Source organism: Aegilops tauschii, chromosome 1 (assembly GCF_002575655.3).
Source record: "Aegilops tauschii subsp. strangulata cultivar AL8/78 chromosome 1, Aet v6.0, whole genome shotgun sequence".
NCBI lineage: Eukaryota > Viridiplantae > Streptophyta > Magnoliopsida > Poales > Poaceae > Aegilops > Aegilops tauschii.
The window spans coordinates 113,704,891-113,776,979 of NC_053035.3; positions in this window are offsets into that span (position 1 = coordinate 113,704,891).

The following is a 72,089-nucleotide window of genomic DNA, read 5'->3' on the forward strand; positions in this document are numbered from 1 at the left end:
GATAATTCCCATGTGTCCTTGGGAGCATTTTCCTTTATATAAGAGTTTGTCCAGGCTTGTCCTTTGCTACAAAAAGGATTGGGCCATCTTGATGCACCTTGTTTACTTTTGTTACTTGTTACCCTTTACAAATTACCTTATCACAAAACTATCTGTTACCGATAATTTCAGTGCTTGCAGAGAATACCTTACTGAAAACCGCTTGCCATTTCCTTCTGCTCCTCGTTGGGTTCGACACTCTTACTTATTGAAAGGACTACGATAGATCCCCTATACTTGTGGGTCATCAAGACTCTTTTCTGGCGCCGTTGCCGGGGAGTGAAGCGCCTTTGGTAAGTGGAATTTGGTAAGGAAAAATTTATATAGTGTGCTGAAATTTACTGTCACTTGTTACTATGGAAAGTAATCCTTTGAGGGGCTTGTTCGGGGTATCTTCACCCCGACCAATAGAGCAAAGAGTTGATCCTCAACCTACTGAACCTACTGAAAATGTTTACTTTGAAATTCCTTCGGGTATGATAGAGAAACTGCTAGCTAATCCTTTTACAGGAGATGGAACATTGCATCCCGATTTGCACCTAATCTATGTGGATGAAGTTTGTGGATTATTTAAGCTTGCAGGTATGCCCGAGGATGTTATCAAGAAGAAGGTCTTCCCTTTATCTTTGAAGGGAAAGGCACTGACATGGTTTAGGCTATGCGATGATATTGGATCATGGAACTACAACCGATTGAAATTGGAATTTCATCAGAAGTCTTATGCTATGCATCTGGTTCATCGTGATCGTAATTATATATATAATTTTTGGCCTCACGAAGGAGGAAGCATCGCTCAAGCTTGGGGGAGGCTCAAGTCAATGTTATACTCATGCCCCAATCATGAGCTCTCAAGAGAAATTATTATTCAAAAAATTTATGCTCGGCTTTCTCTCAATAATCGCTCCATGCTCGATACTTCTTGTACTGGTTCTTTTATGATCAAGACTATTGAATTCAAATGGGATTTACTGGAAAGCATTAAATGCAACTCTGAATATTGGGAACTCGACGAAAGTAAGGAGTCAGGTATAACACCTAAGTTTGATTGTGTGAAATCTTTTATGGGTACCGATGCTTTTCGTGAATTTAGCACTAAATATGGACTTGACTCTGAGATAGTAGCTTCTTTCTGTGAATCCTTTGCTACTCATGTTGATCTCCCTAAGGAGAAGTGGTTTAAATATCATCCTCCCATTGAAGTAAAAGTATTTGAACCTATTAAAGTTGAAGAAAAGACTATCACTTCTAATGTTGATCCTATTGTTCCTACCGCTTATATTGAGAAACCACCTTTCCCTACTAGAATAAAGGATCATGCTAAAGCTTCAACTGTGGTTCATAAGAGTAATACTAGAACACCTGCACCCCCTGAGCAAATTAAAGTTCAACCTAGTATTGCTATGGTTAAAGATCTCTTGGTCGATAATATTGATGGGCATGTTATTTACTTCTGTGATGAAGCTGCTAGAATTGCTAGACCCGATACTAAAAATAAACATAGACCTGTTGTAGGCATGCCTGTTATTTCCGTTAAAATAGGAGATCATTGCTATCATGGCTTTGTTGGAAATATGCCCTAGAGGCAATAATAAATTGGTTATTATTATATTTCCTTGTTCATGATAATCGTTTATTATCCATGCTAGAATTGTATTGATAGGAAACTCAGATACATGTGTGGATACATAGACAACACCATGTCCCTAGTAAGCCTCTAGTTGACTAGCTCGTTGATCAATAGATGGTTACGGTTTCCTGACCATGGACATTGGATGTCGTTGATAACGGGATCACATCATTAGGAGAATGATGTGATGGACAAGACCCAATCCTAAGCCTAGCACAAGATCGTGTAGTTCGTTTGCTCAGAGCTTTTCTAATGTCAAGTATCATTTCCTTAGACCATGAGATTGTGCAACTCCTGGATACCGTAGGAATGCTTTGGGTGTACCAAACGTCACAACATAACTGGGTGGCTATAAAGGTGCACTACAGGTATCTCCGAAAGTGTCTGTTGGGTTGGCACGAATCGAGACTGGGATTTGTCACTCCGTGTAAACGGAGAGGTATCTCTGGGCCCACTCGGTAGGACATCATCATAATGTGCACAATGTGACCAAGGGGTTGATCACGGGATGATGTGAGTTATGGAACGAGTAAAGAGACTTGCCGGTAACGAGATTGAACAAGGTATCGGGATACCGACGATCGAATCTCGGGCAAGTAACATACCGATTGACAAAGGGAATTGTATACGGGATTGATTGAATCCCCGACATCGTGGTTCATCCGATGAGATCATCGTGGAACATGTGGGAGCCAACATGGGTATCCAGATCCCGCTGTTGGTTATTGGCCGGAGAACGTCTCGGTCATGTCTGCATGGTTCCCGAACCCGTAGGGTCTACACACTTAAGGTTCGATGACGCTAGGGTTATAGGGAAAGTATGTACGTGGTTACCGAATGTTGTTCGGAGTCCCGGATGAGATCCCGGATGTCATGAGGAGTTCCGGAATGGTCCGGAGGTAAAGATTTATATATGGGAAGTCCTGTTTTGGTCACCGGAAAAGTTTCGGGTGCTATCGGTAATGTACCGGGACCACCGGGAGGGTCCCGGGGGTCCACCAGGTTGGGCCACCGGCCCCAGAGGGCTGCGTGGGCCAAGTGTGGGAGGGGACCAGCCCCAGGTCGGCTGGTGCGCCCCCCACAAGAGGCCCAGGGCGCAGGAAGGGGGGGGGAGGGGGAAACCCTAGCTCAGATGGGCCTAAGGCCCATCTAGTGGGGCGCCCCCCTCTCTCCCCCCCTTGGCCGCCCCCCCCAAGCCCCATCTAGGGCTGGCCGCACCCCTTGGGGGGGGAACCCTAGATGGGGGCGCAGCCCCTCCCCCTCCCCTATATATAGTTGGGGTTTTGGGGCTGCCATAGACGATGAGACAATCCTCTCTCTTGGCGCAGCCCTACCCCTCTCCCTCCTCCTCTCCCGCGGTGCTTGGCGAAGCCCTGCAGGATTGCCACTCTCCTCCATCACCACCACGCCGTCGTGCTGCTGCTGGACGGAGTCTTCCCCAACCTCTCCCTCTCTCCTTGCTGGATCAAGGCGTGGGAGACGTCACCGAGCTGCACGTGTGTTGAACGCGGAGGCGCCGTCGTTCGGCGCTTATATCGGAATCAACCGCGATCTGAATCGCTACGAGTATGACTCCTTCATCCGCGTTCTTGCAATGCTTCCGAATCGCGATCTACAATGGTATGTAGATGCACTCCCCTTCCCCTCGTTGCTAGATTACTCCATAGATTGATCTTGGTGATGCGTAGAAAATTTTGAATTTCTGCTACGTTCCCCAACAGTGGCATCATGAGCTAGGTATATGCGTAGTTTCTATGCACGAGTAGAACACAAAGTAGTTGTGGGCGTTCATTTTGTCAATTTACTTGCCGTTACTAGTCTTATCTTGATTCGGCGGCATTGTGGGATGAAGCGGCCCGGACCGACCTTACACGTACACTTACGTGAGACAGGTTCCACCGACTGACATGCACTAGTTGCATAAGGTGGCTAGCGGGTGTCTGTCTCTCCCACTTTAGTCGGATCGGATTCGATGAAAAGGGTCCTTATGAAGGGTAAATAGAAATTGGCATATCACGTTGTGGCTTTTGCGTAGGTAAGAAACGTTCTTGCTAGAAACCCATAGCAGCCACGTAAAACATGCAACAACAATTAGAGGACGTCTAACTTGTTTTTGCAGGGTATGCTATGTGATGTGATATGGTCAAAAGGATGTGATGAATGATATATGTGATGTATGAGATTGATCATGTTCTTGTAATAGGAATCACGACTTGCATGTCGATGAGTATGACAACCGGCAGGAGCCATAGGAGTTGTCTTAATTTATTGTATGACCTGCGTGTCAATGAAAACGCCATGTAATTACTTTACTTTATTGCTAACCGTTAGCCATAGTAGTAGAAGTAATAGTTGGCGAGACAACTTCATGAAGACACAATGATGGAGATCATGATGATGGAGATCATGGTGTCATGCCGGTGACGAAGGTGATCATGCCGCGCCTCGAAGATGGAGATCAGAGGCGCAAGATGATATTGGCCATATCATGTCACTTTATGATTTGCATGTGATGTTTCTCATGTTTACATCTTATTTGCTTAGAACGACGGTAGCATAAATAAGATGATCCCTCACTAAAATTTCAAGAGACGTGTTCCCCCTAACTGTGCACCGTTGCGAAGGTTCGTTGTTTCGAAGCACCACGTGATGATCGGGTGTGATAGATTCTAACGTTCGAATACAACGGGTGTTGACGAGACTAGCATGTACAGACATGGCCTCGGAACACATGCGAAACACTTAGGTTGACTTGACGAGCCTAGCATGTACAGACATGGCCTCGGAACACAAGAGATCAAAAGGTCGAACATGAATCGTATAGTAGATGCGATCAACATGCAGATGTTCACCGATGATGACTAGTCCGTCTCACGTGATGATCGGACACGGCCTAGTTTGACTCGGATCATGTATCACTTAGATGACTAGAGGGATGTCTATCTGAGTGGGAGTTCATTAATCAGATGAACTTCATTATCATGAACATAGTCAAAAGGTCTTTGCAAATTATGTCATAGCTTGCACTTTAGTTCTACTGTTTAAGATATGTTCCTAGAGAAAATTTAGTTGAAAGTTGGTAGTAGCAATAATGCGGACTGGGTCCGTAAACTGAGGATTGTCCTCATTGCTGCACAGAAGGCTTATGTCCTTAATGCACCGCTCGGTGTGCTGAACCTCAGCGTCGTCTGTAGATGTTGGGAAACATCTGACATACACGTTTTGATGACTATGTGATAGTTCAGTGCGTAATGCTAACGGTTTAGAATTGTGGCACCAAAGACGTTTTTGAAACATCGCAGAACATGTGAGATGTTCCGAAGACTGAAATTGGGATTTGATTCTAACGCCCACGTCAAGAGGTATGAGACCTCTGACAAGTTTCTTAAGCCTGCAAACTAAGGGAGAAAAGCTCAATCGTTGAGCATGTGCTCAGATTGTCTAAGTACTACAATCACTTGAATCGAGTGGGAGTTGATCTTCCAGATGAGATAGTGATGGTTCTCCATAGTCACTGCCACCAAGCTATTAGAGCTTCGCGATGAACTATAACATATCAGGGATAGACATGATGATCCTTGAGCAACTCGCGATGTTTGACACCGCGAAAGTAGAAATCAAGTAGGAGCATCAATTGTTGATGGTTATTAAAACCACTAGTTCCAAGAAGGGCAAGGGCAAAAGGGATACTTCATGAAACAGCGAATCATTTGCTGCTCTAGTGAAGAATCCCAAGGTTGAACCCAAACCCGAGACTAAGTGCTTCTGTAATGAGGGGAACGGTCGCTGAAGCGGAATTACCCTAGATACTTGGTAGATGAGAAGGCAGGCAAGGTCGATAGAAGTATATTGGATATGCATTATATGAATGTGTACTTTACTAGCACTCCTAGCAGCACCAGGGTATTAGATACCGGTTCGGTTGCTAAGTGTTAGTAACTCGAAATAAAAGCTGCGGAATAAATGGAGACTAGCTAAAGGTGAGATGACGATATGTGTTGGAAGTGTTTCCAAGGTTGATGTGATCAAGCATCGCATGCTCCCTCTACCATCGAGATTGGTGTTGAACCTAAATAATTGTTATTTGGTGTTTGCGTTGAGCATAAACATGATTTGATTATGTTTATCGCAATACGGTTATTCATTTAAGGAGAATAATGGTTACTCTATTTATTTGAATAATACCTTCAATGGTCTTGCACCTAAAATGAATCTTGATCGCAGTGATACACAAGTACGTGCCAAAAAGATATAAAATAGTAATGAAAGTACCACATACTTGTGGCACTGCCATTTGAGTCATATTGGTATAGAACGCATGAAGAAGCTCCATGTAGATGGATCTTTGGACTCACTCGTTTTTGAAAGGATTAAGACATGCGAACCATGTCTATTGGTATGAAGAAACTCCATGCAGATGGATCGTTTGGACTCACTTGATTTTGAATCACTTGAGACATGCAAATCATACCACATGGGAAGATGACTGAAAGGCCTCGTTTTCAGTCAGATGGAACAAGAGAGCAACTTGTTGGAAGTAATACATTTGATGTGTGCAGTCCAATGAGTGCTGAGGCACGCAGTGGATATCGATATGTTCCTACTTCACAGATGATTTGAGTAGATGCTGAGTGTATTTACTTGATGAAACACAAGTCTGAATTATTGAAAGGTTCAAGTAATTTCAGAGTGAAGTTGAAGATCGTCGTGACAAGAGGATAAAATGTCTATGATATGATCACAGAGATGAGTATCTGAGTTACGAGTTTGGCACACAATTAAGACATTGTGGAAAGTGTTTCACAATTAATACCGCCTGGAACACCACAGTGTGATGGTGTGTCCGAACATCATAACTGCACCCTATTGGATATGGTGCATACCATGATGTCTCTTATCGAATTACTGTTGGGGAACGTAGCAGAAATTCAAAATTTTCTACGCATCACCAAGATCAATCTATGGAGTTTACTAGCAACGAGAGGGAAGGAGTGCATCTACATACCCTTGTAGATCGTGAGCGGAAGCGTTCAAGAGAACGGGGTTGATGGAGTCGTACTCGTCGTGATCCAAATCACCGATGATCCTAGCGCCGAACGGACGGCACCTCCGCGTTCAACACACGTACGGAGCAGCGACGTCTCCTCCTTCTTGATCCAGAAAGGGGGGAGGAGAGGTTGATGGAGATCCAGCAGCACGACGGCGTGGTGGTGGAAGTAGCGGGATCCCGGCAGGGCTTCGCCAAGCGCAGGCGGGGGGAAGAGGTGTCACGGGAGGGAGAGGGAGGCGCCAGGGCTTGGATATTGCTGCCCTCCCTTCCCCCTACTATATATAGGGCCAAGGGAGAGGAGGGCGCAGCCTTGGCCCTTCCTCCAAGGAAGGGTGCGGCCAGGGAGGAGTCCATCCTCCCCAAGGCACCTCGGAGGTGCCTTCCCCCTTTAGGACTCTTCCTTTCCCTTATCGCTTGGCGCATGGGCCTCTTGGGGCTGGTTCCCTTGGCCCATATAGGCCAAGGCGTACCCCCCACAGCCCATGTGGCCCCCCCGGGGCTGGTGGACCAGCGGACCCCTTTCGGCACTCCCGGTACAATACCGATAAAGTGCGAAACTTTTCCGGCGACCAAAATAAGACTTCTCATATATAAATCTTTACCTCCGGACCATTCCGGAACTCCCCGTGACGTCCGGGATCTCATCTGGGACTCCGAACAACTTTCGGGTTACCGCATACTAATATCTCTACAACCCTAGCGTCACCGAACCTTAAGTGTGTAGACCCTACGGGTTCGGGAGACATGCAGACATGACCGAGACGACTCTCCGGCCAATAACCAACAGCGGGATCTGGATACCCATGTTGGCTCCCACAAGCTCCTCGATGATCTCATCGGATGAACCACGATGTCGAGGATTCAATCAATCCCGTACCCAATTCCCTTTGTCAATTGGTATGTTACTTGCCCGAGATTCGATCGTCGGTATCCCGATACCATGTTCAATCTCGTTACGAGCAAGTCTCTTTACTCGTTCCGTAACACATCATCCCGTGATCAACTCCTTGGTCACATTGTGCACATTATGATGATGTCCTACCGAGTGGGCCCAGAGATACCTCTCCGTTTACACGGAGTGACAAATCCCAGTCTCGATTCGTGCCAACCCAACAGACACTTTCGGAGATACCTGTAGTGCACCTTTATAGCCACCCAGTTACGTTGTGACATTTGGTACACCCAAAGCATTCCTACGGTATCCGGGAGTTGCACAATCTCATGGTCTAAGGAAATGATACTTGACATTAGAAAAAGCTCTGAGCAAACGAACTACACGATCTTGTGTCAGGCTTAGGATTGGGTCTTGTCCATCACATCATTCTCCTAATGATGTGATCCCGTTATCAACGACATCCAATGTCCATGGTCAGGAAACCGTAACCATCTATTGATCAACGAGCTAGTCAACTAGAGGCTTACTAGGGACATGGTGTTGTCTATGTATCCACACATGTATCTGAGTTTCCTATCAGTACAATTGTAGCATGGATAATAAACGATTATCATGAACAAGGAAATATAATAATAACCAATTTATTATTGCCTCTAGGGCATATTCCCAACAGTCTCCCACTTGCACTAGAGTCAATAATCTAGTCCACATCACCATGTGATTAACACTCATAGGTCACATCACCATGTGACCAACATCCAAAGAGTTTACTAGAGTCAACAATCTAGTTCACATCACTATGTGATTAACACTCAATGAATTTTGGTTTGATCATGTTATGCTTGTGAGAGAGGTTATTAGTAAACGGGTCTGAACCTTTCAGATCCGTGTGTGCTTTACGAATATCTATGTCATCTTGTGGATGCTACCACGCGCTACTTGGAGCCATTTCAAATAATTGCTCTACTATACGAATCCGGTTTACTACTCAGAGTCACCCGGATTAGTGTCAAAGTTCGCATCGACGTAACCCTTTACGACGAACTCCTTTTCACCTCCATAATCGAGAAAATTCCTTAGTCCACTAGATACTAAGGATAAGTTCGACCGCTGTCATGTGATCCATTCCCGGATCACTATTGTACCCCTTGACCAACTCATGGCAAGGCACACTTCATGTGCGGTACACAGCATAGCATACTGTAGAGCCTACGTCTAAAGCATAGGGGACGACCTTCGTCCTTTCTCTCTCTTCTGCTGTGGTCAGGTCTTGAGTCTTACTCAATACTCACACCTTGTAACTCAGGTAAGAACTCCTTCTTTGACTGATCTATTTTGAACTCTTTCAAAATCATGTCAAGGTGTGCGTTCTTTGAAAGTATCATCAGGCGTCTTGATCTATCTCTATAGATCTTGATGCCCAATATGTAAGCAGCTTTATCCAGGTCTTCCTTTGAAAAACTCCTTTCAAACAACCCTTTATGCTTTCCAGAAATTCTACATCATTTCGGATCAACAATATGTCATTCACATATACTTATCAGAAATGTTGTAGCGCTCCCACTCACTTTATTGTAAATACAAGTTTCTAACAAACTTTGTATAAACCCAAAAACTTTGATCACTCCATCAAAGCGTATATTCTAACTCCGAGATGCTTGCTCTAGTCCATGGAAGGATCGCTGGAGCTAGCATACCTTTTAGCATCCTTAGGATCGAGAAAACCTTTCTGATTTTATCACATACAACCTTTCCTTACAAAAACTGGTAAGGAAACTTGTTTTGACATCCATCTGCCAGATTTCATAAATGCAGCTAATGCTAACATGATTCCGACGGACTTAAGCATCGCTGCGGATGAGAAAATCTCATCGTAGTCAACTCCTTGAACTTGTGAAAATACTCTTTGCCACAAGTCGAGCTTCATAGACGGTAACATTACCGTCCACGTCCGTCTTCTTCTTAAAGATCCATTTATCTCAATGGCTTGCCGATCATTGGGCAAGTTCACCAAAGTCCATGCTTTGTTCTGATACATGGATCCTATCTCGGATTTCATGGCTTCTAACCATTTGTCGGAATATGGGCCCACCATCGCTTCTCCATAGCTCGTAGGTTCATTGTTGTCTAGCAACATGACTTCCAAGACAGGATCACGTACCACTCTGAAGTAGTACGCATCCTTATCGCCCTACGAGGTTTGGTAGTGACTTGATCCGAAGTTTCATGATCACTATCATAAGCTTCCACTTCAATTGGTGTAGGTGCCACAGGAACAACTTCCTGTGCCCTGCTACACACTAGTTGAAGTGACGGTTCAGTAACCTTATCAAGTCTCCACCATCCTCCCACTCAATTCTTTCGAGAGAAACTTTTCCTCGAGAAAGGACTCGTTTCTAGAAGCAATTACTTTTGCTTCCAGATCTGAAATAGGAGGTATACCCAATTGTTTTGGGTATTCTATGAAGATGCATTTATCCGCTTTGGGTTCGAGCTTATCAGCCTGAAACTTTTTCACATAAGCATCGCAGCCCCAAACTTTTAAGAAACGACAACTTAGGTTACTCTAAACGGTGTCGTCTCAACGGAATTGCGTGGTGCCCCTTTTAAAGTGAATGCGGTTGTCTCTAATGCCTAACCCATAAATGATAGTGGTAATTTGATAAGAGACATCATGGTATGCACCATATCCAATCGGGTGCAGTTATGATGTTCGGACACACCATCACACTGTGGTGTTCCAGGCGGTATTAATTGTGAAACACTTTCCACAATGTCTTAATTGTGTGCCAAACTCGTAACTCAGATATCTCTATGATCATATCATAGACATTTTATCCTCTTGTCACGACGATATTCAACTTCACTCTGAAATTACTTGAACCTTTCAATAATTCAGACTTGTGTTTCATCAAGTAAATATTCTTAGCATCTACTCAAATCATCTGTGAAGTAAGAACATATCGATATCCACTACGTGCCTCGGCACTCATTGGACTGCACACATCAAATGTATTACTTCCAACAAGTTGCTCTCTTGTTCCATCTTACTGAAAACGAGGCCTTTCAGTCATCTTACCCATGTGGTATGATTTGCATGTCTCAAGTGATTCAAAATCAAGTGAGTCCAAACGATCCATCTGCATGGAGTTTCTTCATGCATATATACCAATAGACATGGTTCGCATGTCTCAATCTTTTCAAAAACGACTGAGTCCAAAGATCCATCTACATGGAGCTTCTTCATGCGTTCTATACCAATATGACTCAAATGGCAGTGCCACAAGTATGTGGAACTATCATTACTATTTTATATCTTTTGGCACGAACATGTGTATCACTACGATCGACATTCATTTTAGGTGCAAGACCATTGAAGGTATTATTCAAATAAACAGAGTAACCATTATTCTCTTTAAATGAATAACCGTATTGCGATAAACATAATCCAATCATGCTCAACGCAAACACCAAATCTCGATGGTAGAGGGAGCATGCGATGCTTGATCACATCAACCTTGGAACCACTTCCAACACACATCGTCATCTCACCTTTAGCTAGTCTCCGTTTATTCCGCAGCTTTTATTTCGAGTTACTAACACTTAGCAACCGAACCGGTATCTAATACCCTAGTGCTGCTAGGAGTACTAGTAAAGTACACATTCATATAACGTATATCCAATATACTTCTGTCGACCTTGCCCGCCTTCTCATCTACCAAGTATCTAGGGTAGTACTGCTTCAGTGACCGTTCCCCTCATTACAGAAGCACTTAGTCTTGAGTTTGGGTTCAACCTTGGGATTCTTCACTAGAGCAGCAAACGATTTGCTATTTCATGAAGTATCCCTTTTTCCCTTGCCCTTCTAGAAACTAGTGGTTTTACTAACCATCAACAATTGATGCTCCTTCTTGATTTCTACTTTCGCGGTGTCAAACATCGCGAATAGCTCAAGGATCATCATAACTATCCCTGATATGTTATAGTTCATCACGAAGCTCTAATAGCTTGGTGGCATTGACTAGGGAGAACCATCACTATCTCATCTGGAAGATTAACTCCCACTCGATTCAAGTGATTGTAGTACTCAGACAATCTGAGCACATGCTCAACGATTGAGCTTTTCTCCCTTAGTTTGCAGGCTTAAGAAACTTGTCAGAGGTCTCATACCTCTTGACGTGGGCACTAGTCCGAAATCCCAATTTCAGTCTTCGGAACATCTCATATGTTCTGCGACGTTTTCAAAAAACCGTATTTGGTGCCACAATTCTAAACCGTTAGCATTACTCACTGAACTATCACGTAGTCATCAAAACGTGTATGTCAGATGTTTCGTAACATCTACAGACGACGCTGAGGTTCAGCACACCGAGCGGTGCATTAAGGACATAAGCCTTCTGTGCAGCAATGAGGACAATCCTCAATTTACGGACCCAGTCCGCATAATTGCTACTATCAACTTTCAACTAAATTTTTTCTAGGAACGTATCTTAAACAGTAGAACTAAAGCGTATGACATAATTTTCAAAGATCTTTTGACTATGTTCATGATAATTAAGTTCATCTGATTAATGAACTCCCACTCAGATAGACATCCCTCTAGTCATCTAAGTGATACATGATCCGAGTCAAACTAGGCCATGTCCGATCATCACGTGAGACGGACTAGTCATCATCGGTGAACATCTCCATGTTGATCGTATCTACTATACGACTCATGTTCGACCTTTCGGTCTCTTGTGTTCCGAGGCCATGTCTGTACATGCTAGGCTCGTCAAGTCAACCTAAGTGTTTCGCATGTGTTCCGAGGCCATGTCTGTACATGCTAGGCTCGTCAACACCCGTTGTATTCGAATGTTAGATTCTATCACACCCGATCATCACGTGGTGCTTCGAAACAACGAACCTTCGCAACGGTGCACAGTTAGGGGGAACACGTCTCTTGAAATTTTAGTGAGGGATCATCTTACTTACTACCATCGTTCTAAGCAAATAAGATGCATAACATGATAAACATCACATGCAATCAAATAGTGACATGATATGGCCAATATCATTTTGCTCCTTTGATCTCCATCTTCGGGGCACCATGATCATCTTTGTCACCGGCATGACACCATGATCTCCATCATCATGATCTCCATCATTGTGTCTTCATGAAGTTGTCACGCCAATTATTACTTCTACTTCTATGGCTAACGCGCTTAGCAATAAAGTAAAGTAATTTACATGGCGTTATTCAATGACACGCAGGTCATACAAAAAATTAAAGACAAGTCCTATGGCTCCTGCCGGTTGTCATACTCATCGACATGCAAGTCGTGATTCCTATTACAAGAATATGATCAATCTCATACATCACATATATCATTCATCACATCTTCTGGCCATATCACATCACATAGCACATGCTGCAAAAACAAGTTAGACGTCCTCTAATTGTTGTTGCAAGTTTTTACGTGGCTTGTATAGGTTTCTAGCAAGAACGTTTCTTACCTACGTAAAACCACAACGTGATATGCCAATTTCTATTTACCCTTCATAAGGACCCTTTTCATCGAATTCGTTCCGACTAAAGTGGGAGAGACAGACACCCGCTAGCCACCTTATGCAACTAGTGCATGTCAGTCAGTGGAACCTGTCTCACGTAAGCGTACGTGTAAGGTCGGTCCGGGCCGCTTCATCCCACAATGCCGCCGAAACAAGATAAGACTAGTAGCGGCAAGAAGAATTGGCAACATCTACGCCCACAACTGCTTTGTGTTCTACTCGTGCATAGAAACTACGCATAGACCTAGCTCCGAAACCACTGTTGGGGAACGTAGCAGAAATTCAAAATTTTCTACGCATCACCAAGATCAATCTATGGAGTTTACTAGCAACGAGAGGGAAGGAGTGCATCTACATACCCTTGTAGATCGCGAGCGGAAGCGTTCAAGAGAACGGGGTTGATGGAGTCGTACTCGTCATGATCCAAATCACCGATGATCCTAGCGCCGAACGGACGGCACCTCCGCGTTCAACACACGTACGGAGCAGCGACGTCTCCTCCTTCTTTATCCAGAAAGGGGGAAGGAGAGGTTGATGGAGATCCAGCAGCACGACGGCGTGGTGGTGGAAGTAGCGGGATCCCGGCAGGGCTTCGCCATGCGCAAGCGGGGGGGAAGAGGTGTCACGGGAGGGAGAGGGAGGCGCCAGGGCTTGGATATTGCTGCCTTCCCTTCCCCCCACTATATATAGGGCCAAGGGAGAGGGGGGCGCAGCCTTGGCCCTTCCTCCAAGGAAGGGTGCGGCCAGGGAGGAGTCCATCCTCCCCAAGGCACCTCGGAGGTGCCTTCCCCCTTTAGGACTCTTCCTTCCCTTATCTCTTGGCGCATGGGCCTCTTGGGGCTGGTTCCCTTGGCCCATATAGGCCAAGGCGCACCCCCCACAGCCCATGTGGCCCCCCCGGGGATGGTGGACCCCCGGACCCCTTTCGGCACTCCCGGTACAATACCGATAAAGTGCGAAACTTTTCCGGCGACCAAAATAAGACTTCCCATATATAAATCTTTACCTCCGGAACTCCCCGTGACGTCCAGGATCTCATCCAGGACTCTGAACAACTTTCGGGTTACCGCATACTAATATCTCAACAACCCTAGCGTCACCGAACCTTAAGTGTGTAGACCCTACGGGTTCGGGAGACATGCAGACATGACCGAGACGACTCTCCGGCCAATAACCAACAGCGGGATCTGGATACCCATGTTGGCTCCCACATGCTCCTCGATGATCTCATCGGATGAACCACGATGTCGAGGATTCAATCAATCCCGTACCCAATTCCCTTTGTCAATCGGTATGTTACTTGCCCGAGATTCGATCGTCGGTATCCCGATACCTTGTTCAATCTCGTTACCGGCAAGTCTCTTTACTCGTTCCATAACTCACATCATCCCGTGATCAACCCCTTGGTCACATTGTGCACATTATGATGATGTCCTACCGAGTGGGCCCAGAGATACCTCTCCGTTTACACGGAGTGATAAATCCCAGTCTCGATTCGTGCCAACCCAACAGACACTTTCGGAGATACCTGTAGTGCACCTTTATAGCCACCCAGTTACGTTGTGACGTTTGGTACACCCAAAGAATTCCTACGGTATCCGGGAGTTGGACAATCTCATGGTCTAAGGAAATGATACCTGACATTAGAAAAAGCTCTGAGCAAACGAACTACACGATCTTGTGTCAGGCTTAGGATTGGGTCTTGTCCATCACATCATTCTCCTAATGATGTGATCCCGTTATCAACGACATCCAATGTCCATGGTCAGGAAACCGTAACCATCTATTGATCAACGAGCTAGTCAACTAGAGGCTTACTAGGGACATGGTGTTGTCTATGTATCCACACATGTATCTGAGTTTCCTATCAGTACAATTCTAGCATGGATAATAAACGATTATCATGAACAAGGAAATATAATAATAACCAATTTATTATTGCCTCTAGGGCATATTCCCAACAATTACCACTATCGTTCATGGGTTAGGCATTAGAGACAACTGCATTCACTTTAAAAAGGGCACCACGCAATTCCGTTGAGACGACACCGTTTAGAGAAACCTAAGTGGTCGTTTCTTAAAAGTTTGGGGCTGCGACGCTTATGTGAAAAAGTTTCAGGGTGATAAGCTCGAACCCAAAGCGGATAAATGCATCTTCATAGAATACCCAAAACAGTTGGGTATACCTCCTATTTCAGATCTGGAAGCAAAAGTAATTGCTTCTAGAAACAAGTCCTTTCTCGAGGAAAAGTTTCTCTCGAAAGAATTGAGTGGGAGGATGGTGGAGACTTGATAAGGTTATTGAACCGTCACTTCAACTAGTGTGTAGCAGGGCACAGGAAGTTGTTCCTGTGGCACCTACACCAATTGAAGTGGAAGCTTATGATAGTGATCATGAAACTTCGGATCAAGTCACTACCAAACCTCGTAGGTCGACAAGGATATGTACTACTCCTGAGTGGTACGATCCTATCTTAGATATCAAGTTGTTAGACAATACTGAACCTACTAGCTATGGAGAAGCGATGGAGGGCCCATATTCCGACAAATGGTTAGAAGCCATGAAATCCGAGATAGGATCCATGTATCAAAACAAAGCATGGACTTTGGTGAACTTGCCAGATGATCGGCAAGCCATTGAGATAAATGGATCTTTAAGAAGAAGACGGACGTGGACGGTAATGTTACCGTCTATGAAGCTCGACTTGTGGCAAAGAGTATTTTCACAAGTTCAAGGAGTTGACTACGATGAGATTTTCTCATCCGTAGCGATGCTTAAGTCCGTCAGAATCATGTCAGCATTAGCTGCATTTATAAAATCTGGCAGATCGATGTCAAAACAAGTGTCCTTACCAGTTTTCATAAGGAAAGGTTGTATGTGATAAAATCAGAAAGGTTTTGTCCATCCTAAGGATGCTAAAAGGTATGCTAGCTCCAGCGATCCTTCCATGGATTAGAGCAAGCATCTCGGAGTCAGAATATACGCTTTGATGGAGTGATCAAAGTTTTTGGGTTTATACAAAGTTTGTTAGAAACTTGTATTTACAATAAAGTGAGTGGGAGCGCTACAACATTTCTGATAAGTATATGTGAATGACATATTGTTGATCCGAATGATGTAAAATTTCTGGAAAGCATAAAGGGTTGTTTGAAAGGAGTTTTTCAAAGGAAGACCTGGATAAAGCTGCTTACATATTGGGCATCAAGATCTATAGAGATAGATCAAGACGCCCAATGATACTTTCAAAGAACACACACCTTGACATGATTTTGAAAGAGTTCAAAATAGATCAGCAAAGAAGGAGTTCTTGGCTGTGTTACAAGGTGTGAGTATTGAGTAAGACTCAAGACCTGACGACAGCAGAAGAGAGAGAAAGGACGAAGGTCGTCCCCTATGCTTTAGACGTAGGCTCTACATTATGCTATGTTGTGTACCGCACATGAAGTGTGCCTTGCCATGAGTTGGTCAAGGGGTACAATAGTGATCCGGGAATGGATCACATGACAGCGGTCGAACTTATCCTTAGTATCTAGTGGACTAAGGAATTTTCTCGATTATGGAGGTGAAAAGGAGTTCGTCGTAAAGGGTTACGTCGATGCGAACTTTGACACTAATCCGGATGACTCTGAGTAGTAAACCGGATTCGTATAGTAGAGAAGTTATTTGAAATGGCTCCAAATAGCGCGTGGTAGCATCCACAAGATGACATAGATATTCGTAAAGCACACACGGATCTGAAAGGTTCAGACCCGTTGACTAATAACCTCTCTCACAAGCATAACATGATCAAACCAGAACTCATTGAGCGTTAATCACATAGTGATGTGAACTAGATAGTTGACTCTAGTAAACTCTTTGGATGTTGGTCACATGGTGATGTGACCTGTGAGTGTTAATCACATGGTGATGTGAACTAGATTATTGACTCTAGTGCAAGTGGGAGACTGTTGGAAATATGCCCTAGAGGAAATAATAAATTGGTTATTATTATATTTCCTTGTTCATGATAATCGTTTATTATCCATGCTAGAATTGTATTGATAGGAAACTCAGATACATGTGTGGATACATAGACAAAACCATGTCCCTAGTAAGCCTCTAGTTGACTAGCTCGTTGATCAATAGATGGTTACAGTTTCCTGACCATGGACATTGGATGTCGTTGATAACGGGATCACATCATTAGGAGAATGATGTGATGGACAAGACCCAATCCTAAGCCTAGCACAAGATCGTGTAGTTCGTTTTCTCAGAGCTTTTCTAATGTCAAGTATCATTTCCTTAGACCATGAGATTGTGCAACTCCCGGATACCGTAGGAATGCTTTGGGTGTACCAAACGTCACAATGTAACTGGGTGGCTATAAAGGTGCACTACAGGTATCTCCGAAAGTGTCTGTTGGGTTGGCACGAATCGAGACTGGGATTTATCACTCCGTGTAAACGGAGAGGTATCTCTGGGCCCACTCGGTAGGACATCATCATAATGTGCACAATGTGACCAAGGGGTTGATCACGGGATGATGTGAGTTATGGAACGAGTAAAGAGACTTGCCGGTAACGAGATTGAACAAGGTATCGGGATACCGACGATCGAATCTCGGGCAAGTAACATACCGATTGACAAAGGGAATTGTATACGGGATTGATTGAATCCCCGACATCGTGGTTCATCCGATGAGATCATCGTGGAACATGTGGGAGCCAACATGGGTATCCAGATCCCGCTGTTGGTTATTGGCCGGAGAACGTCTCGGTCATGTCTGCATGGTTCCCGAACCCGTAGGGTCTACACACTTAAGGTTCGATGACGCTAGGGTTATAGGGAAAGTATGTACGTGGTTACCGAATGTTGTTCGGAGTCCCGGATGAGATCCCGGATGTCATGAGGAGTTCCGGAATGGTCCGGAGGTAAAGATTTATATATGGGAAGTCCTGTTTTGGTCACCGGAAAAGTTTCGGGTGCTATCGTAATGTACCGGGACCACCGGGAGGGTCCCGGGGGTCCACCAGGTGGGGCCACCGGCCCCAGAGGGCTGCGTGGGCCAAGTGTGGGAGGGGACCAGCCCCAGGTGGGCTGGTGCGCCCCCCCACAAGAGGCCCAGGGCGCAGGAAGGGGGGAAGGGGGAAACCCTAGCTCAGATGGGCCTAAGGCCCATCTAGTGGGGCGCCCCCCTCTCTCCCCCCTTGGCCGCCCCCCCAAGCCCCATCTAGGGCTGGCCGCACCCCTTGGGGGGGAACCCTAGATGGGGGCGCAGCCCCTCCCCCTCCCCTATATATAGTGGGGGTTTTGGGGCTGCCATAGACAATGAGACAATCCTCTCTCTTGGCGCAGCCCTACCCCTCTCCCTCCTCCTCTCCCGCGGTGCTTGGCGAAGCCCTGCAGGATTGCCACTCTCCTCCATCACCACCACGCCGTCGTGCTGCTGCTGGACGGAGTCTTCCCCAACCTCTCCCTCTCTCCTTGCTGGATCAAGGCGTGGGAGATGTCACCGGGCTGCACGTGTGTTGAACGCGGAGGCGCCGTGGTTCGGCGCTTATATCGGAATCAACCGCGATCTGAATCGCTACGAGTACGACTCCTTCATCCGCGTTCTTGCAACGCTTCCGCATCGCGATCTACAATGGTATGTAGATGCACTCCCCTTCCATAGATTGATCTTGGTGATGCGTAGAAAATTTTGAATTTCTGCTACGTTCCCCAACAGGCTTATGTGATATGGATGCTAGTGCGAGTGCAATACCTCATTCTTTATACGAGGAAATTATTTATGATATTGCACCTGCTGAGTTAGAAGGTATTGATGTCACAATTAAGCTTGCCAATAGAGATACTATTTCACCAGTTGCGATTGTTATAGATGTTGAAGTCTTGTGTGGGAAAGTTAAATATCCTACTGATTTTCTTGTTCTTGGTTCCCCACAAGATGACTTTTGTCCCATTATATTTGGCAGACTCTTCTTGATACTGCTAATGCTAAGATAGATTGCAAAAAGGATGTTGTTACTATTGGTTTAGGGGATATGTCTCATGATTTTAATTTTGCTAAATTTCTTTGACAACCCCATGATAAAGAATTGCCTAGTAAAGGTGAAATTATTGGTCTTGCTTCTATTGCCGTGCCTCCTAATGATCCTTTAGAACAATATTTGCTAGACCATGAAAATGATATGTTTATGAATGAAAGAAGGGAAATAGATGAAGTATTCTTCAAACAGGGACCTATTTTGAAACACAACTTGCCTGTTGAAATTCTAGGGGATCCTCCTCCACCCAAAGGTGATCCCATGTTTGAGCTTAAACCATTACCTGATACTCTTAAATATGCTTATCTTGATGAAAAGAAGATATATCCTGTTATTATTAGTGCTAACCTTTCAGAGAAGGAAGGAGAGAAATTATTGAAAACTCTGAAGAAGCACCGTGCTGCTATTGGATATACTCTTGATGATCTTAAGGACATTAGTCCCACTCTATGCCAGCACAACATAAAATTGGAGAAAGACGCTAAACCGGTTGTTGATCACCAACAACGGTTAAATCCTAAGATGAAAGAAGTGGTAAGAAAAGAAATACTAAAGCTTCTAGAGGCAGGTATAATATATCCCGTTGCTGATAGTCAGTGGGTAAGTCCTGTCCATTGTGTCCCTAAGAAGGGAGGTATTACTGTTGTTCCTAATGATAAAGATGAATTGATTCCACAAAGAATTGTTACAGGTTATAGAATGGTAATTGATTTTCGCAAACTAAATAAACCTACTAAAAAGGATCGTTACCCTTTACCTTTTATTGATCAAATGCTAGAAACATTATCCAAACATACACATTTTTGCTTTCTAGATGGTTATTCTGGTTTCTCTCAAATACCTATGTCAAAAGAGGATCAAGAAAAGACCAATTTTACTTGCCCTTTCGGTACTTTTGCTTATAGACGTATGCCTTTTGGTTTATGTAATGCACCTGCTATCTTTCAAAGATGTATGACTGCTATATTCTCTGACTTTTGTGAAAAGATTGTTGAGGTTTTCATGGATGATTTCTCCGTATATGGAATTTCTTTTGATGATTGCTTAAGCAACCTTGATCGAGTTTTGCAGAGATGTGAACAAACTAATCTTGTCTTGAATTAGGAGAAGTGCCACTTTATGGTTTATGAAGGTATTGTCTTGGGGCATAAAATTTCTGAAAGAGGTATTGAAGTTGATAAAGCTAAAGTTGATGCTATTGAAAAGAAGTTGTGTCCTAAGGAGATTAAAGGTATAAGAAGTTTCCTTGGTCATGCTGGTTTTTATAGGAGGTTCATTAAAGACTTCTCAAAAATTTCTAGACCTCTGACTAATCTCTTACAAAAAGATGTTCCTTTTGTCTTTGATGATGATTGTGTAGAAGCATTCGAAATACTTAAGAAAGCTTTGATTTCTGCACCTATTGTTCAGCCACCTGATTGGAATTTACCCTTTGAAATTATGTGTGATGCTAGTGATTATGCTGTAGGTGCTGTTCTAGGACAAAGAGTTGATAAGAAATTAAATGTTATCCAATATGCTAGTAAAACTCTAGACAGTGCCCAGAGAAATTATGCTACTACTGAAAAAGAATTTTTAGCAGTTGTATTTGCTTGTGATAAGTTCAGACCTTATATTGTTGATTCTAAAGTAACTGTTCACATTGATCATGCTGCTATTAAATATCATATGGAAAAGAAAGATGCTAAACCTAGACTTATTAGAAGGGTTCTCTTGCTACAAGAATTTGATTTGCATATTATGGGCTGTTATTACACATTATGTCACAATACTTATGCCTATTATCTCTTATTTTACAAGGTTTACACGAAGAGGGAGAATGCTGGCAGCTGGAATTCTGGGCTGGAAAAGGAGCAAATATTAGAGACCTATTCTGCACAACTCCAAAAGTCCGGCGGAGCTGTTCTGCCGGGGAAACATCCCTCTGGGAGGGGGAAATCATCACCATCGTCATCACCATCGATCCTCTCATCGGGAGGGGGTCAATCTCCATCAACATCTTCACCAGCACCATCTCATCTCAAACCCTAGTTCATCTCTTGTATCCAATCTTTGTCTCAAAACCTCAGATTGGTACCTGTGGGTTGCTAGTAGTGTTGATTACTCCTTGTAGTTCATGCTAGTTGGTTTATTTGGTGGAAGATCATATGTTCAGATCCTTTATTCATATTAATACCCCTCTGATTAGGAACATGAATATGATTTGTGAGTAGTTACGTTTGTTCCTGAGGACATGGGAGAAGTCTTGCTATAAGTAGTCATGTGAATTTGGTATTCGTTCGATATTTTGATGAGATGTATGTTGTCTTTCCTCTAGTGGTGTTATGTGAACGTCGACTACATGACACTTCACCATTATTTGGGCCTAAGGGGAGGCATTGGGAAGTAATAAGTAGATGATGGATTGCTAGAGTGACAGAAGCTTAAACCCTAGTTTATGCATTGCTTCGTAAGGGGTTGATTTGGATCCATATGTTTCATGCTATGGTTAGGTTTACCTTAATACTTCTTTTGTAGTTGCGGATGCTTGCAAGAGGAGTTAATCATAAGTGGGATGCTTGTCCAAGGAAGCAGTACCCAAGCACCAGTCCACCCACATATCAAATTATCAAAGTAACGAACGCGAATTATATGAGCGTGATGAAAACTAGCTTGACGATAATTCCCATGTGTCCTCAGGAGCGTTTTCCTTTATATAAGAGTTTGTCCAGGCTTGTCCTTTGCTACAAAAAGGATTGGGTCATCTTGCTGCGCGTTGTTTACTTTTGTGACTTGTTACCCGTTACAAATTACCTTATCACAAAACTATCTGTTACCGATAATTTCAGTGCTTGCAGAGAATACCTTACTGAAAACCGCTTGTCATTTCCTTCTGCTCCTTGTTGTGTTCGACACTCTTACTTATCGAAAGGACTACGATAGATCCCCTATACTTGTGGGTCATCAAGGGCTTGGTTAAAAAAACCATGTCTCAGAATCCCAAGCTTGCTTTTGATTTTGGAAAAATCATCTTATCCCAACTTAATCATGACATCTTTATCTTCCCCTTCTCTACATCTCACCAATATTGTCGCATCAGGCGAGTTATATCATCACAAACCGAGTAGGGCAACTGAACCACACTTATGACATAGGTCGGAATTGCTTGGGCTATCGATTCAATGAAAATTTCCTTATTTCTAACGGATGTATATTGCTCACTCCAGTCAACTAACCTTCTGCTCATGCTTTTTTGTATCATTTTAAATCTACCTCTCAAGTAGTTTAGGAGAAAAAGCACGGAGATTTTTTTAGTAAATTTTACTCTCAAGTCTCAAGTAGTCAAGTGGGTCCAATCTGAAAACTAAACTTGGTACCCATGTCAAATATTGGTTGTGTGTTAGACTGGCCTTTGGCCACACTGTGGTTGCGCTGATATAGTTATGATGTTAGAGCATCTCTAGCAAACCCTTAAAAGTGGCCAAACCCGTAAAAACCGAAGTTTTCAGTTCCGCGGTGGCAAAAAACACCCTGAGTTGAGCTCGTAAAAGTGGTCAAACCCGTAAACTTTTTTGAGGCCCCCAGAATCCACCTCACAACCCCTTTGTTATAGATTTGGAGGCAAAACTAAGGGTGCTATGAAAACTGGTCTACGCTACGCGACAAGGGAATTCCCTCGTGCGCACATGGGGCTCTGGTGACCTTCCGCCACGGAACTCACCAGAAACATGGCGCTTACAGCAGCTGCGCCGCCTGCCTGCGGAGGAGCTCACAAGAGACGAACTGCAGAGGAACTCGGCGACGGGAGCTAGCTAGCTAGCTCCTGGATCGGATCGAACTCGGCGACGGGAGCTTGCATCCAGGAGCTAGCTCCTGGATCGATTCAAGCAGCTACGGTGAGCTAGCTAGCTGCTGGATCGATTCGATCGATCCATTCAAGCAGCTACGGCGACGGACACTGGGGGCACTTCGTTCGAGCCGTCCTGCATGCGGGGAAAAATATAAGCGAACATTTGGTTTTACAATTTAAGTCTGAGGGTGTGCCTGGCACAGCTCAAACTGACTCTTAAAACGCATATTCCGTGCGTTTTCAGTTCCGCGGTTTAAGAGGTCTGCTAGAGATGCTCTTACCAGGTTGAGATAGACATGAAAATAAGGTGGAAAGTTCGAGCGCGTAGAACATCTCTGCTTGGAACATCTGTGCTGTATACCAATTCTGGCCTTGGATCACGAACACCAGGTAAAGGCATAAAGCATGTTTTTGAGGGAGCTCTATGGTGCCATCCAGTTAAAATAAACTGTTTATTTTGTCAAATTTAATTGTACAGTATAAATTAAAGGCGTTGCTAGGCGTCAACCGACAAATATCCTGAAAAGAAATCAGTCAGGTTGCTAGCCGTCTAATATGTTCCTTCTTAGCCCTTAGATAGGTCAAACGCCCGCACTCGTCCTCGCATGGCACCAACCAGCCCCTGCTTTGATTCTCATCTAGCCGTAGCAAGGCAACAAACACGCCGCCGCTGCAAAGCATCACGGCCGCCACGGGAAAGCGCCGCATTGCAGCACCGAGAGCCGCCGGAGAGTGCTCAATCGTAGCACCGAGCGCTGCGATGCGGCACCGGGAGTTACAATCCCCTCGCCCCGTAGGCCACCACTGCCACATAACGTCGCTGGTGATGCCGCATTGAAGCAGGTGGTCTGCTGCAGCCCGCCAGCGCGGTGCCGCTACCATGCCTCGACGGCGATGTTGCTGGTCTGCTTTAGATGGGGCTGGCACGAACGGTGGTCCGCTACAGACCGGTTGTGTGGTCCTGCTGCCACGCCTCGACGGCGCTGCTACTTAAGCGTGGTTCGCTGCAGACCGGCGGTGCGGTGCTACTGCCACGCCCCGTCCGTGATGCTACTTTGCAGCGCGTGGTTCTGTTATATTTGTGTCGAATATATTATGTGTGAAAGGGGTTATGTGGACTTGGAGTTGTAATTGGTGTGGTTAGGTACGATTAGTGTAGGAGTCGGACACTTGTATCCTAGGCCTCTTATATACGGAGGGGCACCACACATTGTAACCCATGACGACTTGATAGCAACAGGTACGCGGGGGAGCCGACGGCTTGTGCCGGCGCCCGGGCGGCCGGTGTTGCGGTATCTTGGGGAGGAGCGCCCGTAGTCATGCCCCGGGGATGTAGCCATATCGGTGAACCTCGTTAACAAATATCGTGCCTCGATGTGTTGTCTATGGTCTTGCATTAGCGTTTTATTCTAACAAGTGGTATCAAAGCAAGGTTGCGAGAAGGCTACGCGGAAGATCATCCGAAGGTACGAGAATCATACTCGACGGGTGCCAGGGAACGTCCGATTGGCGCAAGGTGGAGCATGGCGGCGATCGCAGATGCGGTCGGTGGTGTCGGACACTTCGGGCAGGAGGCCTGGACCGTTCGATGGGCTACGGTCGGTAAAGATCGGCTAGACGTGGCGATCGGACTGGCGTAGTGGTTGTTGAAGACGTTGTGGAGGCGACGGATTCGGCTCGTGATCAGACCGGTGACCAGACATGGGGGACGGCCGGATAGATCGGAGTGTGAGAGGATCGAGATGATGCGCTCGGTGTTGTACAAGGGCGGCTGCGCGGCACTGCGGAGGGATTGTGTCGGTGACGCGGGTGGCCAGGGTACGGCACGGCTCATGCACGGACGATGCGCGAGGTGGCGACTGTTACGGCAGGGTTGACGTGCTGGATTACGTGCAACGGGGCTGAACAGATTGCTGGCGAAGAACCAAGATCAGAGACGGGAGCTGTCGTCGGATACGACGACGATCTTTTCAGGGGCGAACGGAATCGAGAAGGTCAGGCCTTGGTTGTGGCGCTGCGTACGCGAGACGGCGCAGGGAGCCACGGATGCGTGTGGTAGGTGGTCTCGGAAGCAGCGGACGCACAGGCAAAGGGCAAAGGATCAGCAGGTCTACTCGGATAAGGTGCAGCGCAAGGAACGAAATCGTACTGGCGCAGGAGTACAGGGGATTAATGAGCACGCGGCCAGCCGATACAAGGTATGTGTGTGTGGATGTTTGGTCCAGGCGACAAGCCTACCGCTGGTTATATTGGAATAATAAAAAAGGAAGGTAACGTGTGCATGCAAGCTACTTCGTTCCTATTCTCCGATTCTGAATAGGAGAAGGTTGTAATGAACCCAAAATACTTCGCTAAGGTTCAACCGTTTCGCTACGGTTTTCTTCCAGGTCCGTGTGAGACTTGTTTGACGAGGTCCTAGCAAAATTGTGATAGGCCTGGACTTTGGGTTTCCGTGTACGAGAAGAAAAGATAGCGCCTAGGTGATCAGCGGTAATAAAAGGCTGGCGACGCGAGGCAGCGAAGGCACCAAAACAATTGTCTGCAAGTTCGAAAAAGGTGGAGCGGTTCTGTAGCAGAGAGATTGATCTACGTTACAGGGAGACACTACACGGCAATTTTTCCGAAGGGCGGACAAGAACAGTGCGAGTCAAGGTTCTTGGTAGATCGTGGACTGCGGCGTGGCTTCAGACGAGGAATACGGGGCCGGTGATCTTTTTCGTGAGGTAGTCGCAGAGGAAAACAAGGGCGGTCAGACTAGCGGCAACAGGTTGGTTAGATCGCGGCTCGGCATGGCGCCGGGGTTCACCAAGTTTGATATGGAGAAATTCGATGGCACGGGTAACTTCGGTCTATGGCAGACAAGAGTCAAGGATATTCTGGCGCGGCGGGGAATCTTGAAGGGTTTGCAGGAGACGAAGCCGGCCAAGGTTGACAACAATGCGTGGGAGGATATGCAAGTGCAGGCGGCCGCTACCATACGGCTTTGTCTTGCGGATCAGGTCATGTATCATGTCATGGACGAAGATACTCGTAAGGGAATTTGGGACAAGTTGGCAAATCGTTATATGTCCAAGTTAGCGACCAATATGATGTATTTGAAGCAAAAGTTCTATGGGCTGAAGATGCAGGAGGGGTCGGATCTTGTGGAGCATGTGAATGCCTTTAATCAATTGGTCACAGATCTAGCGCGTCTAGATGTGAGGATCGCGGGCGAGGACAAGGCACTACTTCTTCTTGTTTCGTTGCCACCGCCCTATGAGCATTTGGTCATTACATTGACACATGGAAAGACAACCATCAATAATGAGGAAGTCACTGCAGCGTTGCTTGGACATGAGTTGATGAAGCAAAAGAATGCTGCAGAAAGGGAGAGTACTCAAGGTTTGGGGTTGGCAGTTAAAGGTTATCAGCTCAGGAAGGGACAAGAAGCGGAGAAGAAAAAGAAGAAAAAGGTGCAGTGCTACAGGTGCAAGGATTGGGGACATATAAAGAGGGAATGCCCAGAACTGAAGGGTGGGGCAAATGCTAATGCGGCTACTCATGGTGATGGCTCGGATAGTGATAGTGTTGTTCTCGTAGTATCAAACAGATAGTCAACAAAAGATGAAGCGTGGATGTTGGATTCAGCTTGCTCTTTTCATGCGACACCCAACGGGGAGTGGTTCTCTTCGTACAAGTCTGGTGAGTTTGGTTTAGCCTATGTGGGCGATGACACAGGGTTATCATGTTGCTGGAGTAGGTGACATGAAAATCAAGATGTTTGACAAAGTTGAGTGGATGCTTCGGGGAGTCAGGCATGTGCCAGGGCTAAGGAGGAATCTAATTTCGCTTGGTGTTCTTCATGATGGTGGTATGCAATTTTGTTGTGGTCGGGATAAGAAGACCATGAAAATCATGGAAGATGGGGTGACTGTGATGATAGGAGAGAGGACGGCTTCGCATCTTTACAAGTTGCAAGGAAGCACTATTGCAGGTGGAGCCATGAAGAGTGGAGCTGCAGGAGTAGCAGTGGAGTCCCACGGTGGCGGCGGGTCTAGCCCGTCGGGTAGCTCTCAGTAAGCTATAAAGAAGACAACCCGAATCCGGAGTACATGGAGGTTCGAGCATGGACGACTTCTAGATGGTGGAGAATATTCGCCAAGGTGGAGTTTGTTATATTTGTGTCGAATACATTATGTACGTAAGGGGTTATATGGACTTGGAATTGTAATTGGTGTGGTTAGGTACGACTTATGTAGGAGTCGGACACTTATATCCTAGGCCTCTTATATACGAAGGGGCACACATTATAACCCATAAGGTACGCGGGGAGCCGACGGCTTGTGCCGGCGCCCGATGTTGCGGTATCTTGGGGAGGAGCGCCCGTAGTCAATGCCTCAGGGATTTAGCTATATCGATGAATCTTGTTAACAAATGTCATGATCTTGCATTAGCGTTTTATTCTAACCGGTTCGCTGCAGTCCGGCGGTAGCGGGCGTTCCGTTGCAGACGTGGCTGCCGCAAATCGCCGAATGCCCGCAACGGTGGCGCTGCTGCAAATGGCGCGGGACTGGAAACCGGAGCCCCGCTCCTGCGAGCGCGAGCGGTGTTGCTTGGCCGGTGCTGTGAAGCGGAGGTCGAGGTCTGATGCGAGTGTGGGCCGCGGCGGTGGCTGGAATCCGAGAAGGGTTGTCGTCAGCTTCCAGGGCCTCTCGCCGGTTTGGAGGAGAAGAAAATTCCTGGCGAAATTCATCATGGGTCGAGAGGGGAGAGGGGAGTCAACGCGCTGGAAATGTGTGGCTTGCTTCGCTCGCGTGAGGATAAGGAAGAAAGGACAGAGGTGCCTGGGCCCATTATGACGCGTGGCATGTGCCAGACCCGGCTTCTTCACGATCAGCTGGTGGAAACAAAGTGTTTTCCATAACTTAATCTGTACTGCTGTTTTTTTAGATGGCTGTACTGCTGTTTGTTGTGAGCAGTATACATCCGAAAGATTTCACATATCGTAATATGGATATCTGGCCACCGGCGGAGCCCATCTGCCACTACCACGCCAACCCAGCTTTGTTTGGCTTCTTCACGAATCAACGGTGACCTGTCTTGCCTTATCGTAGACATGGCCTCGACGAGCTGCTCGTTCGGAGTCGAGCGTGGCCTGAGGTCCCCAAATCGCCGATTCCTCCGCAGCCGGCGGCTGTGTAGTTATCCACATGTTGGTGGTTCACTACAGTAAAAGATCGATCAAGCGTTGCACCCTTAATTAGCACCCTATGCCAGGTTGGCCCATCAAGCCAGTGGATCGTCAAGATGCCCAATGAACACCGTTCTGAAAATTATAGTAATAACTTCAGGATTTTTCATGTCTGCGTTGGAATGGAGTCTCTATATTTATTGGGCAAGATTGCAATTCCAAGTTCAGTTAAGGTCAAATATTCTAGTAGCGAGTAATAGTTTCATTGGTGCATGTGTTTTTAGAATCGTTTTCATGAGACCATCTTGATTTATTTGATACCTGGTCCTACTGTTCTTATGATCTCTACTAGGAGGAACCTATTAGCAATGCATATCTTTTCTCAATCTTAAACTTCTGATCATACCAATGCTTGCTTCTGTAATCAAACAATCGTCCTGTTGGTTCTGGGTAGTAGCACGAAGAAGAGCATATGCGATAAACAGGTAAAAACACACGTTTATGTGAAGATATTTGTGACATGCGATCAATTAGCAGTCTCCTCGCCAAAGTAACAGATCTGGACCGCATGACAAAAAAAAACTCAATTGTATAATTTTTTGATAACCAATACTACATTTGAAAGAAGCTGTAACAAAATTATTGCTCGAGCAAGAATAGAAGCATCATGCTAGGCGCAACAGCACTGATCGATATTGCAGTAGGCTCCAGTCGAGGGCTTGCCGCCGATGCTGCATGCGGTCTGGCAACGGTCTTGGCACTTTTCCATATGGGAGCACACTGGAACTCCATCTTCAACTGCAAAACCATGAAGAAGAATACACTCCCCTATCTTTGCTTACTGCATCATGTCCGCTCCCGACCCGCCCCAACCCATCGCCCACTGGCCCATACCGGCGGCATTCACTCCGGCGCCGCCGGCCACCGCACAGCCCCAGCCGCTCTCCTACCTGGCCTGCCTTGCCCGTCCGTCCCAGGCGCTTCCTTGGGCTTCCCTGACCCGCAGCGCTCTCCGCGGCCGGCTCCGCGGGAATCTGATCCAGATCCAGATTGGGGCACTCCTCCGCCTCCGCCTCCTGGTCGCCCTTCCGGCGTGGACTCTGAGGTGGATTGCGTCCTGGAGACCCCGCCCGAGCTCCTTCCCCGCGCGCTCCCAACCACCGTCTCCAATGCTCCTGCTTCAGGCCGTTCCGCCAACCCGTCGTGCATTGATGGTGTTATTGGCGGAGACCGTTCGAGATGGCTTGCGTGCTTTCGGCCCGCCCCTGCGCAGGCCGCGGCTGAGCAATCACTCCCGCGCGGTGCGGCGACTGCGGGGCTCGAAGATGATGTGACGACGCCATGGATCGAGGTCAGGCATGGGCGGCCGCGCCTTGCGCCGGCCCCTGTTGCTGCCTTCACTCCCCGCGCGCCCTCCTCCCGCCTGGATAAAAGGCCTCTGCTTCCACTGTCTCAAGCCTCGACATCGCGCCGTGGATTGCCGCGACCCTGTCACCTGCAGACGGTGCTTCCGCTCCGGCCACATAGCGCGTGGCTGCACCCACGCTCCGCGCCCGCACCTGCGCCCCGGTGCTCCCTTGCCCGCTCTGCGTCGAGCTCCTCCTCCCGCGCCTGCTCGTGTCCGCCTGCCGGCGCCCACGCCCGTGCCTCCCCAAGCTGCCATGGCTTCCCCCTCCGCTGCATCTTCGGCCTGGGCTGGTGACCACAACGCCCGCCCGGAGGTGTTCGCCTTCATCCACAACACCCCGGCCATGCACATGGAGGCGGCGCTCCTGGAATCCAACGGGGTGGTGGCCTGGTTCGACCGCGACCGCCGTGCCTCCACCAATGAGGTTGATGCGGTCATTGCGGACGAGGTTGGCATCTTGGTGCCGGATGTCATCGTCGTCTCCCACTTCCCCGAGCGGTTCCTGGTACGTTTCATCCACAAGCATCATGCTGACATCGCCACATCCCGCCGGGAGCTCCCGTTCGGCGACACCAAGCTTCAGATGCGAGCCTGGCGCCTGGAAGCCCATGCTGAGCATGTCGACCTCCGCCACCACGTGCGCCTCTGCCTCGAGGGGCTGCCGCTGTACGCTTGGGACGAGGAGGCGGTTGCCAAGGCCGTCGGCTCCGGCTGCTCGCTGGACTACATCGAGCCGGCATCCAAGATCAAGTTGGTGACCGATGTGCTCGCTTTGTGGGCGTGGACGCCATGCCCAAGCAGGGTGCCAAGGGTGAGCTGGGTCACTTTCCCCGCCCGCAACGGTGGCGCCCCAGTGTACGGGCGCAAGGGGCTGGAGCATCGTGTCCTGGTCCACCTCGACATCCATGAAGATCCATCCTCCGGCAAAGTGATGTCCAGGCCTAACCCCTGGAAATCAAACATCGTGGATGGGGAGACGATGCCGCGTGACAGGCGCGAGCGCATCTCTCGTCCTATTCTGCGGGACCGCCAAGACCGCAGGGACCGGGACGACGAAGGGGGCCGTGGCCGGGGGCGTGACGGCCGGGGCACGTCCAGAGGCGGGCAAGGCTGGGGCGACCGCATCCGCTGGAGCCTCTCCCATGCTCCGCGTGATGCGCAGCGCGACACCGGTAGAGAACGCCGGGATGGGCGTCAGGGGAGCCGCGATGGTCGCCGCCGCGGCAACTCTGGGCTGCCCGCTGTCCAGGGCGCTGTTCCGGTGCCTCTCGGCTCTGGCTCCCTGTGCGCTCCTCCCATGCGTGTTGGGGAGCTTGAGCCTGCTTCAGATGCTGTCGGCGCTCGGGGCCGTAGCCCGGTCAGGCAGCAGCGGCCGGCCTTTGCCAGGCGCATATCGGCTTCACCACCCCTTTCTCCTACAACGGTGCTCTGAACCCCACCGGCCTCCAAGCGTGACGAAGCTCATGCTGCTGCGGCGGCCTCCCAAAACCTGAGTCCGGCGCTCATCGAGCTTTGTCCGCCGACCATGATGCAGCGACCTCTTCTGGACATGTCCCCGATGCGGCCCCCAGGCTTTGAAGCCTCGCCCACTCCGCCTCTCCAGTGCAATGGCAACCTGCAGCGAACCCCTTCGTCAACCCGTGCTCGCCTTGTTGATGCTGGACACGACCTGCCCGCTGGCTTGGCGGAGCTCGTTGTGCCCTGTCTCGAGCTTCCAGCAACGCTCTTCTGCTCAAAACAGCCGGCGCTCCTGCCGCTCACATCTGTGCAACCTTCTGAAGCACCCATGGCATCACCGAGGCCAAGCCCTCCAGCAGCCCGTCGGAAGACTTTGGCAGGCATGAGGATCTCCAAGGAAGGTGGGATCTCTCTGCAACGGATCAGGCGCCCTTCCAACCGCACGCCGGCTGCCCCGGTTGCAAAGGTGGCTGAGCGCCTTGTCTGTCGCAGCCTGGGCATAACCAAAGATGGTGAAGATGTCACCGCTTCGACCCTGAATGCGTTCACGGAGAGATTCAAGGAGCAGCTCCCCCCTGAAGTGATTGTGGCCATGCGGGATTTCTTCAAGCTTGACGATAGTGCTATTGCTGCTGTCGAGGACGCGCTGATAGACCACGGTGGTGCAGCGGCTATGGACTCTGTGGGGCTGGAACAAGATGGCCAGGGATCGCAGCCGGCGATCGCCTGAGTAGGTAGTCTCTGGGTTAGGGCCTTCATGTTTGTTATGTTAGTACGCCATCCTGATGCTTTCCAGGGGATTGCACTTGCTACTAGTTTGCACGTATCCAGTTCGTGCATAGGCACTAGTTACTTTGGGTCTTGTAGATGGGACCGTGTTCCCATTGTGTGTGTGTTGGTGTTTAGTCAGGTTCGGCCATGGGCCATGTACCTGCGACTTGGATCCCCTCCTGGTTGTATTATTGTTATTCCATATGTTAGTCAAAGGGCATCTGCTGTGCACCCACGACAGAACAGCCTATCAATATGTTGGGGAACGTAGCAGAAATTCAAAATTTTCTACGCATCACCAAGATCAATCTATGGAGTAATCTAGCAACGAGGGGAAGGGGAGTGCATCTACATACCCTTGTAGATCGCGATGCGGAAGCGTTGCAAGAACGCGGATGAAGGAGTCGTACTCGTAGCGATTCAGATCACGGTTGATTCCAATCTAAGCACCGAAGAACGGTGCCTCCGCGTTCAACACACGTGCAGCCCGGTGACGTCTCCCACGCCTTGATCCAGCAAGGAGAGAGGGAGAGGTTGGGGAAGATTCCATCCAGCAGCAGCACGACGGCGTGGTGGTGATGGAGGAGCATGGCAATCCCGCAGGGCTTCGCCAAGCACCGCGGGAGAGGAGGAGGAAGGAGAGGGGTAGGGCTGCGCCGAAAGAGAGACGTTCTCGTGTGTCTTGGGCAGCCCAAACCTCAACTATATATAGGGGGGGAGGGGGCTGCGCCCCCCTCTAGGGTTCCCACCCCAAGAGGAGGCGGCCAGCCCTAGATCCCATCCAAGGGGGGCGGCCAAGGGGAGGAGAGGGGGGGCGCCACTAGGGTGGGCCTTAAGGCCCATCTGGACCTAGGGTTTGCCCCTCCCACTCTCCCATGCGCTTGGGCCTTGGTGGGGGGGCGCACCAGCCCACCTGGGGCTGGTCCCCTCCCACACTTGGCCCACGCAGCCTTCTGGGGCTGGTGGCCCCACTTGGTGGACCCCCGGGACCCTCCCGGTGGTCCCGGTACATTACCGATATCACCCGAAACTTTTTCGGTGACCAAAACAGGACTTCCCATATATAAATCTTTACCTCCGGACCATTCCGAAACTCCTCGTGACGTCCGGGATCTCATCCGGGACTTCGAACAACATTCGGTAACCACGTACATACTTTCCCTATAACCCTAGCGTCATCGAACCTTAAGTGTGTAGACCCTACGGGTTCGGGAACCATGCAGACATGACCGAGACGTTCTCCGGTCAATAACCAACAGCGGGATCTGGATACCCTTGTTGGCTCCCACATGTTCCACGATGATCTCATCGGATGAACCACGATGTCGGGGATTCAATCAATCCCGTATACAATTCCCTTTGTCTATCGGTATGTTACTTGCCCGAGATTCGATCATCGGTATCCCGATACCTTGTTCAATCTCATTACCGGCAAGTCTCTTTACTCGTTCCGTAACTCACATCATCCCGTGATCAACTCCTTGGTCACACTGTGCACATTATGATGATGTCCTACCGAGTGGGCCCAGAGATACCTCTCCGTTTACACAGAGTGACAAATCCCAGTCTCGATTCGTGCCAACCCAACAGACACTTTCGGAGATACCTGTAGTGCACCTTTATAGCCACCCAGTTACATTGTGACGTTCGGTACACCCAAAGCATTCCTACAGTATCCGGGAGTTGCACAATCTCATGGTCTAAGGAAATGATACTTGACATTAGAAAAGCTCTGAGCAAACAAACTACACGATCTTGAGCTAGGCTTAGGATTGGGTCTTGTCCATCACATCATTCTCCTAATGATGTGATCCCGTTATCAACGACATCCAATGTCCATGGTCAGGAAACCGTAACCATCTATTGATCAACGAGCTAGTCAACTAGAGGCTTACTAGGGACATGGTGTTGTCTATGTATCCACACATGTATCTGAGTTTCCTATCAATGCAATTCTAGCATGGATAATAAACGATTATCATGAACAAGGAAATATAATAATAACCTATTTATTATTGCCTCTAGGGCATATTTCCAACAGTCTCCCACTTGCACTAGAGTCAATAATCTAGTCCACATCACCATGTGATTAACACTCATAGGTCACATCACCATGTGACCAACATCCAAAGAGTTTACTAGAGTCAACAATCTAGTTCACATCACTATGTGATTAACACTCAATGAGTTCTGGTTTGATCATGTTATGCTTGTGAGAGAGGTTATTAGTCAACGAGTCTGAATCTTTCAGATCCGTGTGTGCTTTACGAATATCTATGTCATCTTGTGGATGCTACCACGCGCTATTTGGAGCCACAAATAATTGCTCTACTATACGAATTCGGTTTACTACTCAGAGTCATCCGGATTAGTGTCAAAGTTCGCATCGACGTAACCCTTTACGACGAACTCCTTTTCACCTCCATAATTGAGAAAATTCCTTAGTCCACTAGATACTAAGGATAAGTTCGACCGCTGTCATGTGATCCATTCCCGGATCACTATTGTACCCCTTGACCAACTCATGGCAAGGCACACTTCATGTGCGGTACACAGCATAGCATACTGTAGAGCCTATGTCTGAAGCATAGGAGACGACCTTCGTCCTTTCTCTCTCTTCTGCCATGGTCAGGTCTTGAGTCTTACTCAATACTCACACCTTGTAACACAGCCAAGAACTCCTTCTTTGCTGATCTATTTTGAACTCTTTCAAAATCATGTCAAGGTGTGCGTTCTTTGAAAGTATCATCGGGCATCTTGATCCATCTCTATAGATCTTGATGCCCAATATGTAAGCAGCTTTATCTAGGTCTTCCTTTGAAAAACTCCTTTCAAACAACCCTTTATGCTTTCCAGAAATTTTACATCATTTCGGATCAACAATATGTCATTCACATATACTTATCAGAAATGTTGCAGCGCTCCCACTCACTTTATTGTAAATACAAGTTTCTAACAAACTTTGTATAAACCCAAAAACTTTGATCACTCCATCAAAGCGTATATTCTGACTTCGAGATGCTTGCTCTAGTCCATGGAAGGATCGCTGGAGCTAGCATACGTCTTAGCATCCTTAGGATCGACAAAACCTTTCTGATTGTATCACATACAACCTTTCCTTATGAAAACTGGTAAGGAAACTTGTTTTTGACATCCATCTGCCAGATTTCATAAATGCAGCTAATGCTAACATGATTCCGATGGACTTAAGCATCTCTACGGATGAGAAAATCTCATCGTAGTCAACTCCTTGAACTTGTGAAAATACTTTTTTCCACAAGTCGAGCTTCATAGACGGTAACATTACCGTCCATGTCCGTCTTCTTCTTAAAGATCTATTTATCTCGGATTTCATGACTTCTAACCATTTGTCGGAATATGGGCCCACCATCGCTTCTCCATAGCTCGTAGGTTCAGTATTGTCCAACAACATGATATCTCAGACAGGATCACGTACCACTCTGAAGTAGCACGCATCCTCGTCGTCCTACGAGGTTTGGTGGTGACTTGATCCAAAGTTTCATGATCACTATCATAAGCTTCCACTTCAATTGGTGTAGGTGCCATAGGAACAACTTCCTGTGCCCTGCTACACACTAGTTGAAGTGACGGTTCAATAACCTTATCAAGTCTCCACCATCCTCCCACTCAATTCTTTCGAGAGAAACTTTTCCTCGAGAAAGGACTTGTTTCTAGAAGCAATTACTTTTGCTTCCAGATCTGAAATAGGAGGTATACCCAACTGTTTTGGGTTTTCTATGAAGATGCATTTATCCGCTTTGGGTTCGAGCTTATCAGCCTGAAACTTTTTCACATAAGCATCGCAGCCCCAAACTTTTAAGAAACGACAACTTAGGTTTCTCTAAACGGTGTCGTCTCAACGGAATTGCGTGGTGCCCCTTTTAAAGTGAATGCAGTTGTCTCTAATGCCTAACCCATAAACGATAGTGGTAATTCGATAAGGCACATCATGGTATGCACCATATCCAATAGGGTGCAGTTATGATGTTCGGACACACCATCACACTATGGTGTTCCAGGCGGTATTACTTGTGAAACACTTTCCACAATGTCTTAATTGTGTGCCAAACTCGTAACTCAGATACTCATCTCTATGATCATATCACAGACATTTTATCCTCTTGTCACGACGATCTTCAACTTCACTCTGAAATTACTTGAACCTTTCACTATTCAGACTTCTTAATTGTGTGCCAAACTCGTAACTCAGATACTCATCTCTATGATCATATCACAGACATTTTATCCTCTTGTCACGACGATCTTCAACTTCACTCTGAAATTACTTGAACCTTTCACTATTCAGACTTGTGTTTCATCAAGTAAATACACTCAGCATCTACTCAAATCATCTGTGAAGTAAGAACATAACGATATCCACTACATGCCTCAGCACTCATTGGACTGCATACATCAAAATGTATTACTTCCAATAAGTTGCTCTCTTGTTCCATCTTACTGAAAACGAGGCCTTTCAGTCATCTTGCCCATGTGGTATGATTTGCATGTCTCAAGTGATTCAAAATCAAGTGAGTCCAAACGATCCATCTGCATGGAGTTTCTTCATGCATATATACCAATAGACATGGTTCGCATGTCTCAATCTATTCAAAAACGACTGAGTCCAAAGATCCATCTACATGGAGCTTCTTCATGCGTTCTATACCAATATGACTCAAATGGCAGTGCCACAAGTATGTGGAACTATCATTACTATTTTATATCTTATGGCATGAACATGTGTATCACTACGATCGAGATTCATTTTAGGTGCAAGACCATTGAAGGTGTTATTCAAATAAACAGAGTAACCATTATTCTCCTTAAATGAATAACCGTATTGCGATAAACATAATCCAATCATGCTCAATGCAAACACCAAATCTCAATGGTAGAGGGAGCATGCGATGCTTGATCACATCAACCTTGGAAACACTTCCAACACATATCGTCATCTCACCTTTAGCCAGTCTCCATTTATTCCGCAGTTTTATTTCGAGTTACTAACACTTAGCAACCGAACCGGTATCCAATACCCTGGTGCTGCTAGGAGTACTAGTAAAGTACACATTCATATAATGTATATCCAATATACTTCTGTCGACCTTGCCTGCCTTCTCATCTACCAAATATCTAGGGTAGTACTGCTTCAGTGACCGTTCCTCTCATTACAGAAGCACTTAGTCTCGGGTTTGGGTTCAACCTTGGGATTCTTCACTAGAGCAGCAAACGACTTGCTGTTTCATGAAGTATCCCTTTTGCCCTTGCCCTTCTTAAACTAGTGGTTTTACTAACCATCAACAATTGATGCTCCTTCTTGATTTCTACTCTCGTGGTGTCAAACATCGCGAATAGCTCAAGGATCATCATAACTATCCCTGATATGTTATAGTTCATCACGAAGCTCTACTAGCTTGGTGGCAGTGACTATGGAGAACTATCACTATCTCATCTAGGAGATTAACTCCCACTCGATTCAAGCGATTGTGGCACTCAGACAATCTGAGCACATGCTCAACGATTGAGCTTTTCTCCCTTAGTTTGCAGGCTTAAGAAACTTGTCAGAGGTCTCATACCTCTTGACGTGGGCACTAGTCCGAAATCCCAATTTCAGTCTTCGGAACATCTCATATGTTCTGCGACGTTTCAAAACCGTCTTTGGTGCCACAATTCTAAACCGTTAGCAATACACACTGAACTATCACGTAGTCATCAAAACGTGTATGTCAGATGTTTCGCAACATCTACAGATGACGCTGAGGTTCAGCACACTGAGCGGTGCATTAAGGACATAAGCCTTCTGTGTAGCAATGAGGACAATCCTCAGTTCACGGACCCAGTCCGCATAATTGCTACTACCAACTTTCAACTAAATTTTCTCTAGGAACGTATCTTAAATAGTAGAACTAAAGCGTATGACATAATTTGCAAAGATCTTTTGACTATGTTCATGATAATTAAGTTCATCTGATTAATGAACTCCCACTCAGATAGACATCCCTCTAGTCATCTAAGTGATACATGCCCCGAGTCAAACTAGGCCGTGTCCGATCATCACGTGAGACGGACTAGTCATCATCGGTGAACATCTCCATGTTGATCGTATCTTCTATACGACTCATGCTCGACCTTTCGGTCTCTTGTGTTCCGAGGCCATGTCTGTACATGCTAGGCTCGTCAAGTCAACCTAAGTGTTTTGCATGTGTTCCGAGGCCATGTCTGTACATGCTAGGCTCGTCAACACTCGTTGTATTCGAACGTTAGAATCTATCACACCCGATCATCACGTGGTGCTTCGAAACAACGAACCTTCACAACGGTGCACAGTTAGGGGGAACACGTCTCTTGAAATTTTAGTGAGGGATCATCTTATTTATGCTACCGCCGTTCTAAGCAAATAAGATGCATAACATGATAAACATCACATGTAATCAAATAGTGACATGATATGGCCAATATCATTTTGCTCCTTTGATCTCCATCTTCGGGGCACCATGATCATCTTTGTCACCGGCATGACACCATGATCTCCATCATCATGATCTCCATCATTGTGTCTTCATGAAGTTGTCATGCCAACGATTACTTCTACTTCTATGGCTAACGCGCTTAGCAATAAAGTAAAGTAATTTACATGGCGTTATTCAATGACACGCAGGTCATACAAAAAATAAAGACAACTCCTATGGCTCCTGCCGGTTGTCATACTCATCGACATGCAAGTCGTGATTCCTATTACAAGAATATGATCAATCTCATACATCACATATATCATTCATCACATCTTCTGGCCATATCACATCACATAGCACATGCTGCAAAAACAAGTTAGACGTCCTCTAATTGTTGTTGCAAGTTTTTACGTGGCTTGTATAGGTTTCTAGCAAGAACGTTTCTTACCTACGTAAAAAACCACAACGTGATATGACAATTTCTATTTACCCTTCATAAGGACCCTTTTCATCGAATCCGTTCCAACTAAAGTGGGAGAGACAGACACCCGCTAGCCACCTTATGCAACTAGTGCTTGTCAGTCGGTGGAACCTGTCTCACGTAAGCGTACGTGTAAGGTCGGTCCGGGCCGCTTCATCCCACAATGCCGCCGAAACAAGATAAGACTAGTAACGGCAAGTAAATTGACAACATCGACGCCCACAAATACTTTGTGTTCTACTCGTGCATACAAACTACGCATAGACCTAGCTCATGATGCCACTGTTGGGGAACGTAGCAGAAATTCAAAAATTCTACGCATCACCAAGATCAATCTATGGAGTAATCTAGCAACGAGGGGAAGGGGAGTGCATCTACATACCCTTGTAGATCGCGATGCGGAAGCGTTGCAAGAACGCGGATGAAGGAGTCGTACTCGTAGCGATTCTGATTGCGGTTGATTCCGATCTAAGCACCGAAGAACGGTGCCTCCGCGTTCAACACACGTGCAGCCCGGTGACGTCTCCCACGCCTTGATCCAGCAAGGAGAGAGGGAGAGGTTGGGGAAGATTCCATCCAGCAGCAGCACGACGGCGTGGTGGTGATGGAGGAGCGTGGCAATCCCGCAGGGCTTTGCCAAGCACCGCGGGAGAGGAGGAGGAGGGAAAGGGGTAGGGCTGCGCCGAAAGAGAGACGTTCTCGTGTGTCTTGGGCAGCCCAAACCTCAACTATATATAGGGGGGGAGGGGGCTGCGCCCCCCTCTAGGGTTCCCACCCCAAGAGGAGGCGGCCAGCCCTAGATCCCATCCAAGGGGGGCGGCCAAGGGGAGGAGAGGGGGGGCGCCACTAGGGTGGGCCTTAAGGCCCATCTGGACCTAGGGTTTGCCCCTCCCACTCTCCCATGCGCTTGGGCCTTGGTGGGGGGGCGCACCAGCCCACCTGGGGCTGGTCCCCTCCCACACTTGGCCCACACAGCCTTCTGGGGCTGGTGGCCCCACTTGGTGGACCCCCGGGACCCTCCCGGTGGTCCCGGTACATTACCGATATCACCCGAAACTTTTCCGGTGACCAAAACAGGACTTCCCATATATAAATCTTTACCTCCGGACCATTCCGGAACTCCTCGTGACGTCCGGGATCTCATCCGGGACTCCGAACAACATTCGGTAACCACGTACATACTTTCCCTATAACCCTAGCGTCATCGAACCTTAAGTGTGTAGACCCTACGGGTTCGGGAACCATGCAGACATGACCGAGACGTTCTCCGGTCAATAACCAACAGCGGGATCTGGATACCCATGTTGGCTCCCACATGTTCCACGATGATCTCATCGGATGAACCACGATGTCGGGGATTCAATCAATCCCGTATACAATTCCCTTTGTCTATCGGTATGTTACTTGCCCGAGATTCGATCATCGGTATCCCGATACCTTGTTCAATCTCGTTACCGGCAAGTCTCTTTACTCGTTCCGTAACTCACATCATCCCGTGATCAAGCTCCTTGGTCACACTGTGCACATTATGATGATGTCCTACCGAGTGGGCCCAGAGATACCTCTCCGTTTACACGGAGTGACAAATCCCAGTCTCGATTCGTGCCAAACCAACAGACACTTTTGGAGATACCTGTAGTGCACCTTTATAGCCACCCAGTTACGTTGTGACGTTTGGTACACCCAAAGCTTTCCTACGGTATCCGGGAGTTGCACAATCTCATGGTCTAAGGAAATGATACTTGACATTAGAAAAGCTCTAAGCAAACGAACTACACGATCTTGAGCTAGGCTTAGGATTGGGTCTTGTCCATCACATCATTCTCCTAATGATGTGATCCCGTTATCAACGACATCTAATGTCCATGGTCAGGAAACCGTAACCATCTATTGATCAACGAGCTAGTCAACTAGAGGCTTACTAGGGACATGGTGTTGTCTATGTATCCACACATGTATCTGAGTTTCCTATCAATGCAATTCTAGCATGGATAATAAACGATTATCATGAACAAGGAAATATAATAATAACCTATTTATTATTGCCTCTAGGGCATATTTCCAACACAATACACTCAGCTGGAATGTGAGAGGGCTTAATTGCCCGGACCGTAGAGCAACTGTCAAGGCTACCATATCTGACACCACTTGTCATTTGGTCTGTCTCCAGGAGACTAAGTTGAGCACCGTTGACAGATACATTGCTGCTTCTCTCGGTGGAAACAAGCTTCAGAGCTTCGCGCACCGCCCGGCCACCGGAACCAGGGCGGAATCCTTATGCTATGGGATGACAGCCTCCTTCATGTCTCCGACATCACCACCTTGACTTTTTGTCTCTCTGCTATGGTGCGGATTCGCGCTTCCGACTCATCCTTCAAAATCACGTCTGTCTATGGCCCCACCGACAGCGCCTCCAAAGATGCATTCTTTGCGGAGCTGCTTAGCCAGAAGCCACCTCCGGGAGTGGCATGGCTTGCCACTGGAGACTTCAACCAAATCTACCGTGCCAGGGATAAAAACAAACGGAATGTTAACCGTAGCAGAATCAATCGCTTTCGTGCCGCTTTGCAATCTTGCGAGCTCAAGGAGATCCATCTACAGAACAGGCGTTTCACCTGGAGCAATGAGAGGACAAATCCCACCCTTTGCAAACTTGACTCCTTCTTCTGCAACGCCGAGTGGGACACCACCTTCAACACCCATGTGTTGCATGCCTTGTCGTCATCCCTCTCCGACCACTGCCCTCTCTTGCTTGCTGATGACAAAGGACCCAAAAGACCTCGGTCTTTCAAGTTTGAAAATTTCTGGACCGCCCTTCCAGGATTCCATGACATTGTCCAAAAGGCATGGGCCGAGGGCGTGTCACACACGGAGCCTTATCTCATATTGCATCACAAGCTCAAGAAGACCGCGCTACGTCTCAAGGAGTGGAGTAGAAGACTCTTCTCAGCAGCGAACATTCACTTCCACGCGGCACTACTCGTGATCCTAAGGCTGGACATTGCGCAGGAATCGCGCCCCCTATCGCCGGAGGAGCTTGACCTACGTGCTAGACTAAAACGCAGGGTGATCAGTTTGGCAGTTCTGTAGAGGGCCAGAAAGAGCCAATGCGCCCGAATCTCTAACCTCAAGGAGGGTGATGCAAACACAAAGTTCTTCCACCGCCGCGTCAATGCCCGAAGAAGAAAGAATCACATCCACCGCATCAAGCTCGCAAGCGGTTGGGTTACTGACAATGGCGAAAAAGAAAAGATCATCCATGACCACTTCTCTGAGGTCATGGGGAAGGGGCACACGTGCAACCTTGACTTCAATTGGGAGGAGCTCAACGTGCAGCCGGTCGACCTTCACACCCTGGATGACACTATCACTGAGGAGGAGGTTTGGAACGCCATTAAAGAAATGCCAAGCGGCAAGGCTCCCGGCCCGGACGGCTTCACGGGTATCTTTTTCAAGAAATGTTGGGCCATCGTCAAACCTGATATCATGCGAGTCATCCACCGGTTTGACTCCCTTCACACGTCCAATCTTCAATGGTTGAACTCCGCCAATGTGGTGCTCTTGCCCAAGAAGGATGGCGCGGAGGGCATCTCCGATTATAGGCCTATAAGCCTCATCCATGCCATTGCCAAAATCATTGCTAAGGTGCTCTCCTTGCGGCTTGCCCCGCATATGGATGCCCTCATCTCCAACGCCCAAAGCGCCTTCATAAAAAAGAGAAGTATCCATGACAACTTCATGTATGTGCGGAACTTTGCTCGACGCCTCCACAAGCGCAAGACCCCTGCCCTTCTGTTCAAGCTTGACATAAGAAAAGCCTTCGACTCTGTCAAATGGGAATTCATCCTGGACCTCCTGCAACGTAGGGGTTTCCCTAGCAAATTCCGTGACTGGATTGCCGCACTGCTTTGCTCCTCATCCTCGCGTTTCCTGCTCAATGGGCTGCCCGGACCTCCCATCTATCATGGTCGTGGATTTCGTCAAGGGGACCCGATCTCGCCGCTGCTATTCGTCCTCGCAATTGACCCGCTTCACCAAATTCTTGAGTTGGCAACTAGGAAGGGCCTCCTGCATAAGATTCGGGGACGAGGCGCTATGATGAGAACCTCCTTATATGCGGATGACGCAGCTATTTTCATGGCCCCAATCAAAAGCGACGTCGACAACCTCGCCACCATCTTGAAGGGTTTCGGTGATGTCACGGGTCTATGCACCAACTTCCACAAGAGTTCGGTTGTGCCAATCAGATGTGCCAATGTTGACTTGGATCATGTCATCAGTGCCGTTCCCGTGTCTAGAGCCACCTTCCCGATGAAATATCTGGGACTCCCACTCTCGGTCTGGCAGCTCAAGACTGTGGATTTCCAATACCTTGAAGACAAGGCGGCCGACAAGCTTGCCACCTGGGACGGCCAAAACATCACCACCATCGGGCGCACGACACTTGTCAGATCGGTTATTGCCTCCCAAGCAGTGTATGCCATCACACCTCTCATCGTGCCACCACACTCTCTTCACAACATCAACAAATTGGAGAGGGCTTTCCTTTGGTCTGGATCAGATAAGACGACCGGTGCCAAATGTAAAGTGAATTGGAAGGTGGTTTGCCGCCCCAAGGAGTATGGAGGCCTTGGGGTTCTAGACACTAACAAGTTTGCTCAGGCCTTACGTCTTAGGTGGCCATGGTATGAATGGAAAGAGCCAAACAAGCTTTGGGTGGGGCTTGGGAACCCTTGCACGGAGGAGGACATGGACTTCTTCTATGCCTCAACGACCATCATTTTGGGCAACGGTGCCAAAACACCTTTTTGGGATTCCCCATGGCTTCTTGGGCGGAAACCGAAGGACATTGCCCCTTTGATTTATGAGGCCTCCACGCGCAAGAACTGGAAGGTGCGTGAGGCCCTCCATGGAGATGCTTGGATTCTTAAGATCGGTCGCAACACCATCGTCTCCGGTGCCCACATCCTCCAATTCTTCACGTTATGGATGCTTGTGCATGACCTACACTTGGATCAACAAACTGACGATGACATTATATGGAAACACGCCAACGACGGGTCCTACTCCGCGGCCACCACCTACAAGGCTCATTTTCTTGGACTGACACTTTCGCCCATGGACTTTATGATCTGGAAGGCTTGGGCCCCTCCTAAGATCAAGTTTTTTGCTTGGTTGGCTATCCAAGACCGGATTTGGACAGCCGACAGATTGGAGCGGCGCAGTTGGCAAAACTGTGGACTTTGCCCGCTTTGCAAACGTGTTGGCGAGACGGGTGCACACCTCTTCTACAAATGCCGCTACACCATAAGGCTATGGAACTCGGTCATCCTTGAATTTGGTCTAGCGCACATGGACACCTCCTCTTGGCATTTGGATGGATCCGTTTTGGAATGGTGGGAAAAGCGAACCTGCTTGCAAAACCCAAACCGACGAGCCTTGGCCTCACTTACAATGCTAGTCTCTTGGACGATCTGGAACGAGCGTAATGCTCGGGTCTTCCGACACAAGAGCGCACCGCCTCCGGTCCTTCTCCATGCTATCATCAACGACGTCAAGCTTTGGGTTCTCGCGGGAGCAAAAAAACTGGGGTGTATTCTTGTGCGCGAGTAGTTGCCATGCCGGGCATACGGATCATTTGTAACACTCTAAAACACTTCTCTCTTATTTAATGAATGAGGCAAATCTTTTGCCTCCGTTTCGAAAAAAAATCTTCAACTGCAAGTTCGATCGATGATCCATATAAGTCCCGACATAAATTAAGCAATGAATCGACATACAATGTATGTAGGGAAAAGTATTGATGGATTTTTGTTAAGAAATTTACAGACGCAAATACCAGATCCAAACTCTAGAGAACAACAAAATTTAGAAACACACGAACTAAACAACAAGAAGTGTTATTACTTGTACGTGCATAGCAGGACGATGATGATAGGGTGTAAGACATGATCATAAGAACCACGAAAACCGCAGCCATCCGGGTCGCGTTGCTCTTGGGTGCCATGACGAAGAGACGGAGAATAGCTTATTTCTTTGCTGTGTGCCTAATGATACGAGTAATGTCCTTGTATAGTCGTTTATATAGAGAGAGGGTGAATCAAATCTTTGGCATTAAAATGCCTTCCTGATTTTTTAAGCTGGAATTAAATACTATTATATCAATTGAAATATTGATTTTCTAGCAAGAATTGATTGGTTTCCAAATATGCAAGTATCCTCTTTATTTTACAATGGCCCCCTGCCTAGTATTTTATTCAGTTTTGCTAAAGCACATCTAGATGTGCCATATGTATTGAAAATCTAAATCCTATGTCATTGATCTTACGTTGAGATTCATGTGGATATTTTCTTTTTCTTTTTTTTGTTCTTTTGATGCTTGATTCACTCATTTAGATGTGCAATAAATAGAGCACATCTAGATGTGCCGTAGACTCTTTATTTTATTTAGGAGGCGAATGCAAGGAAATCCTCAACGTTTTGATGCATCTTTGGAATTATTATTTTTCGCCCAGACTATTTATCGGTTGTCTGGAGAGAAATAAACGTGTGAGTCGATTATTTTTTCTTTTCAGTTTGTGTTGTCTACGCCTGCCAAGTGAAGGAATAAAAATACTGGTTGTGCAAATCTGACACGGTCAAGGCCTCGAATCCATGATGAGCCTTAACTAGCCGAACACCAAGTAAAACTCAAGTTCTTGTGATTCAATAGCAGTGCCCTCACTTGGAGAAAACAAATAAAGACATTGTCTAACGGCATCTCCAACGTGGACCTTAAACACGCGCATACATTTGGACCGATCGGTCCGGACATGATTTGACTTTCAGAACGGTACCACATCGATGCGTGATCTGGTCCGGATGTCCACTTTCCCGTAACCGCGGGCGAACTAGGGGCTTTGCGGGCGTCCGGACCACTGCCACGTACACGTCGGACACTCCGGACCCATCCACAAACCTCTCCCATGTGAAGCGGTTGCCACGTATTCATGGCGCTCAGCGCCGCCCAGAGCGCCATAGCGGCATTTGTGTCCACGCAGAGCAGATACGACCTCTCACTAGCTCCAACATTGAACAGGCGCATCGGCCGAAAGAACCGTCCGTGCCGTGTCCCGTTCTCCGCGCTTGTTCAATGTCGGAGCGACCATATTGGACAACATGGGACGGATAGCTACCGCAGTGAAATAGGTTGCCCCTCCGTCTGCCTACCGGCATTGAAAAGGCGCCGGCCGAGAAACCCACTCTAGCGCCCTCATTCAAACACTGTCGCTTGGCTTGGTCGGTGCCCATTATTTATACTTGAGCACGTCTGTGCGATCCGCAAGACACCACCTCCAGTCCCGCTCCTCCTCACTGCACCACCTTCGCCATGACTGCTAACTCTAGCGTGATGTGCGACAGATAGAGGCCCGCATACCGGCGAGCTCGCCGAAGGTCTCTGACGAAGGGCTGACGATGGAGGAAGCCTCTAACGATGAGCCAGAGCCCCTACCCGTGCTAGTCCATACTGGCTTCACCATGGAGCAAGCACAGACACACTTCAACGCCATCATGGTGGAGGTGCAGTCGGCGCCACAGCCGGTGTCGGCATTCCGATAGGCGCAATAGGAGCAACACTTCAACCTCGACCCCGCGCATCACCGACTAGCGGAAGGCCAGATCTACTACAAGTTCGTGAGCAAGGAGGCCATGGCGGTGGAGAACCCGAACTTCGTCAAGGAGCAGTGGGTGCTTTAAGAGGTCATGTACAATGCTTGTACATCGACCTCGGATGTGCATGCGACACATGCTGTCACGGATGTGAATACAGGCAGCTACATGTCGTTCACGCCACCAAGTGGTCCCCGTTGCTGCCGCTTCGACCACAAGGTCAGCCCGTCATGTCCATCGTCGACCTCACCTCCACCATCGATGACCAGGTCATGGACTCTGATGATGATGAGTAGGACATGGGAGACAAACGCCTCATGTCCCATGTGGGCCAATCTATATGACATGCCCTACTCCTCCTCGCCGGAGACCACACCATCACTTCTTTGGGCTCACGGTGCCACATATGGACACTGAGGGGTGTTGGAAATATGCCCTAGAGGTAATAATAAATTGGTTATTATCATATGTCCTTATTCATGATAAAGGTTTATTATTCATGCTAGAATTGTATTGACTGGAAACATAAATACATGTGTGGATACATAAACAAGTACCGTGTCCCTAGTGAGCCTCTACTTGACTAGCTTGTTGATCAAAGATGGTTAAGGTTTCCTAACCATAGACATGTGTTTTCATTTGATAATGGGATCACATCATTAGGAGAATGATGTGATGAACAAGACCCAACCGTAAGCTTAGCAGTTGATCGTATCCGTTTATTCTTATAGATTTCTTCATGTCAAGTATCTATTCCTAAGACCATTAGATTGTGCAACTCCCTGACACCGAAGGAATACTTAGTGTGTATCCAAACGTCACTTTGTAACTAGGTGATCGTAAAGGTGCTCTACAGGTATCCGGAAAGGTGTTTGTTGGGTTGGCATGGATCGAGACTGGGATTTGTCACTCCGTATGACAGAGAGATATCTCAGGGCCCTCTCTGTAATACAACATCGTAAAGAGCTTGCAAACAATGTGCCTAATGAGTTAGTCATGAGATCTTGTATTACGGAACGAGTAAAGAGACTTGCCGGTAACGATATTGAACTAGGTATAGAGATACCGACGATCGAATCTCGGGCAAGTAACATATTGCCGAACAAAGGGAATTGCATACGGGATTAACAGAATACTTGACATCGTGGTTCAACCGATAAAAGATCTTCGTGGAATATGTAGGAACGAATATGGGCATCCAGGTCCCGCTATTGGTTATTGACCGGAGGGAGGTCTCGATCATGACTTCATAATTCTCGAACCTGCAGGGTTGCACACCTAACATTCGTTGACGGTAGAGTAGTATTAGGATATTGATGATTGGTAACCGAATATTACTCTAGTCCCGAATGAGATCCCGGACATCACGGGGAGTCTCGGAATGGTCGAGACGTAAGATTTATTTATGGGAAGTCATATTTTGGGTTCCAGAAAAAGGTGTAGTTTTTTTGGTATGGTATTGTACGGAGAAGCTTCCGGAGGGGTCCGGAAGTCCACAAGTTGGTCCACCACGTCCCAAGGGATGGCATGGACTGAGGGGAGGCACCCTGGTCTTATTGGGTTAGGCACACCAAGTCCTCAAAGCCCATGTGGCTAGGAAAGGGAAAAAATGGGAGTCCTAGTAGGAATAGGATTGAACTTGGAGTCCAAGTCCTCTCCCCCTTGGCGCCAACTCCTATTAGGAGTAGGGCTGTAATCCCAGCCCTCCCATGAATATAAATATAGGGGATGGGCACAGCAAGGCACCCCAACACATTGGCCTTGGCTGTTGCCCCGTCTCTCCCTCCCGGCATAGTTCTCGTCCACGGTTTTTCGCTTAGCGAAGCCCTGATGTCTGCTAGACTACGTCGGTATTTCCCAAAAGAGGAAGGAATGATGCAGCACAACGACGGTAGGTATTTCCCTCAGTGATGAGATCAAGGTTATTGAACTAGTAGGAGAACCAAGCAACACTACGTAAACAACACTTGCACACAAATAACAAATACTCGCAACACGATGTATTAAAGGGGTTGTCAACCCCTTTCGGGTAACGGCGCTAGAAATTGGCAAACAGACGTGAGAAAGTTGTAATAAGTTGATAGATGGATCTCGCGGGAACGCGAGATAAAATAAATTGCAGCAAGTATTTTTGTATTTTTGGTTTAATAAATCTGAAAATAAAAGCAAATAAAAATAGATCGCAAAGGCAAATATAATAAGAAAGAGACTCGTGGGCCGTAGATTTCACTAGTGGCTTCTCTCGAGAAAAATAGCAAACGGTGGGTAAATGAATTACTGTTGGGCAATTGATAAAACTTCAAATAATCATGACAATATCCAGGCAATGATCATTATATAGGCATCACGTGCAAGATTAGTAGACCGACTCCTGCCTGCATCTACTACTATTACTACACACATCGACCGCTATCTAGCATGCATCTAGTGTATTAAGTTCATGGAGAAACAGAGTAATGCAATAAGAACGATGACATGATGTAGACAAGATCTATTTATGCAGAAATATACCCCATCTTGTTATCCTTAATAGCAACGATACATGCGTGTCGGTTCCCCTTCTGTCTTTGGGATCAAGCACCATAAGACCGAACCCATCACAAAGCACCTCTTCCCATTGCAAGATAAATAGATCAAGTTGGCCAAACAATACCCAAATATCGGAGAAGAAATACGAGGCTATAAGAAATCATGCATATAAGAGATCAAAGAAGACTCAAATAGCTTTCATGTATTGAGAATCAAAAGAGAGAGAGGAAGCCATCTACACTACAAAAAAAGACACATCCGTGACATTTTTGGCCGAACAATTTTTTTTCTGTCATACTTATGACACTTCTAACTCCACCTATACTGTCCCGGCATAGCCGGTCCCAAGCCCGGGTAAAGGAGGAGGGTTGTGATAGGCTTGGCGAGCCAACGTAAAAACTCAGCCACTCTTATGGAGATGAAACCCAAAAGATTTTTGTTGGGGCGTAACCCTCTCAGCGACGCGCCACATCGGAACCCGGGTGTGGTGGAAAATGGGCAAGGGCGGGGCCGTCACCCCCAGGTGGCGCACCGTATCTTGATCCGGATATGGTGGCAAGTGAGCGAGGATCGGGTCATCGCATCCTTAGTGGCGCGCTACATTGGCGCCCGGGTGTAGTGGAAAATGAGCAAGGGTCTTCGCATTTGACTCAACGAGTGCGAAGGGTAAGGAAGCTAGCCGAGCCTAGGAGGACTCGCTTAGGTAGATGGAACGTAGGGTCACTGACAGGGAAGCTTCGGGAGCTAGTTGATGCAGCGGTGAGGAGAGGTGTTGATATCCTTTGCGTCCAAGAAACCAAATGGAGAGGACAGAAGGCGAAGGAGGTGGAGGATACCGGCTTCAAGTTGTGGTACACGGGGACGGCTGCAAACAGAAATGGAGTAGGCATCTTGATCAACAAGAGCCTCAAGTATGGAGTGGTAGACGTCAAGAGACGTGGGGACCGGATTATCCTGGTCAAGCTGGTAGTTGAGGACTTGGTTCCCAATGTTATCAGCGCGTATGCCCCGCAAGTAGGCCACAATGAGAACACCAAGAGGGAGTTCTGGGAAGGCCTGGAGGACATGGTTAGGAGTGTACCACTTGATGAGAAGCTCTTCATAGGAGGAGACCTCAATGGCCACGTGGGTACATCTAACACAGGTTTTGAAGGGGCGCATGGGGGCTTTGGCTATGGCATCAGGAATCAAGAAGGAGAAGATGTCTTAAGCTTTGCTCTAGCCTACAACATGATTGTAGCTAACACCCTCTTTAGAAAGAGAGAATCACATCTGGTGACTTTTAGTAGTGGCCAACACACTAGCCAGATTGATTTCATCCTCTCGAGAAGAGAAGATAGGCGTGCATGCCTAGACTGTAAGGTGATACCTGGAGAGAGTGTTGTACCCCAACATAAGCTGGTGGTTGCTGACTTCCGCTTTCAGATTCGTGTCCAGCGGGATAAGCGTGCCAAAGTCGCTAGAACGAAGTGGTGGAAGCTCAAGGGGGAGGTAGCTCAGGCGTTCAAGGAGAGGGTCATTAAGGAGGGCCCTTGGGAGGAAGGAGGGGATGTGGACAATGTGTGGATGAAGATGGCGACTTGCATTCGTAAGGTGGCCTCGGAGGAGTTTGGAGTGTCCAGGGGAAGGAGAAGCGAAGATAAGGATACCTGGTGGTGGAATGATGATGTCCAAAAGGCGATTAAAGAGAAGAAAGATTGCTTCAGACGCCTATACCTGGATAGGAGTGCAGACAACATAGAGAAGTACAAGATGGCGAAGAAGGCGGCAAAGCGAGCTATTGGTGAAGCAAGGGGTCGGGCATATGAGGACCTCTACCAACAGTTAGGCACGAAGGAAGGCGAAAGGGACATCTATAAGATGGCCAAGATCCGAGAGAGGAAGACGAGGGATATTGGCCAAGTCAAATGCATCAAGGACGGAGCAGGCCAACTCTTGGTGAAGGACGAGGAGATTAAGCATAGATGGCGGGAGTACTTCGACAAGTTGTTCAATGGGGAGAATGAGAGTTCTACCATTGAACTGGATGACTCCTTTGATGAGACCAACATGCGTTTTGTGCGGCGAATCCAGGAGTCTGAGGTCAAGGAGGCTTTAAAAAGGATGAAAGGAGGCAAGGCGATGGGCCCTAATTGTATCCCCATTGAGGTGTGGAAAGGTCTCAGGGACATAGCGATAGTATGGCTAACCAAGCTTTTCAACCTCATTTTTCGGGCAAACAAGATGCCAGAAGAATGGAGACGGAGTATATTAGTACCAATCTTCAAGAACAAGGGGGATGTTCAGAGTTGTACTAATTACCATGGAATTAAGCTGATGAGCCATACAATGAAGCTATGGGAGAGAGTCATTGAGCACCGCTTAAGAAGAATGACAAGCGTGACCAAAAATCAGTTTGGTTTCATGCCTGGGAGGTCGACCATGGAAGCCATTTTCTTGGTACGACAACTTATGGAGAGATATAGGGAGCAAAAGAAGGACTTGCATATGGTGTTCATTGACTTGGAGAAGGCCTATGATAAGATACCGCGGAATGTCATGTGGTTGGCCTTGGAGAAACACAAAGTTCCAGCAAAGTACATTACCCTCATCAAGGACATGTACGATAATGTTGTGACAAGTGTTCGAACAAGTGATGTCGACACTGATGACTTCCCGATTAAGATAGGACTGCATCAGGGGTCAGGTTTGAGCCCTTATCTTTTTGCATTTGTGATGGATGAGGTCACAAGGGATATACAAGGAGATATCCCATGGTGTATGCTCTTTGCGGATGACGTGGTGCTTGTTGACGATAGTCGGACAGGGGTAAATAGGAAGTTAGATTTATGGAGACAAACCTTGGAATCGAAAGGGTTTAGGCTTAGTAGAACTAAAACCGAGTACATGATGTGCGGTTTCAGTACTACTAGGTGTGAGGAGGAGGAGGTTAGCCTTGATGGCCAGGTGGTACCCCAGAAGGACACCTTTCGGTATTTGGGGTCAATGCTGCAGGAGGATGGGGGTATTGATGAAGATGTGAACCATCGAATCAAAGCCGGATGGATGAAGTGGCGCCAAGCTTCTGGCATTCTCCGTGACAAGAGTGCCACAAAAGCTAAAAGGCAAGTTCTACAGGACGACGGTTCGACCCGCAATGTTGTATGGCGCCGAGTGTTGGCTGACTAAAAGGCGACATGTTCAACAGTTAGGTGTGGCAGAGATGCGTATGTTGAGATGGATGTGTGGCCACACGAGGAAGGATTGAGTCCGGAATGATGATATACGAGATAGAGTTGGGGTAGCACCAATTGAAGAGAAGCTTGTCCAACATCGTCTGAGATGGTTTGGGCATATTCAGCGCAGGCCTCCAGAAGCTCCAGTGCATAGCAGACGGCTAAAGCGTGTGGAGAATGTCGAGAGAGGGCGGGGTAGACCGAATCTGACATGGGAGGAGTCCGTTAAGAGAGACCTGAAGGATTGGAGTATCACCAAAGAGCTAGCTATGGACAGGGGTGCATGGAAGCTTGCTATCCATGTGCCAGAGCCATGAGTTGGTTGCGAGATCTTATGGGTTTCACCTCTAGCCTACCCCAACTTGTTTGGGACTAAAGGCTTTGTTGTTGTTGTATACTTATGACACTTCTATGACGATAATTGTGACAAAACCCGGTATCATCATAGATGTGGTGGGGTCCTACTTCTATGAAAAAAATCATGACAGAAAATGGGCTTTTCGTCCTGGGCGGGCCGGAGACGCAGCTGCATGACATTCTTTGGGCCGTCCATGACGGAAAAAACCGTGGTAGCAGCGAGGGCGAGGAAAATATCGGGGAGTTCCCGGTTACGGTGGGTGGTCGGGGGCCAAGCGATGCGCGTTTCTCTCGTACGTACGTGCGTGTGTGCGAGGCGTTGGGCTCTAACTGAACCCGAGCGAGGCGTTGGGCTCTTACTGAACCCGAGCGATTGCACTGCAGGCTACACGTTACTGAACCCGAGCGATCGATCGATCCCTTGTTGTTAACTGAACCTGAGTGTGATTCCTTTGCTACTGCTGCTAACTGAAGCCGATCGATGCTGCCTCTGGATGAACGGTGAGCATTGTTGAGGGGGTTTGGATGAACAGTTCCCGGTGGGGGTTGGATGAACAGGACCCCGTGGTAGTAGAGGCCGTTGCCGCTGGATGAATAGTACCCCGATCGATCGAGCTGGTGGATGAACAGGACCCCGTGGAGGGCTGGATGAACAGGACCCCGTGGAGGGCTGGTTGAACAATAGCCGATGGAGGGCTGGATGAACAGTAGCCCGTGGAGGGGTGGTTGAACAGGACCCCGTGGAGAGGGCTGGTTGAACAATAGCCGATGGAGGAGCGCGCGGTGGAGGCTGGATGAACAGGATCCCGTGGATGAACAGTCGCAGGTGGAGGCTGGAGGAGGTCGACGGTGGATGAACGGTAGCCCGTGGAGGCTGGAGGAGGTCGACGGTGGAAATGAACAGTATCCCGTGGAGTCTCGTTTTGCGGTACGCCACACCCCTCCCGATGAACAGGACCCCCGTTTCGACCGCAGCGCTCTAACACAAGTTCGTTTCCTCCGTTTTGCGGTACGCCACATCCCTCCCGGTCAACAGGACCCTGTTTCCACCGTAGGAGGTCTGTTTCCTCTGTTTTGCGGTACGCCAGACCCCTCCTGATGAACAGGATCCTGTTTCCACCGTGGGCGGTCGAACACAAGGCCGTTTCCTCCGTTCTGCGGTACGCCAGGCCTCGTTTTCATCGCCTGTTCCATCCAAGCCGGTTGGCTCCCAATGAACAGCACGCGTTCCGTTGCCTCCCGATGAACACGACGCATTCCGTTGGCTCCCCATGAACACGACAACGACGCAGTTTCTCCATTCCGACCCAGGCATGTACACGAGCCCTGGTCGTACGTATGCGCGAGTAGGCGTCCGAGACCCCGCCCGTATGTGCGTACGTGGCCGCATTTACTTTCTTGCAACATGGCGCTGTACGTACGTGTACATGCTACGTGCGCGCCTCTACTACGACACGTGCGCGCCTCTACTACGACACGTGCCCTTCCTTACACGGCCACGATTCATCGCTGCAGCCTGCAGATAGACCGATCGTATGTACGTACACGTTCGCGACCAGAATGACAACGCTACGTACGCTTCGACCAGGTGGGTCCCGACTATCAGGCACTTCCTTGCGTGCAAAGATGTAGCTGGTGGGTCCCAGTAGTCAGGGGGCGAATCATTTTTTTGCCCATAATATGGACACACTTCCTTGCGTGCAAAGATGTAGCTGGTGGGTCCCAGCAGTCAGGGGGAGAAAACATTATTTTTCTAGGTAAAAAGGATGCAGTTGCATGCATGTGTCCATGAGCGTGGTGCGTCCCCACTGTCAGCCTCTCATGTACAGTCATCTTCCGATGACTCTCGGTTGTTGACCACGTTGACCACACCATGCCGAGCGCACCAAGGCCAGTGGACGACGGCGAGGCCCTAGACTGGAACGAGCTGGAGGTGGGGAAGACATGGCAGTGGAGTCGCAGATGGAGAGGAGTGGGAAACTTGACTGGTTCGGGTGCGCGGGAGCACTGCCGCCCACGGGAGACAGGAGCAAGAATAGAGGTTGAAGAAGGAGCACGGCTGTTGGATTAACATCCAACGGCCCAGCTGCTAGAATCATTTGTTGATTAAGTTGACAAAGCCCTGTGTACACGTCTGCTTAGTAGGCCCACAAGTCAGCCACGAAATCTGCTGGGTCCCAGCTGTCATCGGGAGGAATGGTTTTTTTCGCATAACAAGGAGGCACTTCCTTCCATGCGAAGATACAGCTGGTGGGTCCCAGCTGTTAGGGGGAGGAAACAGCTTAATAAGGAGGAACTTTCCTTACGTGCGACCATGGACCTCGTGGGTCCCAGCCGTCAGGCTCTCCAAGTACAGTCCACTTCCGATGACTCTTGTTTGTTGACCACGCCGCGCCGAGCGCAGCGAGGCGATGGACGACAGCGAGGCCCCGGACTGGAATGACCCGGAGATGGGGAAGACGCGGCAGTGGAGTCGCAGACGGAGAGGAGTGGGAAACTTGACTGGTTCGGGTGCGGGGTGGGCCTACACTCAGCAGAGAATAACAGGAGGTGCGGAGTGGAGAGATGGCCTGGCCGTCGGTGGGGTAGCGTTTCGCTGAGGTGCGCAAAACAACGCCGCTGGACGCCGGAGGCTGGAGCAGGCAGTCCCGACAGCGCTGGGGGAAGAAGACGAGAGATTGAAGAAGAATGCCGGTCGTTGGATGTGAATCCAATGCCTTGTTAGGCTTCGACCTACTGGCCCACATGTCAGCCAGTCCATTTGTTTTTTAGTCCATTTGGTGGGCTGGGTGAAACAATGATGTAGCATCTATGCAGCCCGTTTATATATATGGTAGAATTTAAAGCCCATTTGCATTTTTCTCGAAATCCGCGGACTTGATGGGCTGGATGAAAATATCATGTTGGGCTGGACGGAGAAATGTTATAAATACATAAACACATGATTGCACATCTATTACTGCATTGGTCAGTAAAATCTTTGCAAGCTTATGTACGCAATCACTAGGAGTTAACTTGCCAAGTTATATATAAACAATTATTATTATTATTATTATTATTTTGTAAGAACTTTCAACTTACGAACTAAAATATCATTTTAATTTGATGAGTTAATAGGACGTGGGGTATTATTATTATTTAGGCTAGACGTGGGACAGTTGAGTTGGTTCTAGGGAAAATTACTGGGAGAAAACTCAGTTTACATCAAAAAATAAAGTGGGAGAAAATTCAGATATAGGATTAATGAAAACAAAAAATAAAGGAAGTGGGAAGGTCTATAAAATGGTTGGACGAATGATAGGTTTAACGGAACCTTATGTTGTTTCTATTATATATATATGTAATAAAATAAGATATAAATATAGGTTTAGTTTTGCATTCTTATAGAAAACATAGGTTCAGTTTTGCATTCTTATAGAAAAATAGAACTGAGTTGTGCGTCGTCTTGAAAAAACAAACATAACTTGGGCTGCTAATGTTATATAGAAGCTAGGTTGGGAGGCCCAGAGGCCGCTTGATACCTGCTGGATCCAAAACATGTTGAAACATGTCGTGGGCTGCCCATGTTAAACAACAAAACCTAGGCCATGGACCTGGTGGGCCCGGGACTGTCAGCCTCTCGACGAACAGTTGTCTCCCGATTCCTCTTGTTTTGGTGACCATGTTGGGGATGACAGACGGCGGCGCCGCGGCGAGAGCACCAAGGCGGAGGACGACGTCGAGTCCTTGGACTGAACGAACCGGAGCGGGGGGAGACGCAGGCGGAGGGGAGTACGAGGGTTGACTTGTTCGGGTGCAGGGTGGGCTGGTGGAGCTGCCGCCGCCGGACAATGTGTGGAAGTAGATGGATGGCCAGCCGCTGTATAGGAAGAGGATGAAAGATTGAACAAAATAAAGAACTATAAATGGATAGGTGGTTGGTCTCATATGTCTGTGTACGAGACCTGCTGGGTCCACCTGAGAAGGGGAATATGTTGGCAGGAAGGAGATTCGAAGCACAGCAGCCGAGTGAACTAGTTTTTTTTAAACGAACAAGTGAACTAGTTACATACATAAGCAAATAGCCACTAAAAAAAGCAAACAGGTTAATGCGTTCTTAAAAGAAATATTTCGGACAAAACAGATAATTATGACACATAGGCTAATGCATGAAACACTCAGATGATAAAGGTGCTTATAAACAGATAAAGTACAACATCTAGACCTTCCTGGCACGCTTGATCATGACGTTGCGGCTGTCTGTGTACTCGTCGGTTACGGGAAGCAGACACGCCCTCATGTCCAAGATCCGCATGTACATGTCGTAGCATGCGTATGCGTCCTTGGCCGCGTAGGTTATGTAGGCTAGATTCAGAGGTACCTCCCACGTGTTCAGGTCCTTGGTATCATTGTCTTCTTTCATGTTGGCGTATCAGGGGTCGATGATGGTCTCGACGAGGTCAACCACGGAGTCCTTCTCCTGCCCGTTGCCGATGATCTTGTATTGCTTCTGGATGTCGACAAGCTTGTTGCACCAGATGGCCGAATCGTCGCGTTCTTCCTTCTCTCCACCGTAGCGAAGGTGCAGTCGGCGCTGCCGATGAAACGGGCGAATGCTCCAGAACCTCTGATGGCCCTACAGCAGTGGTAGACGAGAACCTCGTCCCGCACACATACCTGGGCGACGGCGGTCCGCTGGTCCCTGTCAGGAGACGAACGGATGTGCACAAGGTCTAAGTCCTGCGACCTTGTGCTTTCTCGTCCTGTAGGTACTGCTTGAACTCGGCGAGGCAGAGCTTCACCGAGTCCGGATCGTTGGTGTACATCACATTCAACTTGGTGCAGCCATAGGACTGAACGGCGAACTCAAAGGGGAACTCCTTGCTGAAGTCCATATCCAGCAGGCTCACCCCTCGGATCACCATTGGAGTATCTTCAAGTGAACGAGTGGGTAGGCGGCGGCATCAGTTCGTTTTTCAGCTCTTGGGGAACTGGATTCAACAGTAAACTGAGTGTGTACAGGCGACAACAGTTACTACCCATCCCTCGCTTGCTGCACGCCCGGCAGAAGATGCACCCTCGGCGCATTGAAATGCCTCCATTAAGAAACCTACCCCGGCCACACGTCGGTTCACGAGCGGGTCTGTATTAGCACTTTCACACAGATAATACTACCAAGTTTGAACTGTTTGTTATGGTTGTTGTCCTCTACATCATCATGTCGTGTTTCCCAGCTTGCAAGATTCAGAACCAACAAATAAGATCCAAATAATAAGTACAACAAAGATGCCTACACATCTCATTGATTCCCAGCTTGCAAAATTCATAACCAACAAATAAGATTCAAATCATAAGTACAACAAATGTGCCTACACATCTCATTGATTCCCAGCTTGCAAGATTCAGAACCAACCCATTAGAGCCTTCTGATAAACTGAATATCGGGATTAAATCCATCTTGGCTAGCCGTGTCATACAACCGAAGAACTTGGCGAATGCTCTTGAGCGTCACAACATCTGTAGTTGAGTATTACTGTTTGCACAACACAAATAAGAAGAGCCTGATTACTATAATTGTGGCACTCCTTGAACTCAACCTGCAGCTCCACTCGAATGAGGCCTGCCTGGACTTCCATGTTTCAATTCATGCGCCTTTTCTACAGTTCACCTGAAATGAAGCAAAGATTGCATCATTCAGCTAGCAAGAAGTACTTGCTCTCGTGACCTGGCAGGTTCTTTAGTAGTTGCACTAAAATGGAGGAACATTAAGGTTGGTGTCGGAGTAAGTGGCCACGGGTAGCCAAGCCGGCTACCCCTGGCTCTTCAGAAAATTTACCAGGCCTTTGAGCCTTCAAGCGCTCCAAGCATTTGGGCCGCCTTCCCCGGCCGACTACCACTAAAGCCGACTCCCGGAAGGCGACCCAGCCTCACCGACTCCAAGAAGCCGGCCAAGAGAAACGCCGACTCCTAGAAGCCGGCCGAGACCACAACCACTCCTACATAACGACGACCTAACGGGGCATGGCCACAGTGCGGCCCACGACCCCCGAAGCCCGAGGCGGGCATGGCTACAGGAGGCCGTACGGGAGGGATGTCTCCCGTGCGGCCCGGCACTGTAGCCACGCCAGCTACGACGTCATCCACGATCTCCTCCTGTACGGCCCAAGGACGGCGGGCCCCTTCAGCCAGAGAGAGGCGTGAAGGCGGCCCGACTTTCCCTAGTCGGCCGGGAGCATAGCCGGCCTCCGGAAGCCGGCTACTCCCTTCCTCGAAGCAGGAGCCCCATTAAGGAGACAAGACGAGGTGAGGCTACAGTGATAGCCCCCGAGGCGGCCCACTGTAGCCATGCTCACCTCGACAAAGCCCTCATCATCAGAGGCGCGGCTACAGTAAGCAGCCGCCGACAAAGCCCTAGGCGGTGGGGCCGGCCTGTCGACCCAGTAACCGGCAGCCGGCGGGACCCACCAGCCGGCGGGACCCGGCAGTCGGCGGAGAAGCCGGCGGCAATAGACACTGACGGCTAGGACCAGATCTCAGCCGGATTACCATTGTACCCCCGGGGGGTAGGCCTATATAAACCCCCCGGAGCACCCATGCAAAGAGTTCGCACCCAAGCATAGTTCGCACCCAAGCATAGTTGGCGCCCAAGCATAGTTGGCACCTCTGCATGTTTGGCTTCCAAGCATAGCACACGCACACACACCATAGATAGAGAGAAGCAAGAGCTAGCCTTTTTCTTCTTCTCCCTTGATCCCAACAGCTCTAGGAGCGATTGTAGCTACTCTTTACCGAGCTAGTGATCATGCGGAGACCCCGCAGAGCAGGACTAGGGGTGTTATCTCCTCGGAGAGCCCCGAACCTGGGTAAGATTCGCCGGCGTGCATGTCTTCGCCTCATCCCGTTTCCAGGCACCGGCGACGTTTTATTGGCTCCCACAATGATAAGACATCCTTTGGCATATGTCGCACCAACCACCCGACATTTGGCGCCCACCGTAGGGCCAGGTGCACCGTCGTCCGGAGACCTGTTCTGGACGGGAACCTTCTTCCTTCCCCGCGAGTGCAGCCAGCCTGCTGCGCCCGATGGCGCTTGCCCCGACGCGCTGCAAGGCGTCGACGACGCCTGCGCAGCGAGCCGCCTCGCCGATCTGCTCGGCGAGACTCGCATCTCCGACGAGCCTGCGTCTGACGCAGACACCGACTACCCCGAGAGCCGCCTCGTCAGCCTCCTCGACCAACTTCACGTCTCCAGCGAGCCTGCTGCGGACATGGAGTCTGTCGGCTCCACCGACCCGATGCTCATCGACTCCGACAGCACGTCACTCGACGCCTACCCCTCCGACGTGGTGGTCTTCGACGACCCACTCCCTCGAGCTGACAGCGGCAGCAGCGCTGTCACCGAAGTGCTGGTCATCAGCCACGTCTCCAACTCGGGCGGGAGCGCCCGCGACGCTCAGCAAGCAGCGATGCACGACCTCTCCATCCCCCTCCCGGCCGACGCCGACGCCGAGACCCTGGAGGCACGCCGTCTTGCCCTCATCACGGAGAGCAAGAAGATAGCTTCGATGAGACGCCTCACCGAGGCCCTCCAGCGCGAAGTCGACCGCGCCGCCTTCGGGACGCCGCCTCCGAGCCGAGCCGGCTTCGTCCAGAAGCGCGGCGCAGCCGTTGCCAGCATGCTGGGCGCGGATCGCCCCGTCTACGCCACCCCGCTCGAGAATCTGCGAGCCGCTCAGGCGGCAGCAGAGGAGCTCAATGGGCTGGGAGCCGATGAGCTCCCCTACATGACAAGACGGATCCAGCAGCTGATCGACGCGGCTGCAGAACGGCACGAAGCCGGCGCCCGAGCTGATAGCCATCCCCCGCGCCGGGAGCACGCCGCGACGTCCCGCTCGCCGACTGCGAGCGGCACGCGCCAGAAGAAAGACAAGGAGCCGGCTGCCAGCCGCAGCCGGACCCGCATCACTATCGAGCGCGACGCGGAAGGCCGCCCTCGGGCGGTTGAACATCAGGGAAACCTGCCTCCTCCCCCGCCTCGAAGAGAAAGACGCCTCACTCCGCCGCCCATCACACATCCGACTCTTGGCGACCGACTCGGCCGCCGAGAAGGAGTCGGCGAGAGTGACGCCCGCCACAGGATCGACCGCCTTGCTCGGTCCCTGGCGTTAGAAGAAGAAGACGATGTTGGCCCGCCATGCTTTGGCCCCCGCATCCGCGACGAGCCCTTCCCCAAAGGGTTCTCGCTCCCCAGAGACACGCCCAAGTACAACGGCTCGGTGAAGCCGGAAGATTGGCTCATCGACTACTCCACAGCCATCAGCATCGCCAACGGCAACCGGCGCGTTGCCGTGAAGTACGTCCCCCTGATGCTGCAGGGCACGGCGCGCACATGGCTCAACAGCCTCAAGCCCTACAGCATCAACAGTTGGCTGGACTTCACCGAAGCTTTCGTCCGCAACTTCACCAGCACCTACAAGCGGCCTCCCAAGCCTCGCCAGCTCTCCCTCTGCGTCCAGGGGCCCAACGAGTCGACCCGCGACTACCTCACGCGATGGGCCGAGCTCCGCAACTCCTGCGAGGGAGTGCACGAGGTCCAGGCCATCGAGTACTTCACTGCCGGGTGCCGAGAGGGCACCCTCCTCAAGCACCGACTCCTCTGCGACGAGCCGGCTACCCTCGATGAGTTGCTGATCACCGCCGACAAGTACGCCACTGCCGACTCCTCCATGAAGACCGAGCTCCGAGTGGACGCCTCGGGGAAGGTAGTCGCTCCGACTCCCAAGACGCCGGCTGGCGACCCAAACCGGCGCCCCTACCAGAACGACCACAAGCGCAAGGGCCCCATGCCGACTTCCTCCAGTCGGCAGGTGGCCACCGTTGAAGACAAGCAGCCCGAAGAGCGGCCTGCTCCCAAGAAGAAGGGAGGCCGGCCGCCCTGGCAGCCGTCCTTCTCCTACGAACAAGCACTCGATGCCCCCTGCAAGTTCCACAGCGGCGCGAAGCCGTCCAACCATACAACACGGAAATGCCACTGGCTCACCCGCATCACCAAGGGCGAAGGGATAGTGCTGCCTCCGCCTCCCGGCCCGCCGCCTCCAGCTCCCCAGCAGCCGGCGGCCCGGCCGGCAGTCGGCGCCATCCAAGACGAGTTCCCCGAAGCGCACGTCGCCTACGTCGTCTTCACGAGTCAAGTCGATGACAAGCGCAGCCGACGCCGGCAACACCAAGAAGTAAACGCAGTCGCCTCTAGCACCGCCGAGTTCATGCATTGGTCGGAAAAGCCCATCAGCTGGAGCCAGGCCGACCACCCAGAGGTGATGCCTTCGCCTGGCTCCTATGCTATGGTCTTGGACGTCACCCTTGCGACGGAGAGGCGAGCTGGCAGATTTTCCCGCGCCCTGATAGACGGCGGAAGCAGTATCAACATACTGTACCGCGACACCATGGACAAGCTGAACATCAAAGCAAAGCAGCTCATGCCGAGCCGCACTGTCTTCCATGGTATCGTACCCGGCCTATCTTGCTCTCCAATCGGCAAGATCAAGATGGATGTTCTCTTCGGAGACAAAGATCACTTCCGCCGGGAAGCAATATGGTTCGAGGTGGTGGACCTAGAGAGCCCCTATCATGCGCTACTTGGCCGACCTGCTTTGGCCAAGTTCATGGCTGTGCCCCATTATGCCTATCTGAAGATGAAGATGCCGAGCTCGAAGGGGATCATCACGGTAGCCGGCGACTACAAGAAGTCCATCGAGTGTGCCATGGCCAGCAGCCGGCTGGCCGAGTCCCTCGTGGTGGCGGAAGAGAAGAAGATGCTGGAACGGGTTGTGGCCATGGCGGGCAAGCAGCCGACCTTGTCCCCCAACCCCAAGGACTGTGATGCGCAGGGCTCCTTCCAGCCTGCAAAAGAGACGAAGAAGATACCTCTAGACCCGGAGCACCCGGAGAGGTTCTCCGTGATTGGGGCGAACTTGGACAGTAAATAGGAAGGCGAGCTCGCCGACTTCCTCCGTGAGAATCGAGACATCTTTGCATGGACCCCAAAGGACATGCCGGGTGTCCCGAAGGATTTCGCCGAGCACAAATTACATGTCCGAGCTGATGCGAAGCCGGTCAAGCAACCCCTCCGCCGACTATCAGAAGAGAAGCGAAGAATCGTGGGAGAAGAGATAGCCCGGCTCCTCGCAGCCGGCTTCATCATGGAAGTGTTCTTTCCAGAATGGCTAGCCAATCCAGTTCTGGTTTTGAAGAAGAATAACAAGTGGCGCATGTGTATAGACTACACAAGTCTGAACAAGGCCTGCCCAAAGGATCCGTTTGCTTTGCCACGGATTGACCAAGTGATAGACTCTACAGCCGGATGCGAGCTGTTGTGTTTTTTGGATGCATACTCAGGGTATCATCAGATCAAGTTGGATCCAGCTGACCGCCTGAAGACTGCCTTCATCACACCCTTTGGAGCTTTCTGCTACCTGACAATGACATTCGGCTTGAGAAACGCCGGTGCCACTTTTCAGCGTTGCATGCAGAAATGTCTCTTGAAACAACTCGGCAGAAATGCCCACGTCTACGTAGACGACATTGTGGTGAAGACAGAGAAGCGCGGTACCTTGCTGGAAGACCTGAAGGAAACATTTGCCAACTTGCGCCGGTTCCAGATCAAGCTCAACCCCGAGAAGTGCGTGTTCGGAGTACCAGCCGGCCAGCTGCTAGGCTTCCTGGTCTCCGAACGCGGCATTGAGTGCAACCCTGTCAAGATCAAGGCCATCGAGAGGATGGAGATACCCACCAAGCTGCGAGATGTGCAGAAGTTCACTGGCTGCTTAGCCTCCCTGAACCGTTTTATCAGCCGACTAGGAGAGAAGGCCCTCCCCCTGTACCGACTCATGAAGAAGTCCACTCACTTTGAGTGGAATGATCAAGCCGATCAAGCCTTCCATGAGTTGAAGAAAATGTTGACCACTCCGCCTGTCCTGGCCGCGCCGACTGAGAAGGAGCCCATGCTCCTCTACATCGCCGCGACAAGCCGAGTCGTCAGCACTGTTGTTGTGGTCCAGCGCCCGGAGGAAGGCCGAGCCCAGCTGGTCTAGAGGCCGGTCTACTATCTCAGCGAAGTACTATCTAGCTCGAAGCAAAACTACCCGCACTACCAGAAGATGTGCTATGGGGTGTACTTCGCTGCCAAGAAATTGAAGCCCTACTTCCAAGAGCACCCCATCACGGTCGTGTGCACTGCCCCGCTCGCCGAGATCATAGGCAGCCGGGATGCATCCGGCCGGGTGGCCAAATGGGCCATTGCCTTGGCGCCCTACACGATTTTCTATCAACCCCGCACCGCCATCAAGTCGCAAGCATTGGCCGACTTCCTCGTCGACTGGGCCGAGACCCAGTACTTACCGCCGGCTCCCGACTCTACCCATTGGCGGATGCACTTTGACGGGTCCAAGATGCGCACTGGCTTGGGAGCCGGCATCGTCCTCACCTCTCCCAAAGGCGACAAGCTCAAGTACACGCTGCAGATCCACTTCGCCGCCTCCAACAACGTGGCCGAGTACGAGGCGCTCGTACATGGGCTCCGGCTAGCCAAAGAGCTCGGCATACGCCGGATCCTGTGCTACGGCGACTCCGACTTAGTGGTCCAGCAATCATCTGGCGATTGGGACGCCAAGGACGCGAACATGGCGAGCTACCGTTTCCTCGTCCAGCAGATGAGCGGATACTTCGAAGGGTGCGAGTTCCTTCACGTGCCAAGGGCCGACAACGACCAAGCAGATGCCCTAGCATGGATCGGCTCCACCCGACAAGCCATACCGACTGGCGTCTCCCTCCAGCGCCTCCTCAAGCCATCCATCAAGCCGACTCCAGAGTCGGACTCCATCTTCGTACCGCCTGCGCCAGAAACAGCCGGATCCGACTCAAGAAATCCCGCAGGCGGCACGGGGACTTCGACGACTGCCCCGGGAACTGACATAGTCGCACCCGGCCCAGGGACCTCAGAGCCCGGCCCGAGGACTGCAGCAGTCGGCCCGGGGACTGCAACGACGCAAGAAGTGGTGGTCGACCCCAACGCAATACCCAACCCACCCACCCGAGTCATGGTGGCCACGATAACAGTAGAAGAAGTCACAGCTCCCTCATGGGCCCAGCCCATCCTCAAGTTCCTAGTCAGCAGAGAGCTGCCGACTGATGAGATCACAGCAAGACTAGTGCAACGACGAGCCGCAGCATACACAATAATCAACAGGGAGCTTGTGAAGCGCAGCGTCACTGGAGTCTTCCAGCGTTGCGTCGAGACAGAAAAAGGAGTGGCAATCCTCAAAGACATCCACCAAGGCGAATGCGGCCACCACGCCGCCTCAAGATCCCTCGTGGCCAAGGCTTTCCGCCATGGGTTCTTCTGGCCGACTGCCTTGGAGGATGCTAAAGAAATAGTCAAGACCTGCAGAGGATGTCAAGTCTTCAGTTCCAAACAACACCTGCCGGCTTCTGCCCTCAAGACCATTCCCCTCACCTGGCCTTTCGCCGTCTGGGGACTGGACATGGTGGGCCCTTTCAAGACGGCCCGCGGTGGCTTGACACATCTACTCGTTGCTGTGGACAAGTTCACAAAGTGGATTGAAGCAAAGCCGATTAAGAAGCTGAACGGACCGACTGCCGTGACATTCATCACCGACATCACCACTCGGTACGGCGTGCCGCACAGCATCATCACCGACAACGGCACAAACTTCGCCAAAGGCGCGCTGGCACGTTCCTGCGCGACACAGGGCATCCGACTGGACTTAGCGTCCGTTGCCCACCCGCAGTCAAACGGCCAGGTCGAGCGAGCAAATGGACTTATCCTCTCCGGCATCAAGCCCCGACTGGTTGTACCACTGGAGCGATCGGCCGGCTGCTGGCTCGAAGAGCTACCGGCTGTCCTCTGGAGTCTGCGCACTACACCCAACAAGTCAACCGGCTTCACTCCATTCTTCCTCGTGTACGGTGCCGAGGCTGTCATCCCAACAGACATCGAGTTCGACTCGCCTCGGATCACCATGTACACGGAGGAAGAAGCCAAAGAAGCAAGAGAAGACGGCGTCGACCTACTGGAAGAAGGCCGGCTGTTAGCCCTCAGCCGGTCCGCCATCTACCAGCAAGGCCTGCGCCGCTACTACAACCGCAAGGCCAAGCCAAGATCCTTCCAAGAGGGCGACCTTGTGCTCCGGCTGATCCAGCGAACAGCCGGCCAGCACAAGCTCTCGGCCCCTTGGGAAGGCCCCTTCGTCGTCAGCAAGGCACTCGGCAACGACTCCTACTACTTGATCGACGCGCAAAAGCCAAGAGCACGCAAGAGAGACGACTCCGGCAAGGAGTCGGAGCGACCATGGAACGCAAACCTCCTAAGACGATTTTACAGCTGAAAAGCAGTATGTATCACGCTACCCCTTTTGTATTAAGTTACAAACCAACAGGCCCCCCGAACAGTACTCGGGGACTGCCTTTTATTTATCTATGGATGACGAGTGTCATATCCATGAATGTCTTATTACATTTTGAATTCTTGTCCGGCACCGGGTCCGACTAGTCGGCCCGGGGACTGGCCGCCTTAAGCTATATTATAAGTTCTTCCCGAAGTCATCAAAGTAGTGCGCCGGCCCCCCAGTCCTCTCTTGTTGAAAGTCGCAGCTCAAAGAACTGACTGTCCGACTAGCAAGAGAGAAGACAGAAAGGACGCCCACACGAAAACGGCTAAGGAACAACTAACCTATATAGCAAAAAGACGGCCTCTATATACGCCTGCCGACTGTCACAACAGCCGGCTGGCCGGCTTCCTAAAAACTTAGCTTAAGTCCGACCGAGCTAAAAGTACTTCCTCCTCCCCAATCGGCCAGGCACTCCCCAGCTACAGATTGCAGAGCAACTGTTTGACTAGGGAGGCGTCAACCAAGGGAGGGTGGCAAAGGAAAAAAGCAGAAGGACAAAAAGCGAAAGTACAAGGAAAGACCGATTGCATAACTTATATACATAAAAGCCCCCGATAGGTGGCAACAGAATCAAGTTTGAATACACCCAGTGGGTGGAATTCCGCAGACTTAACCGAACATTGTTCAAAAGTAACAAGACAGGAAACAAAAGAAAGAAGACAAAGGCGCGAAGGCCGAGTTGGTCGGTGAAGGCAGCTCGCCGGCTGAAGGAGTGGCCGCCTAGCTGGTCCCGGCTTGACCGCCTCCCGCAACAGGAGACGCACTCGCACGCAGCGTAGTGCTGGAGGCGCGGTCAGGCTGGCCGGCTGCTCCACCAGCCGGCTCGACGTCTTCACCCTGCTCTTCCTCCTCTTCACCCTCGTCGCTGGAGTCGATCTCCTCCGCCGAGTCCTCGCTGTGCGCCGGGTCCAGCCCGAACCAATCTTCCGGCTGGGCGACTCCATTGTCGTCCACCTCGGGGGCGAAGACGTTGGTGTCGGTGTAGTCGGCGATCGCCGAAGCCCGTCGAATGATGGCCGGCCGCGCCGGTTCCAGCTCCGCGTCGGCTTGCTGCCGCCAGGTGGCCAGCTGGTCCAGATTCAGGCCTGGGTACCAGGCCTTGACGAACTCCAGCGCCCGCCCGGCGCCGGAGCGAGCCGCTGACGCCTTCCAAGCCTCGAAGCGCCCGACGGCCACCTCCAGCCAGTCGGCGATCCGACTGGGAGTGCGCGGGATCACTTGGCCGGGCCAGAGGGCGGCCAGGACCTGCGACCCGGCATGCTGAAGCCGGCGGAGCAGCCTGTGAGCCGGCTGGATACGAGCCTGGATCGCCAGGAGCTGCTCCGCCAGCGAGCGGCCGGCAGTCGGCGAAATCTCGAAGACGGCTTGCCTCTTCGCCTGGCGACGAGCTTCGATGGCCTGGTTGGCGGCAGTGGAATAGCCGGGGAAGTACTCTGCGCAGAAAAGAAAAGAAGAACCCCAAGTCAGAAAAACAAGTCAAAATGACAGATGGCAAGAAAGGACGAAGGGGTAGACAACTTACCGTCAACCAGATCCTCAATCTGGCCATAGCCGGAGACCAGAGTCTGCCTGGCTTCGTCCCAGGCGGCAGCCTCCGTCTCGAACTCGGCCTGGAGGGCGGCTTCGCAGTCCTGCGCGGCCTTCAGCGCCGCCTTGTGGCTTTCCTCCTGGTCGGCCAGCTGCTTGACCAGGCGGTCACGCTCCTGCACCAAGGCGGCCAGCTCCGCGTCCTTGGCACGAAGAGCAGTCTGGGACTCCCCCAGCTGTGCCCTCAGACTGGCGTTGGCCGCTGCAGAGACAGAAGAAGAAGAACGATGAGAAATCATCAAGGAAGATCCGAGCCGACTGCTCAGCAGTCGGCCCGAATCTCGGGGACTACACCCAGTAGGTGCGCTGACGCGCCCCCACATGAGATAGAGATCAAGTCACATACCTCGGCTTTCAGTGAGATCGGCGGTCTTCTGCGTCAGCTCCTGAGCCTGGGAGTTGAAGGCGGCCGCTCGGAGGTTGTGATAGTCCTGCAAGATGGACAGAAGATCGACGTGAGAACGAAAGCAACGATGAGAAATCAGCAAGGAAGATCCGAGCCGACTGCTCAGCAGTCGGCCCGAATCTCGGGGACTACACCCAGTGGGTGCGCTGACGCGCCCCCACGAGAGAAACCAAGAAGAAGATGAGAATACTAACCCGGATGGCAGCCCGCGTGGCGAGGAATTCGTCGGTGAACTGCCGCAGCGCCGCGGCTTGGCCCTGGAGCCGGGTCCGGACGTCTTGCGCGGCGATGTTCACTACGGCTGTCCCTCCGCCTGGCGTCCACCCGGAGGTAGCGCTGGCCGCCTCCGCGTCTCGGGCCGACGAGCTGGAGCCCACGGCCGGCCGTGGCTCCGACGCCGCTTTCTGCGGCTCCGACGCGGCCTTCCCTGCGCGCCGGCTTGGCGGAGCCGGACCGCCACCGCAGCTCCCGCGGCCGGCTCGCCTTCTGCCGACTGTGCGGGCACAGGCTCGGTCTGACCGCCTTGGGCCGCCCTAGTCGGAGGAGTCGGCCCCAGCGCCTCCCTCACGAAGATGACGTCTTCGCCGCTCCCGCCCAGACCCGGCTGGGAACCGCTAGATCCCCCTGGCGAGGGATCCGCGTCCCCGGGCGCCATGGCGCGCAGGGGGGTGACCATCAAGGCCTCCCCTGCCGCCGCTTCAGCCTCGGCCTCTGCCTGGGCCTTGGCTGCAGCCTCGGCGAGCGCCTTCACCGCCTCCTCGTCCCGAGCTGCCTGGGCGGCGGCTGCCTTCCGTGCCTCCGCCTCCCGCGCTTCCTGCTCCTCCTGCACCTCCCACGCGTTCCTTTCCGTCGCCTCCAGGAGGGCGGCACGGGGATCTACGCGGCGGGTGGTGCTCCCAGAGCCCCCTGGCAACTCGATGACGGAGCCGGCGGCCGCCCGCTCGAGTGACAGTGGAGCTCTGATCAAAGAAAAGAAGACAAAGGTTCAGAAGACCACCCAAGAAAAGAAAGAAAGAGAATACACAGAAAGAAAGAAAGCTTATGCTGACACAGCCTACGGCTGCTTCACCACTTCGCGGAAGCGAGCCGCCTTCGCGGCCGCTTCTTCCCGCCTAGTGGCTGCCGCCCCACCCCTCGGCTTCTTCGTCCGGCTACCGAACATGCCCTGGGTGGCGCGACGTTTCTGGCCTCTACCCCGCGCAGGCTGCGCGCCGGAGGAGCCCGTGCCACGTCCGGAGGCTGGCTGGCGGGGCGGGACGACTTCGGCTTCGTCCTCGTCTGGCCAATCATCGAAGGTCGCGGAGAACCCGGTGCTGCCTGCTTCGCCGCCGGCTTGGCCACCAGCCGGCTCGGCGGCTTCCTCCATATGGACCGTCCCCAGATCGGGGTCCTCCTGGTCGTGCTCGGTCCGGTCGGGGACGAAACGGCGCTCCACGTCCGCCCCGCTGGCCGGCCGAAGCAGAGGATTCTGTCAAAAGAGCGAGCCGACTGAGTTAGAGTCGGCCCGGAGGAACTCGGCGACAAAGCTGAGAGAGAAAGAGAGAAAAAGAGAAGGGGAGCGTACCGTAGGCGGAGGATTGGCGCGGCTGTATGGCTCCTTGCCGAACTGCCAGTCGTCGGGAAGCTGGCAGTTGGCGAGGTAGTTCACCATGTCGGCCGCGTCGGCCTGCGGCATCTCCTTGGTGCACATCCGGCTCGGGTCGAGCTGGCCGCTCATCTGACAGATCAGATGAGGCCGGCTCTGGAGCGGGAGGACCCGGCGCGTGACGAACGCGGCCAGGAGGTCGGGCCCCGTCAGGCCCTCCGTCTGGACCATCACCCGCAGGCGGGCGATGGCGGCGTTTCCTCCCCGCGACAGCGTCACCGCCCGGAAGGACCACTAGGGCAGCCTCCCCGCCGGCGGGCCGGCTACGTAAGCCGGCAGGTTGACGTAGTCGCCCCGTGGAGCGATGTTCCGCACGTAGAAGTATGATTTCTGCCACTTCTTCACCGATTGGATCAGCATGATGACGGGGAAGGGGTTGTCGGCGCCCGATCTCCGCGACGCGATGAAGGCGCCAGTGTGGGCCGGCACGCCCTGGCTGCGCGTACCCAGCTTCGACTGGAAGAACTCCCCCCAGAGCTCAAGGGTGGGGAGGACGCCGAGATAGCCCTCGCACAGAGTGACGAAGGCCGACAGCAGCACCACCGCGTTGGGGGTGAGGTGGTGCGGCTGGAGCTGATAGAAGTCCAGCCAGGTGCGGAAAAAGGCGCTCACTGGCAAGCCAAAGCCGCGCAAGAAGTGCGAGCGGAAGACCACCCGCTCGCCGTCCCGCGGCGCCGGCCTGATTTCTTTCTCCGGCGCGAGGCGGACCTCCACTTTGTCCGCACTGGGCAGACGCCGCGTGTCGCGAAGGAAGTCGATGTGGTCGTTGTGGACGATGGAGCCATCCCAATCCCCGCCACGCTGCTCTACGTGGGGAGGCATGGCGGAAGCTAGCACGGCGGCGGAGAAGCGTGCGGAGGAAGAGCGCGGCGGCGAGGCGCTGTTGCGATAACGAGCAAGGCGAGAAGACGAAGGGAGTAGGAGGAGCGTGCGAGGGTCTGCCGCCCTCCACCTCCCCCTACTTATAGCCTCACGCGGCCGAAGAGGCCGGACGTGGGGGGGAGACGTGGGATTAACTGCGCCCGTTCCCCCCACGTCTCGCGTTTATTACGCATAAGTGTTGGGAATCGTAGCATAATTTTAAAATTTTCCTACGCTCACCAAGATGCATCTATGGAGTCTACTAGCAACGAGGGGAAGGGAGTGCATCTACATACCGTTGTAGATCGCGAGCGGAAGCGTTCCAATGAACGTGGATGACGGAGTCGTACTCGCCGTGATCCAAATCACCGATGACCGAGTGCCGAACGTACGGCACCTCCGCGTTCAACACACGTACGGTGCAGCTACGTCTCCTCCTTTCTTGATCCAGCAAGGGGGGAGGAGAGGTTGATGGAGATCCAACAGCACGACGGCATGGTGGTGGATGTAGCGGCTCTCCGGCAGGGCTTCGCCGAGCTTCTGCGCGAGAGAGAGAGGTGTTGCAGGGGAGGAGGGAGGCGCCAAAGGCTGTAGTGTGCTGCCCTCCCTCCCCCCCTTTTATATAGGCCCCCAAGGGGGGTGCGCAGCCCTAGGAGATGGGATCTCCAAGGGGGGGGGGGGGGCGGCGGCCAAGGGGGGAAGGGGTTGCCTTGCCCCCCAAGGCAAGGGGGAACTCCCCCCTAGGGTTCCCAACCCTAGGCGCATGGGGGGGAGGCCCAAGGTGGCGCCCCAGCCCACTAGGGGCTGGTTACCCTCCACTTTCAGCCCACGGGGCCCTCCGGGACAGGTGGCCCCACCCGGTGGACCCCCGGGACCCTTCCGGTGGTCCCGGTACAATACCGATAACCCCCGAAACTTTCCCGGTGGCCAAAACTGGACTTCCTATATATAATTCTTCACCTCCGGACCATTCCGGAACCTCTCGTGACGTCCGGGATCTCATCCGGGACTCCGAACAACTTTCGGGTTTCCGCATACATATATCTCTACAACCCTAGCGTCACCGGACCTTAAGTGTGTAGACCCTACGGGTTCGGGAGACATGCAGACATGACCGAGACGCCTCTCCGGTCAATAACCAACAGCGGGATCTGGATACCCATGTTGGCTCCCACATGTTCCACGATGATATCATCGGGTGAACCACGGTGTCGAGGATTCAATCAATCCGTATGCAATTCCCTTTGTCAATCGGTATGTTACTTGCCCGAGATTCGATCGTCGGTATCCCAATACCTTGTTCAATCTCGTTACCGGCAAGTCTCTTTACTCGTACCGCAATGCATGATCCCGTGACTAACGCCTTAGTCACATTGAACTCATTATGATGATGCATTACCGAGTGGGCCCAGAGTTACCTCTCCGTTTACACGGAGTGACAAATCCCAGTCTTGATCCGTGCCAACCCAACAGACACTTTCGGAGATACCCGTAATGCACCTTTATAGTCACCCAGTTACGTTGTGACGTTTGGCACACCCAAAGCACTCCTACGGTATCCGGGAGTTGCACGATCTCATGGTCTAAGGAAAAGATACTTGACATTGGAAAAGCTCT